This window comes from Pseudorca crassidens, chromosome X (genome assembly GCF_039906515.1).
Source record: "Pseudorca crassidens isolate mPseCra1 chromosome X, mPseCra1.hap1, whole genome shotgun sequence".
In the NCBI taxonomy this organism is placed as follows: domain Eukaryota; kingdom Metazoa; phylum Chordata; class Mammalia; order Artiodactyla; family Delphinidae; genus Pseudorca; species Pseudorca crassidens.
In genome coordinates, this window is record NC_090317.1 from 35277912 (window position 1) to 35350000 (window position 72089).

General features: G+C 39.2%; 1 long non-coding RNA gene across 1 annotated transcript; it reads left to right on the forward strand.

Annotated features, from left to right (window-relative positions):
* The first annotated feature begins 42564 nt into the window (after positions 1–42564).
* On the forward strand, positions 42565–58405 carry LOC137216918 (uncharacterized). Its single transcript, XR_010939887.1, has 3 exons — positions 42565–42671; positions 46140–46316; positions 58023–58405. It is a non-coding gene; the product is annotated as an uncharacterized lncRNA (long non-coding RNA).
* Positions 58406–72089: the final 13684 nt, after the last annotated feature.

Here is a 72089-nt window from a genome sequence, read left to right on the forward strand (position 1 = left end):
GGATAGATCATCAGACAGAAAAGTAATAAGGAAGCACAAGCCTTAAATGACACATTAGACCAGATAGACATAATTGTGATATTTATAGGACATTCCATCTGAAAGCAGCAGAACACGCTTTCTTCTCAAGTGCATGTGGAACATTCTCCAGGATAGATCACATCTTGGGTCAAAAATCAAGCCTCAGTAAATTTAAGAAAATTGAAATCATATCAAGCATCTTTTCTGACCACAACACTATGAGACTACAAATCAATTACAGGAAAAAACTGTAAAAAACACAAACACATGGAGGCTAAACAATGTGCTACTAAATAACCAAGAGATGACTGAAGAAATCAAAGAGGAAATCAAAATATACCTAGAAAAAATGACAATGAAAACATGATGACCCAAAACCTATGGGATGCAGGAAAAGCAGTTCTAAGAGGGAATTTTATAGGAATACAATCCTACCTCAAGAAACAAGAAAAGCCTCAAATAAACAACCTAACCTTACACCTAAAGCAACCAGAGAAAGAAGAACAAACAAAACCCAAAGTTAGTAGAAGGAAAGAAATTATAAAGTTCAGAGCAGAAATAAATGAAATAGAAATGAAAAAACAATAGCAAAGATCAACCTGGAAGAAATGGACAAATTCTTAGAAAGCTATAACCTTCCAAGAGCCAGGAAGAAATAGAAAATATGAACAGACCAATCACAAGTAATGAAATTGAAATTCTGATTAAAAATCTTCCAACAAACAAAAGTCCAGGACCAGATGGCTTCACAGGTGAATTCTATCAAACATTTAGAGAAGAGCTAACACCCAGCCTTCTCAAACTCTTACAAAAATGTGCACAGGGAGGAAGACTCCCAAACTCATTCTACGAGGCCACCATCACCCTGATACCAAAACCAGAGAAAGGTGTCACAAAAAAAAAAATTACAGGCCAATATCACTGATGAACACAGACCCAAAAATCCTCAATGAAACACTAGCAAACAGAATCCAAGAACACATTAAAAGCATCATACACCAAGATCAAGTGGGATTTATCCCAGGGATGCAAGGATTCTTCAATATACGCAAATCAATCAGTGTGATACACCATATTAACAAATTGAAGAATAAAAATCACATGATCATCTCAATAGATGCAGAAAAAGCTTTTGACAAAATTTAACACCCATTTGAGATAAAAAACTCTTCAGAAAGTGGGCATACAGGTAACCTACCTCAACATAATAAAGGCCATATATTACAAACCCACAGCAAACATCATTCTCAATGGTGAAATACTGAAAGCATTTCCTCTAAGATCAGGAAAAAGACAATAGTGTCCACTCTCGCCACTATTATTCAACATAGTTTTGGAAGTCCTAGCCACGGCAATCAGAGAAGAAAAAGAAAAAAAAGAATCCAAATTAGAGAAGAAAAATAAAACTGTCACGGTTTGCAGATGACATGATACTATACATAGAAAATCCTAAAGATGCCAGCAGAAAACTATTAGAGCTAATCAATGAATTTAGTAAAGTCACAGGATACAAAGTTAATACAAAGAAATATCTTGCATTCCTATACACTAACAATTAAAGATCAGAAAGAGAAATTAAGGAAACAATCCCATTAACCACTACAACAAAAAGAATAAAATACCTAGGAATAAACCTACCTAAGGAGGCAAAATACCTGTACTCAGAAAACTATAAGATACTGATGAAAGAAATCAAAGATGACACAAACAGATGGAGAGATATACCATGTTCTTGGATTGGAAGAATCAATATTGTGAAAATGACTATACTACCAAAAGCAATCCACAGATTCAATGCATCCCCATCAAATTACCAATGGTATTTTTCACAGAACTAGAACAAAAAATTTTTACAATTTGTGTGGAAACACAAAAGACCTCGAATAGGAAAAGCAATCTAAAGAAAGAAAAATGGAGCTGGAGGAATCAGGCCCCCTGGCTTCAGACTATATTACAAGGCTACAGTCATCAAAACAGTATGGTACTGGCCCCAAAACAGAAATATAGACTAGTGGAAGAGGATAGAAAGTCCAGAGATAAACCCATGCACCTATGGTCACCTAATCTATGACAAAGGAGGCAAGAATATACAATGGAATAAAGACTGTCTTCAATAAGTGGTGCTGGGAAAACTGGACAGCTACCTGTAAAGAATGAAACTAGAACAATCCCTAACACCATACCCAAAAATAAACTGAAAATGGATTAAAGACCTAAATGTAAGGCCAGACCCTATAAAACTCTTAGAGGAAAACAGACAGAACACTCTTTGACATAAATCGCAGCAAGATCTTTTCTGACCCACCTCCTAGAGTAATTTTAATAAAAACAAAAATAAGCAAATGGGACCTAATGAAACTTAAAAGCTTTTGCACAGCAAAGGAAACTATAAACAAGATGAAAAGACAACCCTCAGAATGGGAGAAAATATTTGCCAATGAATCAACGGACAAAGGATTAATCTCCAATATATATAAACAGCTCAGGCAGCTCAATGTTAAAAAAAAAAAAACCAATCAAAAAATGGGCAGAAGACATAAACGGACACTTCTCCAAAGAAGGCATACAGATGGCCAAGAGCCACATGAAAAGCTGCTCAACATCACTAAGTATTAGAGAAATGCAAAACAAAACTATAAACAGTTATCACCTCACAGCGGTTAGAATGGGCATCATCAGAAAATCTACAAACAACAAATGTTGGAGAGGGTGTGGAGAAAAGGGAACCCTCTTGCATTGTTGGTGGGAATGTAAATTGATACAGCCAATATGGAGAACAGTATGGAAATTCCTTAAAAAACTAAAAATAGAACTACCATATGACCCCATAATCCCACTATTGGGCATATACCCAGAGAAAACCATAATTCAAAAAGACACATGCACCCAATATTCATTGCAGCACTATTTCCAATAGCCAGGACATGGAAATAACGTAAATGTCCATGACAGATAAATGGATAAAGAAGAAGTGGTACACATATACAATGGAATATTACTTAGCCATAAAAGGAATGGAATTGGGTCATTTGTAGACACATGGATGGACCTACAGACTGTCATATGGAGTGAAGTAAGTCAGAAAGAGAAAAACAAATATTGTATACTAACGCATATATATGGATTCTGAAAATATTGGCATAGGCGATCTTATTTACAAAGCAGATACAGAGACACAGACGTAGAGAACAAAAGTATGGATACCAAGGGGGATGTGGGGGATGAATTGGGAGATTGGGATTGACATATATACACTATTGATACTATGTATAAAATAGATACCTAATGAGAATCTACTGTATAGCACAGGGAACTCTACTCAATGCTCTGTGGTGACCTAAATGGGAAGGAAATCCAAAAAAGGAGGGGATATATGTATACGTATAGATGATTCACTCCGCTGTAGAGTAGAAATTAATACAACATTGTAAAGCAACTATACTCCAATAAATTTTTTTTAAAAAATAGTAGAAATGATGAAAACATTTTGTTATATTCATATAATAGAATATTATATAGCAATGGAAATAAACGGATACTGCCTCACTAAATAACATGGATGAATACCTCAAATGTAATGTTGAATAAAAGAAACCAGGCACACTAGAATACATTCTGTATGATTCAACTTAAATAAAAAGTTTTTAAAAAACAGGTAAATCTATTCTGGTAGAAGTCAGGAGCATGGTTACCTATAGGGAGGAAGAATGAGATACTGATTGGAAAGCTCAAGGGGCTTTCTGTAGTGCTGGAAGTGTTTTTAATTCCTGACTGGTTACATGGGTCCCTTCACTTTGTGATAACTCATAAAGATGTACATTTATTGTTTGCACACTTTTCTATATATATTTTATGAATCAACAAAAGCAATTTATTTCTAAAAATAAAAACATATTAGCCATATATGTAACTCTTTCACTTAGAGGCACCTTGTCTATGAAGTTAGACAAAATTGGAGAATGAACAACTAATAAAATTTGTAAGTGTGCATATTATGTTTTTACCCATAGGCTGTGAATTAGGATCTAAATATTTAATGTTAGATTTCAATTTCTAACACAGATGGTTTCAAAGTGCCTTTAAATGGTGTGACGGATGAATACAGAGATGGATATTTGAGAATTATTATACATAGATAGGTCAATACTTTCATTTTATGGTTGAAAACAATTTGACAGAAATAGAACATGTCTGAGAGGGAGAAGTTAACCCTAATGAAATGAACCTGATATTCTAAAGTTCAAGTCATTACATACTAGATTGTACATTTGGGAACATTTTGTCCTACTTCTATATATAAGTAAATGTTATGCTTTTAAGACTTCAGTTTAATGTACTTTGTGGAAATTAACAGCAAGAAGAGGATAGGTTTTGGCTAATAGTAAATGCAGAACTTACAAAAGGCATTTCTTACCAAGGTTCTCTGTTTACTCTCACTAGACCCCCTGTCCAGAATACTGCACTCTTTAACAATAGTCAGAGGATGGAATAGATCGTAGTAATTCAGATGGGTGAGGGGTATGCCTTTCTTTTGTAGAGCAGAAGAATGACTTTGAAAGACGAGGTACAAAAGGAGAACTAGCATGACACTCCAACTATACATCTATTTTAGGAAAAACTACTTATGAAAATTGAGAATCTGGCAACTGATATTCCTAAAATTGTATCTGTGTGTCCCCTAGGAAGTCTTCATGTACCCGCAAGGGTACATACATCCCGGTATGAAAACTGTTACCTTAGACAGTATGTGTGCCCCTGCACCAAGAGCCTGGATGTGTGAATGACCATTGTAACCAGAACCAGAAAACTTAGAAATCAAGACTGACTTACGCTGATTACAATGTGAAATATACCTAAACAGTTTCAAGGGAATTAGGACCAATGCTGGATGCATTCCTGTCTAAGAGGCAGAACAAGGAACATGGTGACCTTAGAGTAATGCCTCAGCCCAGTATTTGCTGACTCTTCTTTTTTCATTCCTCCTTTATAAATCAATGTTTCTATCTCTTGCCTGTATCCCAAGGGGAGTTAAGATGAGTGCCTTCAAAGGAAGAGAAGTGTTCTTTGACATGATGATAAATACTGAGCAACAGCGTTGGGAATGGATGGCCTACCTAAAGTAACACCTATCATATGAACTTTTCAGCCTGCAAACAATAAGCTGAAGATTCGTGGAGCAAGGGAAATGCTTGCTCTTCGTAGAATTCAGAGACATTGGTGCCTTCTTCTCCCTTGCAAAAAGGAAACTGACAGGTGGCAGCTTGCATTTCAAACTGCTTTTCAAAATATTTGCATATGAATTATACAGAGAAAAAAAATCTTCTCACCCTGGTAAGAATGGATTCTTATTCAGCTAGGATTAATAATCATTATATTAGCCTGGAGGAAATGATAAATATTTATAACCAAGTAACCTCTTAGAGGTTTAAACATCACATGGATGACTTAGCTATTGTTTCTGTGAGATGAATGCACAATGGGACATAGAGAGCTAAGATTCTAAAGTTCCAAGCCCCTTTCTGGAGGCTGCTGGGGGCAGGGTGGCTGCTACAATGTTCACTCAACGAAAAGTAAGCAGGCAGAGTTAGCCCCCAGGTCAAATGACAAAGGTCTATTAATATTGGGTCTAGATCTTGATTCTTTTCTCTGTCTATACACCCTTCCTTGATGATCTCATCCAGTCTCATGGCTTTCATATCTTCATCTTACACCTCTCTCCAAATCTGATGATACAACCAACTGCCTTCTTGACATCTTCCTTTAGATGTCTAATACATATCTCAAACTCACTAGTCCAAAACTGAATCTCAACTCATGCACAGTGTTCCTCATCTCAGTTGTTGGATACTCCGTACTTCCTATTGCTCAGGTTCATCCTGGAGTCCTCTCTTCTCTTGCAGCCACATCTAACCTATCAGGAAGCCCTGTTGACTCTACCTTCAAAATATATTCAGAACCCACTCATTTCTTACCACATTCACTGCTGCCATGCTGGATTTGACCAGCATTATTATTTGCCTCTGATTACTGCAATAGACTCCTAGGTGGCCTTCTAGCTAAAAATATTAAAGCATAAGTTAGTGTCGTAGTCCATTTGGGCTGCTATGACAAAAATATCATTGACTATGTGGCTTATAAACAACAGAAATTTATTTCTCACAGTTCTGGACTCTGGGAAGTCCAAGATAAGTGTTCCAGCAAATTCACGGGACTTCCGTGGTGGTCCAGTGGTTAAGGCTCCGTGCTCCCAATGCAGGGGGCACGGGTTTGATCCCTGGTTGGGGAACTAAGATACCGGTGTGGCCAAAAAGAAAAAAAATGTTCTAACATAGTCAGTGTCTGGTGAGGCCCTACTTCCTGGTTCATAGACAGCTGACTTTTCACTATGTCCTCACATAGTGACTGGGGTTGGGGAGCCTTCTGGGCCTCTTTTATAAGGGTACTAATTCCATTTATGAGGGCTCTGTCCTCCTGATCTAAGCACCCTCCAAACGCTCTACCTCCTAATACCATCACACTGGGGAATAGGTTTGTACATATGAATTTTTTTTGAGGAGGGATACAAATATTCAGTCTATAGCATTCAGATTTGACCTCATTAATTCGCTCAAGAAGCATTTATTTATTGATTGAATGCTTACTATGTGCTGTGAAGGCCTTAAGTAAGGACCCCATTGCCGAGGTGACTTTGGAAGACTCTGACTAGGAGCTCCATAGCCTTATACAGATGGTCTGAGTTTTATTCCCTTTCTATGAGGAAGCCCCTAAGAGTGGGACACATGCCTTCAGGAAGGGTGTTTCTTAATATAGAATGGGGAAAAGCACCTGCTATCAAAATTTGAGCTACACCCTAAAGAGAAAAGGTAATAAAATATCTTGGCCTGGGGTAGACACTCTGTGGGGCTCTGCCTGTGGTCCCATACATGGGGCTAAAATCTGTACAAACAGGGCTTCTGATGCCAAGGATAGTTCTAGAAGATATATAGCTCAGGCAGGAGCTGCATAGCCCCATCATTTCTTTCTTGTTCCTTTGCCCTAAAGTGTAATTGAGCACATCACATTTTGGAAAAAATGAATACAGATAGGAGGCACTCTAGGTCTCTGGAAGATTGGAGTAAGTTTGCAGACACCCTCTAAGTGCCACGTGCACATATAATACTCCAAATACCTGTAGCACATGATTTACCCGGATCCTCCTGAAAATTGGCTTAAATTACTGAGACCACATTCACCAATGTCCAGTTATTATCCGTCATATAATTCTAGTAATGCCTCATTTATCCACCTGGTCCACAGAAGAGAGTCTTCCAGCCTTCCAGAAGAAAGTCACTAAAAGCTGATCCCCTAAAGTGTCAAAGTATACACAACCACTCTAGCTTGTAAACTCAAAAGCTTTGACTAGACCTTTGAGTTTATCTGATCCAAATCCTTTTCTATTATCTAGCCCCGGGTTTCACAACTTTGGCACTATTGACATTTGGGGCCAAATAATTCTTCGTTGAGGGAAAAGGGCTCTCCTGTGCACTGTAGGATCTTTAGCAGCATGTCTAGCCTCTACCCACTCAATGCCATTAACACCTCTCCCCCCTTGGATACGACAGCCAACTTGTCTCCAGACATTGCCAAATGTATCCTGGGTGAGGGACAAAAATCTCCCCTATTGAGAACCAACAATCTAGTCTAAATTCCTCAGTTTAAAAATGAGGCAGCTGAATTTGATTTCAAAGCTAGTGGGTAGCTAAGTAGGGACTACTAAAGAAAACGGCACTGCCACCATCTACCTGTTGCCCATGTTAGGCGTGATCCTTGTCTCCTCTCTCTCCCTTACAAAGTCATATCAACACCAGTTCTAAGTCTCTTTCAAATCCATCTTCTCTCCATTGATACAGACACTGTCTTAGTCCAGGCTTCCATTTTCTTTCACCTGAATCACTAAAACAGCCACCCAACTCTACTCCCCATCTCTAGTCTTGCTCCCTCCAATCTATTATCTATACTGTAGCCAGAGTAAACATTTTAAATTTTAAAAATTCATGTTACTCAGGAACTTAAAACTCTTCGGTTGCTTCCCACTGTTTTTATGAAAAACGTTAAACATCCTAACCTCTTGCTTGGCACTTGCTCATCTTTCCCTTCCCACTAAACTACTGTATTTCCACAAATATGCCATATTCTCTTTCATTTTCAGTCTATCATATATGATGTTGCCTCTGAATAGAACTATTCATCTCCACTTATTTTTGTCTGGCTTATTTATTAACTTAAACATCATATCCTCCAGTAAGCCTTCCCTGAATGCTCATGTCCAAGTTGTGTCCAAGTTGTCCCTTGTTGTGTCCAAGTTGTGTCCAAGTTGTGTCCCTTCTGTGTGATCTCTTAGGACCTTGTTAATCCCCTTTTCACTCTGCATGTTAATCACCTGTTTCCTTGTCAGTTTTTCCCCCTAGTACGTGATCTTCAAGGTGGCATGGGCACCATTCTATCCCCAGTGCCTGGTACATAGCAGAGTGCTCAATTCATATTTCATGAATGAAAGAATCAATGGAAGAAATTATATTTTTGAATTTCAGTGTTTTTTATTACAACATTCTATCTTCCTTTAAAATTACACACAAATAGAGGTCTATGATTACTTAAAGAGAAGGATATCTAATGTAATTTGGTTTTTTTCTTCCTGATGACTTAGTGTCATCATTAAGCATAGTATGGTGCTTTCATGTAATGATGCCTTTAGGGACTCTGAAGACAGGTATTACTATTTTCCTTGGCACTCAAAGGTCCCAAACAACTGAAGTTTTTTCCATTCTTGGGTTTTTTCGTTATCAGTTTCCACTTGTATGTCATTCCTTGCAGCTGTCAGCATGACTGACATTAATAACCTAGCCCTAGGAATGGGGGAGTCCTATTCTCTGCTCCCTTTCTATTTTGCTGCTTCTAATCTACTATAGACAGGGAAATAAAATGTTCAATTCTGCTAGAACTGTATAAAGAATAAAACTATATTGGCATAGTGTAAGGATGAAGACGTATTTTTCCTGTGTAAAGAATATGAGTATTAGGGTACGTAGCAGCTGTTTTGACCACTAGTAGCCCTTTGTACAGCTTCCTTGCTTTTCAGCTATGATCCTGGCAGGACAAGTGGCCTGAAAGGCAACTCTCTAATCACCTCCATTACCCCCCTAGCTGGGAGCCCATACCCTGTTTGTTGGAGTCAGAATAGGTCTCTCAGGATTACATTTCAGGGCTGGCCTAAGTTACCTCAGACCAGACTTCCAGCCTTGCCATTTGACACTTCGGGTCCTCAACCAAGGAAGAAAGACTTGTCATTTTGATTCTGTCCCTATCAGGTACACACGGAAAAAAATTATAGGTATTATTTGTGAATGCTGCAAATGCAAACAAATTTGAAATTTGCACAAGTTTATGGAGTGTGGATACAAAGAAAAGGGAGGGTGGCCTTCAAAAGAATAATTTGGCAGGCATAGGCACATGAAGAATGTGTGTCAGACAGCCTCAGAAGGCAGCCTGGCATATTGATGAAAAAAGCCACTGAATAAATAGTTAACTCTGGAGAGCAGAATAGCTGTCCGGATGAAAAAGCTTAATTACGTGAGTGCCTATCCTGCTGCAAACTCCAGGATCACACCTCATCTTTCCCTCAGAGGCGGCTGCTGGGCAGGGAGAGGCCTGGATGTGTTCAGAGCTTGTAAGAAGCCACCTGCCAATGCAGGTACCTGAGTGTGTGATCTGTGTTGCATATGTCGGGTCTGTATATGGTGATGATGATGGTGGTGATTATATAATTATTACCTCACCTTTTCTGAATATTTTATTTCTCAGAGTACTGTCATATCCATTATTTCTTTTTCAAGAGGAAACCAAGACACAGAAAAATAAATAAGTGACTTACTCAAGATCCCACAGCCAGGGCAGAGAAGAGCTGAACTAAGACTCAGGTCTGCTGATGCTCATTTGCTTTCTATTCAATTATATCACCTCAACGGTCATAACTTATTTAAATAAGATTATTTAATGGCCAAATGAAAGAAGGCTTTCTGGCTCCTCCAGAAAGTTGAAAATGCCTGTGGATTACTGCAAACCACAGATCAAAGCAGAATCTCAGTTTCCAGGACAGCATCAGAGGTGAAGGAAAGAAGGAGGGTCTTTAATTCAGTAGGTTCTCTGCACCAGAGGAGACAGAACCTTTCTGAACAACCAGAGGAGCTTAGCCAGGAGTACAGACTGGAATCAGAAGAGGCATCTGGCTTGAATAAACAGGGAAGGAGGATCTTAACTTGGGTTCAAAGACAGTCATAACTGAGAGGACAGAGTAAGTCATTTTCCCGAGTTGGATGAAGCTGGGCCTAATGCCTATGTGGTTGTAGTTTGTGCCTTCCTACTATCTTTACACTTAGGTAGGTAGCCGGGGGTGACAGAAAGAGCATAGAGGTGAAAGGCAGAAGAGCTAAGCCAAAAATCATGGGCACTCAGGCTTCCCTGGTGGCGCAGTTGTTGAGAGTCCGCCTGCCGATGCAGGGGACACGGGTTCGTGCCCCGGTCCGGGAAGATCCCACATGCTGCAGAGCGGCTGGGCCCGTGAGCCATGGCCGCTGAGCCTGCGCGTCCGGAGCCTGTGCTCCGCAACGGGAGAGGCCACAACAGTGAGAGGCCCGCGTACCGCAAAAAAAAAAAAAAAAAAAAATCATGGGCACTTAAGTCAGAAGGGACATTGGAGGTCAAATTGTCCTATTTGTGGGTCAGACAGATCACTGATATCAGTATTAAACTCACTGGGTAATTCTTTCTACCTTGAGTCAGGTGATCTTCCCAGGGAGTCTATAAACTTCTCATATTATCTTGAACAGGTACCAAAAAGTATTTCACATTGGTGGTTTGAAGACTTTAACCCATGATGGCTAAACCTCTACACAACTGAGTGTCTCCTAGCCAGAGGAATGATAACCGGCAGAAGTAAGTTGGAAGGGTCTGACCCCAGTATATTGGCCTGGGAAGGCTGATGTGAAAGAACTTCTATAGTTCTTAAGATAAAGCATAAATAAATTAACATGATCTGACCCCAGCCTATTTCTTTTTTTTTTAATATAGGATATTTGCTTTGAGTCTTTTTTTAAAAAATAAATTTATTTATTTAGTTTTGGCTGCATTGGGTCTTGGTTGATGCGTGCAGGCTTTCTCTAGTTGCAGCGAGCAGGGGCTACTCTTCGCTGCAGTGCGCAGGCCTCTCGTTGTGGTGGCTTCTCTTGTTGCAGAGCATGGGCTCTAGGCACGCGGGCTTCAGTAGTTTTGGCACACAGGCTCAGTAGTTGTGGTTCGCGGGCTCTAGAGCGTAGGCTCAGTAGCTGTGGCGCACGGGCTTACTTGCTCCCATGACATCTTCCCAGAGCAGGGTTCAAACCCATGTCCCCTGCTTTAGCAGGCAGATTCTTATCCACTGCGTCACCAGGGAAGTCCCCCCAGCCTATTTCTCCAACCTAATCTCTCATCTCCCTCCACCTGCACTGTGTATTCCATCCAGACTATTATTCTTTTCAGTTTCTTGAAATATAAACCTTTTGCCTCTGGACTTGTGTGTATGCTATTTCTTTTGCCTGTAACTCTCTTCCCACCTCCACCATATTCCCTTGGTATGCTTCTACTGATCCTTCAGGCATCAATTTAAAAGTTTTTTCCTCTAAGCTTTCCCTGCCTCTACCCAAGACTGGATTAGGCACCTTCCCCATACTCCTTTACACAATGACCTCCCCACTATCTTATATCCCATACACTGATTGCAAGTACAGGTAACCTTTACCAGACTGGAAGCTCCATGTGGGTCTCTGTCACTGCTGTATACCTAGCACAGTGCATGACATAAAGTATATAATAAAATTTTTAATTGAATTAATATCAACACCAATTCAGTCTCAGAAAATGTGTCGTGTCATAAAGCATTCATGGCAGTAGGATACTAGTCCATTCTGGTAAATCATCTAGACTTTGTGTAACCCAGTTCATTCTCTTGTCCCCATCCGCTGGCTCTTTCATCATTTATATTTCTTCTTCATGCTCTTACCTCTCTTTTTATATCACTTTCTCCTCTCTACTGCGTCCCAACCTCTGGTCCCATAGCTGCTCAGAGATGCCTCTGTCATTCCTCCTGCCCTCCCCCACAATCCATGCTCCGAGACTGAACTTTACCCATTGTACTCACACTACCATCCCCCCTAATCAAAAAACAGATCCATCCTCTTCCCCAGATCTCAGATAGATTTATATTCAGCTATATACTGGAAATCAGTTCAAAGTTATAAAGTCATGCCAAGATGCTGAAGCCCAACGCAACAACTGCTCTAAGTTTTAGGATCTCCAAAGTGATTATATATAAACGGTCCCTTTCTGAAGCCCCAGTGCCATAAACCAGAGAGAGAAATCTGTGATATTGGGATTTCGGTTAGCCCTCATGTTTGTGAACGGATGCTGGTGGGGATTGGTGGGTATGTTGAAGAGGGAGTGCCATCCCAGCCACACGGTGACCTAAGCAATGACCAACATGGTCCCACTGTGATTACAGTCTTGGGCTGGGGACACCATGAAAGAGAAAATTCAAGTCAACCACATTTACTTCTTCGGGAGGAGCTTAAAAACTCTGCTAAAAGTAACTTTGCAACTATTGGGTAAAGTGGATTTCTGTTACCCATGTTCTTCCTGTTCCATTCAATTCAATCAGTTCTACTGAGTGTCTGCCTGTAATGTCCATGGTACTGAGTGAGTTGATCAAGTATTTCCAAAACAACAAATATTCATGTTTCTCTAATGGTTAACTATAGCAAAGCCCCTCACTAATCGGAAATGATTTTGCGCCCCTCCCTCCTCACTTACCTCCCCCCAAAATATCCCCCATCAGTGCCTCTGGCTTCCCGTCTAGCTGTGTATCTCACTGTGGTCACCTCCTGAATGCCCTGCTTATGGGTCAGTCCTCAAACTGCTGAACAGATTGTGTTTAATATGGAGAGTGCATCATATTTATGTCAATGGTGCTGAAGGTTAATGGTGCTTCAGATAATGAGCTTTATTTTTTAAAAAAATGCAGCAGCAAAAACAGGAGCATTTGAAATTAAAGGGCATTTCACAAAGTGCAATTGAACAGGGAGCAGGTGTCTATTTTTACGGTGAAATTGTGATTCAACTTCTATCTTTTGCTTGTTTATCTTCTGAATGATTACACTTAGGATGCAAATATCAGAGGCTTGCTACTTATTGGTCCTACTCTGGCATAAGTGTGAGTATAGGGCTTCCTGCATCCACGGTCAATTGGCAAACTGCTGTGTACTCCTGGAGATGACACCATAATAAGCAGGGAGTTTATCTCACAGGTGACCCCACCACTTCCCAATTCATTCCCCTCTTGCCCTTGATTTAAAAGCAGCTGTCCTCTTGGGGCTAATTTCAATACAGCTAGCACCTTCCCCTGGAGACCCTCCAAGCATTTAATAGGAAGAAATAATGATGTATCTCTTGGTTTCCTTGCAGATAGGAAGGGTCACAGAATTTTGCAAAGCTGGTTCATTTCCAAGTCACGCTGTCTGGCATCGACTGGGTCTTTGCTGCCAATCTGCAAGTCTTTCATTGTTTTCCTTGACTTCCAAGTGCTTCCATCACAAAGTCTGTTTCAGAGCTTATCTCTCCTTAAGTCTCAAACTCATTTCTCTCCCACCTCCACCCTTCCCGGAACAGATAACTTTGCCTCTTCCTTCGGGGGAGAAAAAAGAATGGGAACTGAAGTTTGAGATAAAAGAACGTAGGAAGGATGGGTTGCAGAGTACACTTTGTGAGACTGTCATGTAACCTTGGTAGAGACACAGTTCAGGCCTTGGGAAGGTATTTCTGCATGTTTGAGACAAGAGACCTGAGATGTGATAGGATGATTAACCATCCTGATTTGCCTGAGATGAAGGTGTTTCCTTGGACATGAACTTTCAGTGCTATAACCAGGACAGTCCCAGGAAAACCAGGATGCTTAGTTATCCTTAGATGTGGGTAAGAGGCTGAGAGAGCCTACTGGAGAAGGCACCGTAAAAGCAACCCTGGCCTGCCTGGACCCTTAAGCTATGTGTATTATAATAAAGCTTATCCAAAGCTTTCCTTAGCAGAAGCTTCCCTTGTCTATCTCTGTGATCTCATTTCTTACCACTCTCCCCTTTGCTCATTCTGTTCCAGCCATACTGACCTTCTTTCTGTTTCTCGAACACCTCAAACTTCGCCCATGCTGGGGATGTCCTCTCTGCCTGAAAACAGTCTTTCTCCAGATCTTCACATGGCTTGTTCCTTCTCATCTTTCAGGTCTTGCCTCAATTTTTACATCATCAAAGAGACCTTCCTGGGCTTCCCTGGTGGCGCAGTGGTTGAGAGTCCACCTGCCGATGCAGGGGACACGGGTTCGTGCCCCAGTTCAGGAGGATTCCCACATGCCACGGAGCGGCTGGGCCCGTGAGCCATGGCCGCGGGGCCTGCGGTCCAGAGCCTGTGCTCCCCAGCGGGAGAGGCCACAACAGTGAGAGGCCCACGTACCGCAAAAAAAAAAAAAAGACCTTCCTTAACCATTCGCTGAAAAGTAGCTCTCTACTTCTGTCCAGTCTCTTGTATGTTATCCTCTTTTCTCTTCATCATAATGTTTAGCACTACTGCAAATGATCTTATTAATCTGTTCACTAGTCTATTGTGTGTGTCCACCACCAAATGAAGGCTCCATGATGGCAGGAACCATGCCCTTTCTTGTTCACTTTTCTATCACCACCACCCAGAAGAGTAGCAACAGCTTGCTTTCTATCTCCTGAGTGAATGAACAAATCCAAGTGCTTGTGTACTGTAAGATCCACATCTCTGCTGGGGACATTGCAGAATTACTAGCTAAGCTATCATATCTCTAGTTTCAGGGTCATATATGAGTAACTTCCTAGAGGGACATTTACACAAAGGGGATCTGAATATATATGTCTGGCAAGTATTCTCTGCATCTTTGAGAGTAGGTATGGAGGATAAAAAAGGAATCTATCTATCTATCTATCTATCTAGATTCCTTTTATATATATAAAAGGAATCTATAGTTAAATCTGGGAAATAGAGAAAGTGAATTTAGCTTCCTTGGAGTGAATGGTTCAGCAAAAAGACTGGCCCTTCGATTGGAATTGGTAGTTGCCATGAAGGAATGTAAATTCATCAGGATTAAGGATAGAACCTCCTGATATTAACCAAAATGAGAATATAATTAGAGAGAGATCAAGAGAGAGAAATCAGGAACTTAACAAGAGTGTTAAGCACATTCAAGAGGCCAGAACTCTTATCATGGAAGATATTCCATGAGACTGCCTAGATTTAGCAGAGGAACCTCTCCTCTGGATGGAGAAGGTAGGGTGTAAAGGTTGGATTACAAGGCAGGGTCAGGAGAAAGCCAAAGGCACTGCGGGGTTGCTTATAGAAGACTCTTGGAGCTGCCTCTGAAGAGGGATCTATTCGATTGGAATAATAACGCAGTCCAGAGCACTCAGTAAAAAGGATAAAAAGCAAATTATAAAGTTGGGTTTTGAACTTTTTGGAGATTGAAACCAACAAGTAAACTGTAAAAGTTATCTATCTCCATGAGTAAGATGGGGGCGGGGGACAGTGAGAGAGAAAGAAGCAGGGAATGGCTAAAAACAGAGACCCTAGAGACAAGAAGAGGAGCGGGGAGACTATTAGGTGATCTTCTAAACCTATAAACTAAAACGGTTGTTAATTGTGTGTGTGTGTGTGTGTGTGTGTATGTGTGTTAGTGTATACCACGTGTGTTATTTTTCTCCAATTGAAATAGCAGCTTATCTGGGGAAAAATTTTGTCCTTAGAGAAAGAGACAGCTATGCAATTGGGAAAATAAGCTCTCAGGCAACTTTTGGAGTCAGTTTTTGTGTGAGATTATATGTGTGTATGTGTTTAAGTGTGGTGAATATTTTCTCCCTTTGTTATGTGCCGGCTAATTCAAAGTTAATTTGATTTAGAACAACTAAAGGTTTTCTTTCTTTCCTTTTTTGTTTCTCCTCTGGAACACAGAAAGTACTCTGCCTCCCTAGGCCATAAATAACTCCAGGGACATTGGAATAAGACATACTATTATGAATTGGGTTTCGTAACTATCTTAAATGACTCATTGTGCCTATCAGATTTAAAGAAATGCTTCTTCTCCATTTTTTTAATAAGCATAGAGTAGGAAAAATGCCACAAAGTTACCAGGAGAGGAATGGAATGAGGGAACTCACTTATCATAATATTCTTGTGAACAAAAGTCCAAAGACAAGTGCTGAAATGAATTTAGGAAAGGAAATCAAAGAAGTCAGATATATATAGTACTATAGTATGAGGATGGAGGAAGGAGGACAAAAAGTTCAAAGACCTGTCAAATGAATATAAAAAAAGAGTCAAAGTAAAAACTTAAACTGGAGATTTTATGCTCTGCAAGATTTCCTGTTAGCACTATTCTGATCTAGGTCCTTTGGTTAAAAAAATCAAAAACAATGGTTGATTGGAGCAACAATGGTTGCTGTAGGGTTTCTAAAGTTTCTTCTCTATGTTTTGTTATCTTACACTTTAAACCCAAAAGAACATACCCTTTGTGTGAATCCTTATGGATTTGGGTCTTGATACTGGGTCCGTAAATGCAATTTAACACTAGAGACCTGAGGCAGGGAAGGAGGACCGGGTCTGAAACTTAAGAACATCCTTGTGTTAACAATCCACAACTTGATTAAAATGGACCTGGAAGTGGAAAGGGTGGAGTCAGTATTGAAAGAAAACAAAAGATGAAGAGAATCAGTAATAGAACTGTATCTGCAAAAGGCTGAGCAGTGAGTAAGGGATGGGAAATATGAAAGAAGAGAGAATGAGATTCAGACAGTGAGGCTTAGACAGAAGAAGCTTATGTATACAACTCATGTGAAAAAGGGCTAAAACAGGATGCTTACATAAATATTTCTTTCTCGCAATCGCTATTGTGATTATTCTGCATTAACTGTGCATAAGACCCTCTGGACTTTTCCATGTTCCCGTAAGAACTTCACTCTGATTTAGTAAATTACTGCTCCCATTTGAAAAATTGTAGCTTTCAAAATGTGCATTAGTTCTGGTCAGGGAGAGCACGTATTGCCTGCATTAGGAAACTATGCAATGTTATGGCATCTAGGAAAGTAGCTTCAGAGAACCCAAAAACATGCTTCGTTATAGAGCCTGAATTTCAAAGCCTGTCACAATGGCCAGTCAGTGTTAGTCAAGAGAGAACCCTCTTTCTAACTGCATATCCTTGGGCTAGGGAGAGGGAGAACACAGGAAACTGAAGTTTCACTTTACATTGGTTAGATTTTTATTAACTAAAAAAAGTCTAAATGTTCAAAATGAAGTTGTCTGTATAACTGAAAGTACCTGAAAATCTATATACTCTTCCCAAGGATCATTGTGGGGCAAGAAAGGGAAAATCTCAATAGCATAATTTAAGAAAATAAGGAGTGAAAAGATAAAGCTATTTCCTGTTCAGACCTCTTCAAGTCCTGGTAATTGTTTACTAATGAGCTGGTTAGAGAATCTAATTATCTTCATAGAAAAATAAGCTATTTCTAATATTTGACTAAAAGATATACTTCTGTAGGTTTGATATTATTGTGGACCTACTATTTTCATTACCTAAAAATAGACATTTGTTTTTTCATCTCCGGCAGCCATACTCCATTCTTTCAGCAGTGATACATTGATTGCCCTTCAAGGAATTCACTCTTACTTGATTTTCAGTTCATATAGCTTAGGTGGGGTGGATTCCACTCCTAAAACCAGAGATGGGTACGGATTGGCCCAAACAAATCAGCAAATATCCCCTTGGCCAAAGTGATTCATTTAAAGATGAGTACTTGACTTAATACATGCGAAGTATGGAGAATGAATAGGACTAGTGTAGAAACCACTGGAAGAAATTCTGACTTCCCTCTATGTAGTACAAGAATAGTGAGAGGTCTGGAATTGCAGTAGCCGTTTTGCTACCATGAGGTAGGAGAGATTAGAGCTGCCAAGCATCTACCAAGTGGAATATGAGGATGAATCCACTCATGCAGAAATTAGAGTAGAAAGATGTAAGGACACTGTGTTGTGAGTGACATTGCTTGAGCTACTGGATTGAGCTTTGTTTATCTCTAGAGTTTTAAGTTATATGAGTCCCCTCCACATATCCCTTTACTATATGAATTACTTTGTGCTGGGTTTCAGTCACCTAAAACATTAAGGGTTCTAATGGACAAATTTGTTTTGGTTTCTTTCTACAAAATGGGCCAGTTGTCTTTGACCATGTTATATCTGCCATGTAAGTGTGATCAGCTCTTTCAGAGATGTATCCTAGAATTGGATGAAAATGAGTTTGGATGACTCAGTGGAAACCCATTTCTATAACTACAAAGAAAAATTTAAAGCACAAGGCCCATGTTCAAGACATATGAATAGTATTGATAGTATAACACAAGATCTAATTACTTTCTATTATTTTGGGTCCCTGGACATGAGGATCTGTTCCTGTTTAAATGCTTACCTAAGAGTCTTCCTGGCCGTTGCTGTCTGAGCACCTGAAGTTAAGTTTTATGTCAGCGTTTGAAAGGTTCTTAGCAAGCTTGTCTAGTATAAGCACTTTAATTTGCACATGGATAAACTGAAGTCCAGAGAGAAGATGATTATCACACAGAATTAATAGCTAAACACCACACTCTGATTATGTAGTATGGTTTATATATCAACGTACAACCTCAATGTTGTTTGTATAGCCACATATAAGCGCCTTGTGTATATAGACAGTTTACTAGGAAATTTGCCATCAGTGCAGCATGCTTGATGTTTTAACCTACATGCTGCCCTTGAAGCTAGGTGGCTATTGAATTGAGCAGAATGCAGATGAGGTTAAGGGCATCTTTTTTAATCCCGTATGTGCCCGTGAGGTAGGCATGCTATTTTCACTTGTCTAACATCTTTATTTTTTTTTTCTAGTTAAAGAGCGCACCTCTTCATTTTGGCTTAATCACCCCTCCCAGGTCTAGAAATGGTCCAATAACCTGGGATTAGCCAATAAAAGGACAACATCCTCCTGGCCACAGTGATTAGCTTAGGAGTGAGTGGATATCCAAATCAGTTGAATCAGAGAAAATCTTGGGACACTTGCGGAAATTATTAGAGATGAGGAGCTTACTGTTCTGTTTGATTTTGCTGAAGTTTTTACGCTAGTAGAATGTAAGTTTAGAGTTGCTGAAGCTCTTCTTTATCACTTTGTTGGGAATAGTTTCCAGCACAAGGGAAGTAGATCTGAGAGACGATAGAGATTTCTAAAGATATTGTTTGAATTTCCTGCTGCGGTCAGCCTTACTCCTGAAACTTTCAGATACATAACCTGATGTGTTCCCCTTTCTTGATTAAACTAGTTTGAACTGTGTGTTCTGTTACCAAAAGAACCGTGACTAATGCAGAGTTTTATCTTTCACACATCCACAGATAGCACATACAGCAGATGTGAGTCGTCACCTAGCCAAAGCCTCCTTCTTTGAAACTGTCCACATAGTCTTAGTCCCTGATAAAAGGTCATGTTTTAGATTGGGGTGAACACCTGACCCAGGAGTTATCAATCCATAAGCTATGCTGAGACAATCATTTGGACACAGTGACTGAATGAATTAGCTAAGGTCATCTTGAGTTGGGTCAGAGTTGGTGCCAGGGCAAGACAAAGTCACTTACAAGCCATAGTTATGGGAAAACACAGAAAATATGAATCAATAGAGAAAGCTAATCTGCAAAGATAAAATGGAAGAATAGAGCAAATATACACAAACAAGAAACCATATGGCACAAAGAAAAAAAAAAAGGAAGATAGAGCTGCCTGATGATTTTCTACAAACAACATGGTGTTTTCTTCATGTCACTCCTCCTAGAACCATGCCCCACATTTATCCTTCTAATATAATGGACCTTTGTGATTTAAACTAGCCTGAGTGGGCTTCTATCCTATACAGCCAACTGGACCTTTCAATCACAGATCCCAGCACTATGCCAAAGGATGAGGAAAGTTTATTACAAAGTTTGTTACCTGGACTAGAGGAATTATGGCTAAAAGCAGAAGACTATGGTTTGCTCTGGAGCATGAATTTTGAACATGAAGAAGACTGTCTGCTAGGTCTCAATTCCCTGACTCAATTTAAAGCCTGAAATCTGTGGACTGGCTTCCCTGTGCATGGAGCTAGGGAAGATCTCCCCCACAAGTGTTTATAACAATGTTTAAATTATCATCTCAATTACTCTCTGTGTACACATCAGTGAGCACTCTGCATATCAATAAATGAACTCTGTGTGTATTCAGAAGGCTACTGTGGTAACAGCAACATGTAGATCCAGTTCTCATTTGATGGGCACCTTCCCAGCTAGTTTTAAATGGTTTAGGGGATTATACTGGAGATTTAAGGGAGAACAGATGATTCTCATTGTCCTGCATGATGTAAATTTAAACTTGAAAATGAATGCCCTAAAACATGGTATTATTCTGTTCCTAGTCTGTTCTCCAGCTGTATAGAATATAAGCAGGCCAAAATGCTCCTGGGGATAAAAAAAAAGACCTAGAGATACCTGGCAGGATGGGATCACGAAGTTTTGGCAAAGCAGGCAGTCACCTTCTATGGAATTCTGGTTCCCCAACTAGTTCAAGGTCATCCTCCAGGCTACTACACAAGTACCCACCATACTGGGGTAGAATAATTCCACCCCAGTGCAGAAAAAAACTAAACATAATGGGGTCCTGGCTGCACCTTGCTCACTGTTCCTCTTAAATTCTTTTCTGAAGTGGCCCATGGGGCCAGTGAGAGACTGTTTGGAAATAATGAGAGGGTTTAGTGTTGTCAAAAAAAATTCAACTGAGTAAATTTTAAAGATCTTATTGCTTTATTCAGTGATTCATGAATTGGGCAGCATCCTGTCTAGCAGATAGAAGGGACCTTCAAAGAGCTGTACAAAATGAAAGACTTTTATAGGCAGAAGGGGGCAGGACAAGGAAGTTACATTAGCAAAGAGCTGATTATTTGTGGCAGGGTCACCTTCCTTTAGGAGATGGCAGGGGTTTATCAGGAAGATTACCTCACTAGTACTGACCAGGTCATTCCAGATTGACTGGTTTAAGATTCATTCCATTCCTAGGGGAGGCTGAAACTGTAATTAAGTTAGGTATTAAGTCTTGGTCGGTGATGTGGGGCTTAGCATAAGTGACTATTTTGAGCCTGTTGTCTCTTTTTTAACAGTGTATATAAGATTCCCCAGAAGCTCAGTTCTTGGAGAAGTAGCAAGAACCTTAAAAGGGTGACTTTGGTTGGCCTGAAAGAAAGCTTCTAGTCTTTCTCTTTGACTTGAAAAGAAGTTAGTTTCTCTCTCTCTCTCTCTCTCTCTCTCTCTCTCCCTCCCTCCCTACGTACCTCCCTGCCTCTCTCTCTTCATGACTCAAAATGAGGAGAGAGAGAAAGAGAGACAGAAAGTACAGATGTCCTATATATTGGTGATATTATTTTCTAGCCTGTGATTCTAATCGTTTGGGTGCAGGGTTGTCTTCTCTTCCTCACCACTCCTTCCTCCCTCCTTTCCTTTTGTTCTCTCCCTTCTTTGAGCATCACTTCCTTTTCTTTGAGGACGATGCTTTTCCTTTGTCATTAAAATAAGTTTGTTGTCCTTAAAAATGCCTGCTCTAACAAGGTTACATAAGGAATTAATAATTCAAAGCGCTGTTAAAAACAACTTAGAGGCAGAGAAGGAGGAAGTGAATATTTTTCCCCTCATTGTCAGAAAAATAAAACCCAACTTGATTTCCTCTTGTGAAGTCTTAGTTGTTTCCTTCTAGATGAAGAAAAGGAATAAACCAGTTCTCAGAGACACAACAGCAGAAGCAGTAGCACCAAGAAGCATTTACATGAAATACTGCATGTGATACATTAGCATGGTTCCTGGCACACTGTGAGGACTGTTGATGAAAAATTAATCAGTTGATCTAAAAAAGAAATGGAAAATTTTATTCAAGCCAAATTTGAGGATTATAACCTGGAAGAGCATCTCAGAAAGCTCTGAGAACTCTTCCTCCTGTTAGAAGTCAAGGCACAGTTATAGAAGTTTTTGGAGACAGAAGGCTGTACATTAAATGATGTATTATTGACAGTTTATATGATCCAAATCTAAGCATCGTCCTGGTGGGACATGTGACCCCTTACAAGATCAAGAAGAAATGCTATATTTTAAGGAGTTGTTTTGTTGATGCTAGGAGAATGTTGTTCTTTATGGTTAAGCAGGTATTTCTGCTAATGGGCGAGGTTTGGTCAATACATAATGCAGATACATAATGCGCAGTAGGGGGGAGAGAGGAGGCCAAATGGCAGAGAAAAAGGTTTATGTTTAAATTTTTCTTGTCTTGCCATAAAATATGAATTTTATTTCACAACACTCAGTAAGTGTTCATTATTCGTGTTATTATTAGTATTATCCTTAGTCTTAAGTGCTCAAATTTTATTTCTGGACAAGATCCCCTTGAAAACTGGTCATCCCAAAGAGTCAATCTCAAAGAGGCTTTAGCACAGAATCTCAGGCCCTCTTAACTTTTTAAAGTGCTTTCACATTTATTATCTCGCTTTTGTTCTGACACAAGTTTGGATTTATAAATGGAAGTTGAAAACAAAAGACAGTTTTCTAGCTAGAACAGTTACCAGAGTAAAATGCTATTGTATCCAAGTCATCCATTACCATTGCAGGAAGAAAATGCTGAGAAAAAGGTTTCCCTCCTTAAAAGCACTAAACAGCATCATTTGCAATGTCAGAGAGACACAAAGATTTTCACTTTTATCAGTGAAGAAAGACAACTCTTTAAGTACCAAACAAAAATTGAGTAATAAGCAAGTGTAGAAACCAACTTTATGGGGCCCTATTTCTATTTTAATAAACACATGGCACTAATTGTGTGACAGGCATATAAAAATTGTACAACTATTAATCCATTTATCTTCAAAACAAAGCAGTGCAGTAGGTTAGGTACTATTATGTGGCCATCACCATTTTACTGTTGAGAAACTCAAGGCAAATTTGGGCTATGCAAATAGCCCACCACGATGAAGCCACTGTGTAGTAGAGTCTGGTTTCAAACCTAAGCAACCTGACTCCAGTCTAAGCTTCACAGCATAATGCTTGCTGCCTCCCCAATGCAACTGCATCTCTTGAGAGGCCATGAGCCAAAACTTTCTCAAGTTAACTCCCCTCTCAGTACCACCTTCTCAGCATCTGTAGACTTCTGGAAAGAAAGCTTCAGGTAGCAAGCTATGTATACCTTAGTCTACTGCCCTATCTAAGAGATAAAACTGCTGGCCTAAGAGAGGTGTGGAACAATTCCACAGTTGCCCATGGTGCTGCAAAGGTAGTAGCCAGACCAATGGGAATGAGTTTAGCTTGAACTCTAAGCCACTATCTTCTATCCGTTTAACTGATGAATTTTTAAAAAATCACCTGTCTTCCCTTTCCTGGACATCTATTCCACAACACAACAAAGTTCTCCTTGATTAGCCAGTCACTTTCTTTGCTTGAATTAAAAAAAATAGAAGGGGGGGAGCTCTTTCTTTCTAAAGGCTGTACGCTCCATTTTTAACAGGTTAAGCCACTTGATTATGAATCCTGAAGCAGAAAGAGGGCATCCTTATGAAGTTAGAGAGCGGCTAGAGTAATGTCAGGCACACAGAACAGATGAAGTCACACTCCTTCTCTAGAGAAGGAAAACTACAAGTTGATATCAAAACCCATTATACATCCTTTATAGTTCATTGTATCTAAACGTTTAAACTGAAGGTAATTTCTTTTTGTAAAAAAATAGTGTAGTATTTAAGCACATGGACTCTGGAGCCAGACTTCCTGTGTTCAGATCTAATCCCTTTAATTCATCTCAGTGTTGCTACCTGTGCTTTGTTCAGCTGTTACTTTGAGCCAGTCATTCAACCATCTTATGCCTCCGTCTCCTCATTTCTAAAATGGGGACAACAATAGTACTTACTGATAGGATTGCTGTGAGGATTAAACAAGTAAATGTATTTAAAGATATTATAAAAGTGTCTGGCAGTAACAAGCATTATATATTAGCTATTGTTATCAATAATAATAGCATTTAAAAACAACACAGGGAGTTTTTAACTGTCCTTATATTCCCAAACTCTCCACCATACTATTTATTCAGGACACTAACTTCACTTCTTTTTTTTTAACATCTTTATTGGGGTATAATTGCTTTACAATGGTGTGTTAGTTTCTGCTTTATAACAAAGTGAATCAGTCATACATAAACATATGTTCCCATATGTCTTCCCTGTTGTGTCTCCTCCCTCCCACCCTCCCCATTCCACCCCTCCAGGCTGTCACAAAGCACCGAGCCAATATCCCTGTGCCATGCGGCTGCTTCCCACTAGCTATCTACCTTACTGCGTTTGTTAGTGTGTATATGCCCATGACTCTCTCTCGCCCTGTCACAGCTCACCCTTCCCCCTCCCCATAACCTCAAGTCCGTTCTCTAAGAGGTCTGCGTCTTTATTCCTGCTTTACCCCTAGGTTCTTCATGACATTTTTTTCTTAAATTCCATATATATGTGTTAGCATACGGTATTTGTCTTTTTCTTTCTGACTTACTTCACTCTGTATGACAGACTCTAGGTCTATCCACCTCATTACAAATAGCTCAATTTCGTTTCTTTTTATGGCTGAGTAATATTCCATTGTATATATGTGCCACATCTTCTTTATCCATTCATCCGATGACGGGCACTTAGGTTGTTTCCATCTCCGGGCTATTGTGAATAGAGCTGCAATGAACATTTTGGTACATGACTCTTTTTGAATTTTGGTTTTCTCAGGGTATATGCCCAGTAGTGGGATTGCTGGGTCATATGGTAGTTCTATTTGTAGTTTTTTAAGGAACCTCCATACTGTTCTCCATAGTGGCTGAACCAATTCACATTCCCACCAGCAGTGCAAGAGTGTTCCCTTTTCTCCACACCCTCTCCAGCATTTATTGTTTCTAGATCTTTTGATGATGGCCATTCTGACTGGTGTGAGATGATATCTCATTGTAGTTTTGATTTGCATTTCTCTAATGATTAATGATGTTGAGCATTCTTTCATGTGTTTGTTGGCAGTCTGTATATCTTCTTTGAAGAAATGTCTATTTAGGTCTTCTGCCCATTTTTGGATTGGGTTGTTTGTTTTCTTGTTATTGAGCTGCATGAGCTGCTTGTAAATTTTGGAGATTAATCCTTTGTCGGTTGCTTCATTTGCAAATATTTTCTCCCATTCTGAGGGTTGTCTTTTGGTCTTGTTTATGGTTTCCTTTGCTGTGCAAAAGCTTTGAAGTTTCATTAGGTCCCATTTGTTTATTTTTGTTTTTATTTCCATTACTCTAGGAGGTGGGTCAGAAAGGATCTTGCTTTGATTTATGTCATAGAGTGTTCTGCCTATGTTTTCCTCTAAGAGTTTGATAGTTTCTGGCCTTACATTTAGTTCTTTAATCCATTTTGAGCTTATTTTTGTGTATGGTGTTAGGGAGTGATCTAATCTCATACTTTTACAAGTACCTGTCCAGTTTTCCCAGCACCACTTATTGAAGAGGCTGTCCTTTCTCCATTGTACATTACTGCCACCTTTATCAAAGATAAGGTGTCCATATGTGCATGGGTTTATCTCTGGGCTTTCTATCCTGTTCCATTGATCTATCTTTCTGTTTTTGTGCCAGTACCATACCGTCTTGATGACTGTAGCTTTGTAGTATAGTCTGAAGTCAGGGAGCCTGATTCCTCCAGTTCCTTCTTTCGTTCTCAAGATTGCTTTGGCTATTCGGGGTCTTTTGTGTTTCCATACAAATTGTGAAATTTTTTGTTCTAGTTCTGTGAAAAATGCCAGTGGTAGTTTGATAGGGATTGCATTGAATCTATAGATTGCTTTGGGTAGTAGAGTCATTTTCACAATGTTGATTCTTCCAATCCAAGAACATGGTATATCTCTCCATCTATTTGTATCATCTTTAATTTCTTTCATCAGTGTCTTATAATTTTCTGCATACAGGTCTTTTGTCTCCTTAGGTAGGTTTATTCCTAGATATTTTATTCTTTTTGTTGCAATGGTAAATGGGAGTGTTTTCTTGATTTCACTTTCAGATTTTTCATCATTAGTATATAGGAATGCCAGAGATTTCTGTGCATTAATTTTGTATCCTGCCACTTTACCAAATTCATTGATTAGCTCTAGTAGTTTTCTGGTAGCATCTTTAGGATTATCTATGTATAGGATCATGTCATCTGCAAACAGTGACAGCTTTACTTCTTCTTTTCCGATTTGGATTCCTTTTATTTCCTTTTCTTCTCTGATTGCTGTGGCTAAAACTTCCAAAACAATGTTGAATAAGAGTGGTGAGAGTGGGCAACCTTGTCTTGTTCCTGATCTTAGTGGAAATGCTTTCAGTTTTTCACCATTGAGGATGATGTTTGCTGTGGGCTTGTCATATATGGCCTTTATTATGTTGAGGAAAGTTCCCTCTATGCCTACTTTCTGCAGGGTTTTTATCATAAATGGGTAACTTCACTTCTAATTGCCTTTACCCAATTGTTCCTTGGTTTCTGTCTGTGACCAAACAGGAAAAAGGCAACAGCTCATACAGTCAGATTTTGGCACATGTGGAGACAGGATTTTGCCATATGGGACATTAAGACACAATCTCTAGGAACACAGTACATTCAAATTCAGGGTGTGTCTGAAGAGGGGAAAAGTACCACTTTCTGATGGCAACACTCCAGTCATGATAGGTTTACTTTACTATGAGGAGAGATAAAACTATGTGGTCTGTTCTTTCTCTGAGTCTTTTTGGATTGTCTGCTTGTTTGCTTGTTGATTTTTGCTTTTTGTCTTGTGGGAAAAACAGGGAAAAGGAGACTAAAGGAATAGCAGGGACCACCTAACTGATCTGGAACACTAAAAACACAAACTAAAGTCATCCCTTTAATTAATTTTAACAATCAAAGCATGATAGTTATATTACTCATCAAGGAGAGAGGAAGAGAAGTCCTAACTGCTAAAGGAATCAATCACGAGTCAACCAACAAAATCCTAGCTCCTGAACTAATTGTGGAACCATGTCCAGTCAGACATGGAGCATTTTAATAAAAACATAAGACTAGGACTTAACAACAACAACAAAAAACAGCTTAATATCAACTAGTGAGAGACATACCAAAGTGTCCCTACATGTTGATTGTTTGTTTATGCCTGCTCTGTAAGATTATATTTAGAATGCAGGTAAGTTATATATTGATCAAAAAGTAAACGTCTCAAAACATTTCCTGGTTCCTATCTGTATATCATATAAAACATATGCTTTAGAATTTAGTTCATGAGACCATATGAATCAAGGAGTATGCTACAAAATTACCCTAATTACAGGAGAATAATTAGGGGAGAAAAGAGCCTTAGATGCCAAACCTGTAAACTCAAAAGTACAAAATCATGACAGATATTACAGCCATAGTTTGCACTTGAGGAAATAGTTTGAAGATTGGCTAAGAAGCTGTCCATAAGTCCCACAGCTGGTTAGCAGCAAAGCTAAGAGTTAGACGAACCCTGTGACCCCACCACACCATTAGGGTGAAAACATCTCAAAGGAGGTCAGATTCTACGGCTTTTTATTTAGTGAGTAATGAACCACTCAGTTATATAGCACAGAATTTTACTTTCAGGTCTGCCTAAATAGTCCAATTGGTCCTAGAGACAATTTCCAGTCAAAGGAATAGAAGGTCTCAGAGTTCCTGTTCCCCATCTCACCTCAACTACAGATTTGCCCAGGATTTTGTCTTGACTGTATCTAGATCTATCAGGACTATGTGGTCTGCTTTTCTCCAGGCCTAGACCTTGGAACAGTTAGGGAGCAGGTGAAGTTTGACTTCTACTCTCTTCTTGTGCATCTTCTCTTAGCCCTACCTGGTCAAATCTTTCTTATCTTTTCAAGGCTCAGTTCAAGTTGCATCTTCCTGGTGAAGAGTTCCTTGACCATTCTGGAAAGACGTGATCTCTCACCTCTTCCAATACCTATAGCATATAGTATCTTTGCCACCTTTTAACATTTACCATACACCTTAACAGTGGTGATGGTGGTGGTTGGTCGTGGTAGCTAAAAGTTTTTGATTGCTTCCTTGTACTAGCAGCTTTTCATGAATGATTGCACTCCTCTCTGGCACTCTATGAAGTAGGTTCTTGTCATCTGTATTTGAAGATGAAGAAACAGGCTCAGAGTTTTTAGGTAACTTGCCCATGGTCACACAGCTAGTAAATGGCAGAGCCACAATTCAAACAGGTTTTTTTCTGTCTCCAGCTTCCAGGTTCTTAACCACTATACCATGCTTTCTCAGGGTGCAGTCCATAGACAACAGGCATAAAAATCACACAAACATAGGTTTCTGGGCTCTACCTTAAACCTTCTGAAGGACAATCTCTGAGAAGGAAGTCTGGGAACCTGAATGTTTTCTAGCCCATTGGAGGTTCAGATCCCCACTGAAGTTTGTGAGAACCACTGCACTAAAAAGTCTACTGGTAGCAACTTCCTTGAGTTTATATAGGTTTTCATGCTCACAAAGCTCCTTGATATTAATTATTACTTACTGGCTATTTCTATATATGACCCCTAATGTGTGTTTACATCTTGTGTCTCCTGACTATAGTTTAAGAGACACAGTTTCACTCTGTATCACCTGCTCACTGCATACCTCAGAATTTTGTACACATTACTAGTTTTCAGTAAGCCTACTCTTCCACTGTGATTGCCAAATGGTCTCTGCTGCTTCACAGAAGACATCAATCTATGTTTCATACTAAAAGGGGTATTTTCACCCCTAAACCCCTCCACAGCAGCCACAAAGAGTGGCTCGAATTTCAAGCACTTTTACGTCATGCCCATCCCATTAAAACAGAGGACATCACAACGGTATGACCTTTCTCTCTGCACAGGAAGAGAAGCATTTGAGTCCATTGCTAAGATTTCTCTTCCCTTCCTGGATGTCCTTCCCTCATCACTGGCTCCTTGCCACCATCTCCCTGGGAGAAGCGTGCTTATAGAAGAAGTTGAAGATAGTGGTAGCCTGATACATGCTGGGCCACACAAGGAATACCATGTAAGATTACAGGTGGGAGGAGCATGCCTTTGGCCACAGTGATCAAACATTAAGATGATAACTATAGTTTTAACACTTTTGTTAGAAAATTTTGTTTAAAAATAATGTATTTTTAAGTACAAAATGCTCATTATAGATTACTTGGAAAATAGAGAAAAAGGCAAAAAAACATGTATTGGTTACCCTATCATTCAAACAAAACCACTGTCGACATTTTTATATATAGTCTTTCAGTCTCTTTTCTATGTAAGCATTCATGGGTGTGTGTGTGTATGTGACACAGGCATTAAAAAAATATGGAATGATACTATATACAAGGTTTTAGATCATGACTTTTATAATGTCAAGAATATATCATGAACATTTTTCCTATTTCATTAAATATCCTTATGTAAAATATAATGTTGGAAAACTTTATAAAGTGGTTAAATTATTGTCTTGCTTTTCAAAAAAGTCTAATGACTGCCATGCCTGGGTCAAGGATTATTGAAAAATAAGGCAATCAAAGAAGAACCAGAACTAGGGATCAAGTTGGACTGGTGAGTCTGTGGCTAATAGTCTGAGTAGAGGCCCAATGGGGACTTGGTTCACACATCAAAGTAAATCATAAGGATGAAGCTGGGAATAGTATCCAGGGGATCAGAAGAAACAGAAAGAGCATAAGCAAAGTTCTAAATTACAGGATGTGGGTTGACAGTAATAATCAGAGAGATCCAGATGAGTTGGAGGCCCAGCATAGGTAAGAGTCTGGGTCAGGGATCACGCCCAGAAAACTAACTGCAAGCAGGAGGGCAGCATAGAGTCTGAGTGTACAAAGACAGGTCTGGATTGGGGATTCAAGACAGAGATGAACAAACAGTTGCGGAACAGCAGGGAACTGAACACAGGAACTCAGGATCTGGATCAGAAGCAGATCAACACAATAATGTGACAACCAGTCCTTGGAGAGGGGCTGTCCGGATATTAGTAGTCTTGGTGAGGGAAAATAAGAGCACAGTAAGAACCCTACACAGTCCAGAGTGCCCTTAGAGTTGTAGCACTGACTTCCATAGAAGCTCTACTTGTTGATTGATGGTGAGAGGATTCAGATAATCACTGGGACCATCAGCAATCACTAGCCGGCAATGGACAGAAGAGAAGGGTAGGAGGCAGGGCTGAGAATGCAGGATACTTTTCCATGGTTACTTAAAAAAAAATGAAAATAGAAATTTCCATCTTTGTGGCCAAAAATCATCAAACGGTGCTTTTGTACAGTTCAAATCATATAAATCCTTGGTATAAGAGGTTGGTTTCAGGGTGAGGGGAGGTGGGGTTGGTAGAGTGGTGGAATGTGGATTAATTGAGGAGTTTGGTTGTGTGGATGACAATGAAATACAGTTCTAAGGTACAAAAAAACACTAACTTTCAAGCCTGGCATATTGTAGATGTTCAGTAAACATTAGTTTAAATAATTTAAGAACTGTTAAGGCCAGCATTGGGCTAATCACAGCGGAACACACGAAAGAAGAATGTGCCGTTGTTCTCTAAAAGAGCTTATCGTTTTTTTTAAGAAAAATAAAACAAGGGAGACCTTCAAGATGGCAGAGGAGTAAGACGTGGAGATCAACTTCCTCCCCACAAATACATCAGAAATACATCTACATGTAGAACAACTCCTACAGAACACCTACTGAATGCTGGCAGAAGACCCCAGACTTCCCAAAAGGCAAGAAACTCCCCATGTACCTGGGTAGGGCAAAAGAAAAAAGAAAAAACAGAGAAAAAAGAATAGGGATGGGACCTGCATCTCTGGGAGAGAGCTGTGAAGGAGTAAAAGTTTCCACACATTAGAAAGCCCCTTCGCTGGCGGAGATGGGGGGTTGCAGGGGGAGAGCTTTGGAGCTATGGAGGAGAGCGAGAGGCTTGTCTGCTCACCCGCCGGGGTGGGCGGGGGCTGGGAGCTGAGGCTCCGGCTTCGGAGGTCAGATCTCAGGGAGAGGAATGGGGTTGGCGGCGAGAACACAGCCTGAAGGGGGCCAGTGCACCACAGCTGGCAGGGAGGGAGTCTAGGAAAAAGTCTGGAGCTGCCGAAGAGGCAAGAGACCATTGTTTTGGGGTGCACGAGGAGAGGGGATTCAGAGCACCACCTAAATGAGCTCCAGAGAAGGGCGTGACCGCAGCTACCAGCACGGACACCAGAGATGGGCATGAAACACTAAGGCTGCTGCTGCAGCCACCAAGAAGCCTGTGTGCAAGCACAGGTCACTTCCCACACCTCCCCTCCTGGGAGCCTGTGCAGCCCACCACTGCCAGGGTCCCATGATCCAGGGACAACTTCCCCGGGAGAACACACGGCACGCCTCAGGCTGGTACAACATCATGCTGGCCTCTGCTGCTGCAGGCTCACCCACACCCCGTACCCCTCCCTCCCCCCGGCCTGAGTGAGCCAGAGCCCCAAAATCAGCCGCTCCTTTAACCCTGTCCTGTCTGAGCGAAGAACAGATGCCAGAGGGCAACCTACATGCAGAGGTGGGCCAAATCCAAAAATGAACCCCAGGACCTGTGTGAACAAAGAAGAGAAAGGGAAATCTCTCCCAGCAGCCTCAGAAGCAGCGGACTAAATCTCCACAATCAATTTGATGTACCTGCATCTCTGAAATACCTGAATAGACAACGAATCATCACAACATTGAGGCGGTGGACTTTGGGAGCAACTGTAGACTTGGGGTTTGCTTTCTGCATTTGTTTCTGGTTTTATGTTTATCGTAGTTTAGTATTTACAGTTTATTATCCTTGGCAGATTTTTTCACTGATTTGGATGCTTTCTTCCCTTTTATATATATATTTCCCTTTTTCTCTTTTTGTGACTGTTTACGTGTATGCTTCTTTGTGTGATTTTGTCTGTATAGTTTTGCTTTTAGCATCTTCCCTAGGGTTCTGTCTGTCCATTTTTTTGGGGGGGGTATAGTATTTAGTGCATGTTATCCTTGGTGCATTTCTTTACTGCTTTGGTTGCTATCTTTCATTTTTTATGACTTTTCAGTTTTTTATTTAAAATAATTTTTTATTTTAATAACTTTATTTTATTTTATTATTTTTTTCTTTCTTTCTTTTTTTCTCTCCCTTTTCTTCTGAGCCTTGTGGCTGACAGGGCCTTAGTGCTCCGGCCAGGTGTCAGGCCTGTGCCTCTGAGGTGGGAGAACTGAGTACAGGACATTGGTCCACCAGAGACCTCCCTGCTCCACATAATATCAAACGGCAAAAGCTCACTCAGAGATCTCCATCTCAATGCTAAGACCCAGCTCCACTCAATGACCGGCAAGCTACAGTGCTGGACACCCTATACCAAACATCTAGCAAGACAGGAACACAACCCCACCCATTAGCAGAGAGGCTGCCTAAAATCATAATAAGTTCACAGACACCCTAAAACACACCACTGGATGCGGTCTGGCCCACCAGAAAGACAAGATCCAGCCTCATCCACCAGAACACCAGTCCCCTCCACAACACACTGAACCAACCTTAGCCACTGGGGGCAGACACCAAAAACAATGGGAACTACGAACTGGCAGCCTGCAAACAGGAGACCCCAAACACAGTTAAGTTAAGCAAAATGACAGGACAGAGAAACACACAGCAGATGAAGGAGCAAGGTAAAAACTCACCAGGCGAAACAAATGAAGAGGAAATAGGCTGTCTACCTGAAAAAGAAATCAGAGTAATGATAGTAAAGATGATCCAAAATCTTGGAAATAGAATGGAGAAAAAACAAGAAACATTTAACAAGCACCGAGAAGAACGAAACAGCAAACAAACAACGATGAGCAACACAATAAATGAAATTTAAAATTCTCTAGAAGGAATCAATAGCAGAATAACTGAGGCAGAAGAACGAATAAGTGACCTGGAAGATAAAACAGTGGAAATAACTACCACAGAGCAGAAAAAAGAAAAAAGAATGAAAAGAATTGAGGACAGTCTCAGAGACCCCTGGGACAACATTAAATGCACCAACATTCTAATTATACGGGTCCCAGAAGAAGAAGAGAAAAAGGAAGGGACTGAGAAAATATTTGAAGAGATTATAGTTGAAAACATCCCTAATAAGGGAAAGGAAATAGTCAATCAAGTCCAGGAAGCACAGAGAGTCCCATACAGGATAAACCCAAGGAGAAACATGTCAAGACAAATATTAATCAAACTACCAAAAATTAAATACAAGGAAAAAATATTAAAAGCAGCAAGGGAAAAACAACAAATAACATACAAGGGAAGCCCCATAAGGTTAACAGCTGACCTTTCAACAGAAACTCTGCAAGCCAGAAGACAGTGGCAGGACATATTTACAGTGATGAAAGGGAAAATCTTACAACCAAGATTACTCTACCCAGCAAGGATCTCATTCAGATTTGACAGAGAAATTAAAACCTTTATAGACAAGCAAAAGCTAAGAGAATTCAGCACCACCAAAATACCTTTACAACAAATGCTAAAGGAACTTCTCTAGGCAGGAAAAACAAGAAAAGGAAAAGACCTAGAAAAACAAGCACAAAACAATTAAGAAAATGGTAATAGGAACATACATATCAATAATTACCTTAAATGTAAATAGATTAAATGCTACAACCAAAAGTCATAGACTGGCTGAATGGATACAAAAACAAGACCTGTATGTATGCTGTCTACAAGAGACCCACTTCATACCTAGGGACACATACAGACTGAAAGTGAGGGGATGGAAAAAGATATTCCATGCAAATGGTTATCAAAAGAAAGCTGGAGTAGTAATTCTCATATCAGACAAAATAGACTTTAAAATAAAGACTTCCAGGGGCTTCCCTGGTGGTGCAGTGGTTGAGGGTCCGCCTGCTGATGCAGGGGACATGGGTTCGTGCCCTGGTCCGGGAAGATCCCGCGTGCCGCGGAGCAGCCTGCCGAAGCAGGGGACGTGGGCTCGGGCCCCGGTCTGGGAAGATACCGCACGCTGCACAGCGGCTGGGCCTGTGAGCCATGGCCACTGAGTCTGCGCATCCAGAGCCTGTGCTCCGCAACGGGAGAGGCCACAACAGTAAGAGGCCCGCGTATCGCAAACAAAACAAAACAAAAAAGAAACAAGAAACAACTCAAGTAAACAACCTAACCTTACACCTAAAGCACTTAGAGAAAGAAGAATCAAAAAGCCCCAAAGTTAGTAGAAGGAAAGAAATCATAAAGATCAGATCAGAAATAAATGAAAAAGAAATGAAGGAAACAATAGCAAAGATCAATAAAACTAAAATCTGGTGCTTTGAGAATATAAACATAATTGATAAACCATTAGCCAGACTCATCAATAAAAAAAGGTAGAAGACTCAAATCAACAGACTGAGAAATGAAAAAGGAGAAGTAACAACTGACACTGCAGAAATACAAAGGACCATGAGAGATTACTACAAGCAACTCTATGCCAATAAAATGGAAAACCTGGAAGAAATGGACAAATTCTTAGAAAACACAACCTTCCGAGACTGAACCAGGAAGAAATAGATAATATAAACAGACCAATCACTAGCACTGAAATTGAAACCATGATTTAAAATCTTCCAACAAACAAAAGCCCAGGACCTGATGGCTTCACAGGCGAATTCCATCAAATATTTAGAGAAGAGTCAACACCTGTCCTTCTCAAACTCTTCCAAAATATAGCAGAGGGAGGAACACTCCCAAACTCATTCTACGAGGCCACCATCACCCTGATACCAAAACCAGACAAAGATGTCACAAAAAAAGAAAACTACAGGCCAATATCACTGATGAACATAGATGCAAAAATCCTCAACAAAATACTAGCAAACAGAATCCAACAGCACATTAAAAGGATCATACACCATGATCAAGTGGGGTTTATGCCAGGAATGCAAGGATTCTTTAATATATGCAAATCAATCAATGTGATACACCATATTAACAAATTGAAGGATAAAAACCATATGATAATCTCAATAGATGAAGAAAAAGCTTTCAACAAAATCAACACCCAGTTATGATAAAAACCCTCCAGAAAATAGGCAAAGAGGGAACCTACTCAACATAATAAATAATATATGACAAACCCACAGCCAACATCGTTCTCAATGGTGAAAAACTGAAACCATTTCCTCTAATATCAGGAACAGGACAAGGTTGTCCACTCTCACCACTATTATTCAACATAGTTTTAGAAGTTTTAGCCACAGCAATCAAAGAAGAAAAAGAAAAAAAAGGAATCCAAATTGCAAAAGAAGTAGTAAATCTGTCACTGTTTGCAGATGACATGATACTATACATAGAGAATCCTAAAGAGGCTACCAGAAAACTACTAGAGGCAATCAATTAATTTGGTAAAGTAGCAGGATACAAAATTAATGCACAGAAATCTCTGGCATTCCTATACACTAATGATGAAAAATCTGAAAGAGAAATTAAGGAAACACTCCCATTTACCACTACAAAAATAAGAATAAAATACCTAGGAATAAACCTACCTAAGGAGACAAAAACTTGTATGCAGAAAACTATAAGACACTGATGAAAGAAATTAAAGACAATACAAATAGATGGAGACATATACCATGTTCTTGGATTGGAAGAATCAACATTGTGAAAATGACTCTACTACCCAAAGCAATCTACAGATTCAATGCAATCCTTATCAAACTACCAATGGCATTTTTCACAGAATTAGAACAAAAAATTTCACAATTTGTATGGAAACACAAAAGACCCTGAATAGCCAAAGCAATCTTGAGAAAAAAAAACGGAGCTGGAGGAATCAGACTCCCTGACTTCCGACTATACTACAAAGCTACAGTAATCAAACAGTATGGTACTGGCAGAAAACCAGAAATATAGATCAATGGAACAGGATAGAAAGCTCAGAGATAAACCCATGCACATATGGTCACCTTATTTTTGATAAAAGAGGCCAGAATATACAATGGAGAAAAGACAGCCTCTTCAATAAGTGGTGCTGGGAAAACTGGACAGCTACATGTAAAAGAATGAAATTAGAACACTCCCTAATACCATACACAAAAATAAACTCAAAATTAATTAAAGACCTAAAGTAAGGCCAGAAGCTAGAAAACTCTTAGAGGAAAACATAGGCAGAACACTCTATGACATAAATCAGAGCAAGATCCTTTTGGACCCACCTCCTAGAGAGATGGAAATAAAACCAAAAATAAACAAATGGGACCTAATGAAACTTAAAAGCTTTTGCACAGCAAAGGAAACCATAAACAAGACAAAAAGACAACCCTCAGAATGGAAGAAAATATTTGCAAATGAAGCAACTGACAAAGGATTAATCTCCAAAATTTACGAGCAGCTCATGAAGCTCAATATCAAAAAACAAACAACCCAATCAAAAAATGGGCAGAAGACCTAAATAGACATTTCTTCAAAGAAGATATACAGATTGCTAACAAACATATGAAAGGATGCTCAAAATCACTAATCATTAGAGAAATGCAAATCAAAACTACAATGAGGTATCACCTCATACCAGTCAGAATGGCCATTATCAAAAAATCTACAAACAATAAATGCTGAGAGAGTGTGGAGAAAAGGGAACCCTCTTGCACTGCTGGTGGGAATGTAAATTGATACAGCCACTATGGAGAACAGTATGGAGGTTCCTTAAAAAACTATAAGTAGAACTACCATACGACCCAGCAATCCCACTACTGGGCATATATCCTGAAAAAACTATAATTCAAAAAGAGTCATGTACCACAGTGTTCATTGCAGCACTATTTACAATAGCCGGGACATGGAAGCAACCTAAGTGTCCATCGACAGATGAATGGATAAAGAAGATGCAGCACATATATACAATGGAATATTACTTGGCCATAAAAAGAAATGAAACTGAGTTATTTGTAGTGAGGTGTATGGACCTAGAGACTGTCATACAGATTGAAGTCAGTCAGAAAGAGAAAAACAAATACCGTATGCTAACATGTATATATGGAATCTAAACAAAAGAAAAAAAAATGGTTCTGAAGAACCTAGGGGCAGGACAAGAATAAAGACATAGATATAGAGAATGGACTTGAGGACATGGGGATAGGGAAGGGTAAGCTGGGACAAAGTGAGAGAGTGGCATGGACATATATACACTACCAAATGGAAAATAGATAGCTAGTGGGAAGCAGTCACATAGCACAGGGAGATCAGCTCGGTGCTTTGTGACCACCTAGAGGGGTGGGATAGGGAGGGTGGAAGGGAGACGCAAGAGGGAGGAGATATGGGGATATATGTATATGTATAGCTGATTCACTTTGTTATGAAGCAGAAACTAACACACAATTGTAAAGCAATTATACTCCAATAAAGGTGTTAAAAAAGAAGAAAAATGAAACAACTTGAGAGGAAAGGATACTCATTTTCTTAATACTGAGGACTAGATTACCATAATAGGTAAACGTGTAGGAGTTCAAGGAAGAAAAGTTAGAAATCAGTATTGGCTAGAGGGGCTGAAGAAGGTTTCCAGTTAGAGGGAAAACTTGAAAATAGGGAAGGTTTGGATACAAAACATAAGCAAAGGAACAAGGTACCTCTCATCACCAATTTTCCTACCACTTCTGACCATGCTTTCCAAAAACTAGTATTCCTCGGCCTAGATTTCAATGATGACCAATTCATCTGTCCTAAAGATTGTTCTGCAATACACTAGTCCTGAGATTCTTCACTTTAAAAGATTCTCATGGTCAAATTTGGGAAGTGCTACAATTTCCTCTCAGAGATTCATAATGCATACGAGCATAATAAATTCTCTGAAAAGTGCTGCAATAGGAAATCAGTTTTAACTTTGTTGAATCCAGCATTTCTTAATATAATTTGACTATGGAAACATTTGTTTCAATAAATGCTTGTAAACATTCCATGGTGCTAGTGTGCTACAGAATACACTGTAAAAGACACCACTATAGAAAAGTAAACAATTTAAATTCTCTATCAAAATCTCCAAAAATGAGGGATAATAAGAAAGGAAAACAGGCTACGGGTATCAAAAGTTAAGCACCAACTGTTGCCATTAAAGAAGGAAAGGGAGAAGAAATGGGCACAAAGCATTTTAAAAAATGGTTTGTCAGGCTTCCCTGGTGGCGCAGTGGTTGAGAGTCCGCCTGCCGATGCAGGGGGACGCGGGTTCGTGCCCCAGTCCGGGAAGATCCCACATGCCGCGGAGCGGCTGGGCCCGTGAGCCATGGCCGCTGAGCCTGCGCGCCCGGAAGCCTGTGCTCCGCAACGGGAGAGGCCACAACAGTGAGAGGCCCACGTACCGCAAAAATATAAATAAATAAAAAATAAATAAAAAATGGTTTGTCTACAGATGGTTTGGAAGACACTGTTCTAAGCCACTACCCATTTTTAATCCTTTTAATAACCATTTCCCCTGCAGGGTGAGAATAGGCAGATATGAAAGTACTTTTTTCATTGGACCTCCTGATGTTAAAGCACTCTCTCTGTCTTTTCTGGTAACTGTGCTTTTGTTATGGGATTAGTTTTGAATTTGTTTGAGTCCTGGTTACAAAGGATTGGGGTATGTCATTGGCCTTGGAAAACAGAGACATTTCCATAGTTTCTCTTGCCTCCCAGAAGAGTATCTTGGCTGTAGCTGATGGGGAAATCATGTTCAGAGATGGGTAACGTCTTGGAGGAATTCTTTCCCTGGAGATGTGCAAGCAGAAGTTAGTAGTCATTTGACAAGATTGTCAAGAGGTAGAGATTGGTCTTTATGACTTATAAGGGCTCTTCCAACTCTAACAGTATAGGATTGGGTGGAAGGTTTTTTAAATACTTTGCACATAAAAATTTCCTGGGAAGTTTTTTGAAAATGCCAGTGGCTAGGCTTCACTCCAGAGCAATAAAATCACAATCTGTGGACATGGGTTCCGGACATTTTATTGTTTAAAGACCCCCAAATGATTCTAGTATGCACCCAGAGTTGAGAATAGCTGGATTAGATATTTTTAACCCATACTGCTGACTCTAATACGGTAGATCCTATGATTCCGTTATTCCATTCCATTATTGTATTCAGTAAGAGTAGGTGTCTGCCAACATGGGATAATTTGAGGGGCACTGGGTATATTTACCCCCCATGAGTCCCCAAATTCCCTTCAGGCTAACCACTATGCTAGACATTTTTCCTATTAGAGATGTGTCCTTTTATATCGGGCCTCCAGGGTCCCCTCTTAAAATGCAAATACTCTCTGGAGAAGGAGTACATTAAAGCTATTATTAGTCACTGGCACCGTGTCATTTAATGGATCAGCTCGTCATCTGCCAAGGCCAGGAGGGAATAGGTAGGGTATAGGAAGAGAAACATTACTTAGAGAGTGTGCCAAGAACTGTATCAAAACTTTACTGTCTTCTTTTTTTTTTTTTTTTTTTTTTTTTTTTTTTGCGGTACGTGGTCCTCTCACTGTTGTGGCCTCTCCCTTTGCGGAGCACAGGCTCCGGACGCGCAGGCTCAGTGGCCATGGCCCACAGGCCCAGCCGCTCCGCGGCATGTGGGATCCTCCCGGACCGGGGCACGAACCCGTGTCCCCTGCATCGGCAGGCGGACTCCCAACCACTGTGCCACCAGGGAAGCCCGAATAACATTCTTTTTTTTTTTTTTTTTTGCGGTACGCGGGCCTCTCACTGTTGTGGCCTCTCCCGTTGCGGAGCACAGGCTCCGGACGCGCAGGCTCAGCGGCCACGGCTCACGGGCCCAGCCGCTCCGCGGCATGTGGGATCCTCCCGGACCGGGGCACGAACTCGTGTCCCCTGCATCAGCAGGCGGACTCTCAACCACTGCGCCACCAGGGAAGCCCCCTACTGTCTTCTTTCCCTGTCTTCCTCCAATGCCCTCCCCTTTCAGTTTTAAGATTACTCATCTGACCCTCTATATTTGCATCTTGTGAACTGTGAGTCATTTTTATCCATTTTGTCCCTGTTGGTGATAGCATATTTGGTATCCTATAAGGAACTGGTATAAGGGAGCTCCTTTTTTATGTTTGTTAACAATTTCTTCCAGTCTTTTCCTCCTCTAAACAACGCCGTCAGAATAGCAAGTAATGCAGGTTGTGTCTATATAGGCCACCAAATTACCCAATTACCAAACTGATTGCATGGTCAGCCAATTTAATGAAATCAACCTGGTGAATTTTAGCAAAAACAACAAAAAATTGCAGTTTCATCCCTCAGCCCCACTCACAAAAAGACAAGCAATTTGAGGGACCTGACCAAACTGACCAGAAATTCTAGTACCACGATGGTATAATTTCATTGACATTTCCTTAACCTTTTGCCTGACCACTGACTAAACCACTGGATAGGGATTTGACATTCTAACTTCTTAGCAGACAGTTTTAGATTTCCAGGGGATACAGGTTAGATAGAGATGATCAGTAAACTTCTTTTATTGCCAGAGTCTACTGTGTCACCCCTTCCTCCTACCCCTAACTCTATCAGCTACACGTGGCTGTCATTGGACAATTGCATTTTTTGCACACAATCACATCTCAATAATAGCGTCTCTTTCTGCTCTCTGAATGCCCACATCAAGTATTTAAGAAATCAGTGTGTACTTTATTTCAATTCATATAACACAATGCTCAATTAAGGCCATTTAAAATGTTCTTATTTGCTTCTTTACTAATATCCTAAAAGTTTTCTGTCCCCCTCAAGAAGACTGAATTACTATTCCCCTGAGTCTTTGTTTCAAAGGTGCTCTAGCGTCTCAGTTCTTTCTTCCATCTTCTCTGGCTAATTTTTGGTACTTGATAATCCCTCAACATATGGTTCATTCGGTTTGTAGCTATCTCTTCATAATCTTCAGTGGATTCATAATGCAGTTTAGTGAAAATTTTAGTCAAACTTGGGATATGGCATCTGTTTAAGTGAGTTCATTGGTTGCTTTTATTCATTCAATCCCTTTGGTATGTGAATAGGCACATACTTTCTGAAGGTTAGGACTATGTTCATGGACAGAAAGCAAAGGGGAGAAGTGATCTGGATAATACAGGTAAAAACACTTTATCCTGAATTATTTGGCTCTTTCAGACTGCTAAAGATGGATTTTTACCTAAATTATCCAGATAACTATAACTATTTAATATTTTTTGATTTTGTATATGTATATATTTTTAATTTTGATTCCCTCTATTACAACCCTAGCCCAGGCTAAGGGCCTGAGATATTGCAACTGTCATTTAACCAGTCTCTCTACCTACCGTTCACAGGTTGGCAAACTACAGCCCACAGACAAGATCCATCCTGCTCTCCATTTCTGTAAATGAAATTTTATTCACATACAGCCACACTTATTTGTTTACGTATGAACTAATGCTGATTTCAGACTACAATGACAGAGTTGAATAGTTGCAACAGAGATCATATGGTCTAAAAGATATACTACCTGGCCATTCACAAAACACATTTGCTGGTCCCTGCTCTCTTCCTCATTGATCCTGCACACCACTGTCACATTCATTTTTCTGAGACACCAACTTCATCATGTCACTCTCCTGCCTCCACATCTTAAATGCACAACTGCTATTCAGCTGGTATGCACTGCTATGTCCTTACTCTTCTCATCGTTAGGGCCCATGCCATGCTGATTGTTAAATATTTTGAAAATTGCCTTTGCTTAAATGGTTCTTATTTTCATGGAATAAAATCAAGCTCCTAAGCCTAGCATTCAAGGCCCTTTTCAATCTTCTTTCTTACTTGTGCCTTATACGAACTTTTTTTTTTTTTTAATCTAGAACACACCCAGTTCATCCTTATCTTTCCCTTTTCCTTTAAACTATCCCCTTCATTTAGAATGCCCTGAACTCCCCTTTCTCCTTTTATGAATATGGAGAACGTTTGTCCACATTTACCTCAGACAATCTCAGTTTATACATATTATCCTGATATAATAATTAAAGGTGACTTCTTTCACTCTCTAAGTGTCCTGGTTTGGACAACATATTATATAGTTATCCTAGCTATGAATCATATTCTTCCTTCGAAGATGACTTCAAACTCTATTGCTCCCATGAAGCCTTTGATGTCTTCAACCCACAGAGGTCTTTCTCTCTTTCAAGATTTCTTAGTATCTAGAATACTCATATGTTACTTAGTATGAAGTCTTACACTAGATATATTTTTTTCTTTCATAATATTGACCCTCAATTCGAATATAAGCTCTCTTAAGAGCCATGCCATATATATATATTTTTTTTTTCATTACACATATGTTCATTGAATACTTTCTATGTGTCCCCAGGTGGGACCTGCTTCCAGGGAAAATCAGGAATTAAATCCCATTTATGCATTCGACAGACATTTGTTGAGCACCCCTTATATTCCTGTCACTGGAGCTGTACAGATAAGACCAGCCCTGCCCCAAAGAGCCAGGAAGATAAGGTGAGTACACACGCCCATAGCTGATGGGGGGAGGCAGTGATAAGCCATATGGGACACCAGAAGATCTCACTGCTTACTTCCAGCAGAGGCAAATCAAAGAGAGCTTCATGGAAGAAGGGTCAGCTGGGCACAGATCCAGCTTCTAGGCTCCACCAATATTTTATCCCTTTGCCTCACTGTAGTTGTTTGGCTGCCTGGTGGTTATGTTGTATATTTTGTACCTTTTCAGCTCCTAGACCGTCTCTCATATACATAAATTGGTTTATATTTATATATTGATTTATTGATTGATTTATAGATATTATCTACAATCATGACATAGGAAACATATCTCGGAGGAAGGAGCTATATTCTTTAAAATCTAAAATGATAATAGAATAGACAGTCCTATTAACGCTTCCCTGCCATTACCAGGATCACTCTATTGAAAAATCTTTAATTTTCAAATGATTTTGAGGCTGACTCATTTAGCTAAAGCAGCTTGAAAGTTTTCATTCTCAGAGGGATATAAAATAAAGGACATTACAATAGGAACCGTGGGATTGAGGTTTATATTCTTGGCTCCATCACAATCACTTAAACTCTTCAGGTCTCAGTTTCCTCATCTGCCAAAGAAATAAGACTGGACTAGATGACTTCTAATAGCTAACATTCTATTATATTCAAAAAATTAATTAATGAAATCAACAGATGAGTTGTACAATATGGATTAGGATGTTAAGTAATATATTTCATAGGACATCTGAATTCATCTTCAATTAAGTTATCAACATAAATTGACTTTCTGTTAGCCATGTTTAATTTAATTACTTCGAACTGTGTTCCTGAGACAGAGAAAAATTTCATTTAGAGTGTAGTGACTGTGTTACAGTAAAACACATATGTTCTGATAACAAACTGATCTGCTTAATTAATTTTTAGAAGAGGGGGATTCTGGAAACAGGGTGAACTGAATATATAGCACCTTTCTCCTCAATTCCTAACTACAAGTTATATGCTTCTTCTGAGCAAAATAGGTACTATATGGGTACTTAGCAAAATGGGTACCATGGGCAGCTGGGTATTAGCAAGGCCTTGTTAGGTCCTAGTGAGAAAGTTGATACAGGACTTTCTCCCTCCCCTGAATACTATATAAGTGTATGAAGACCAGCATCATGGATCCCCTAAGGTGAAGGCTGTAAATTGCTAGATCTTGATTTTGCAAAGCTATGAATCCTTGTGGAGAGGGTCGATATTGGCCTTACATGAGATTGGCAGGTCACCCTGCCTCCTAAAATTCCAAGAAGAAACTGAAGAAGTGATCCAAGTCCTTCCTTTCCTCCTGAGTCTAGGAGAGTATGAAGAAAACAAGAGAGGAAAGAGAATTCTTCCAAGTGCCTCAGTAAGCACTTCCATATTCCCTACCTACTTCTCTATTCCTGGCTTACAGGGTTAAAGAGCACTTTGCATTCACCACAGGACTGCTGACCTATAGGACATGCTGCCTACCAGAATCCCAAAGAGATGACAGTAAAAAGTAACAACCTCATCGCAGGTACCCAGCAGCTAGAGAGAGGAAGATCAAGCGGAACAAACTGAATATATGTTCAGTGAAATAGAGTTGCTGGAAGGGACAGATAAAAACTTAAATAAAAAATAACAGCACGGAAGGATGTTCAAGTGCAGTACAGAAAACATTTTCTGGAATAAAAAAGAATGATTTTCCATCTATCCAATTCTGTAAATAAGTTGAAACAGAAGATGGTCATTATTAAGAGATGAATTGGTATACATACATTAGGATAGATAGCCTGGGAATGTTTAAGATGTTTAATAAGGACTCAACCTAAAAGGGACATACTTTAAGGGAAACTCTATAAGAGTCTAGAGCAGGGGCTGGCAAACTACCGCCCACATGTCAAATCTGACCTGCCACCTATTTTTGTATAGCCTGTGAGCTAAGAATGATTTTACATTCTTAGATTGTTGAAAAATATCAAAAGAAGAATATTTCATGACGTAAAAATTATAGGAAATTAAGTTTTAGTATCCATAAAAAAAGTTTTATTGGAACACAGCCATACACATTCATTTATGTATTATCTCTGATTTACATGAAAAGCAGAGCTGGACAGCTGCAATAAAGACAACAAGGCCTGCCAAGCCTAACATGTTTACTACCTTGCCCTTTACAGAAAGTTTGCTAGTCCCTGGTCTAGAGCAGTGCTATCTAATAGAACTTCCTGTGATGAGAGAAATGCTCCATATATGTGCTGTTCAATACAGTAGCCATTAGCCATGTGTGGCTATTGAGCAGTTGGTATGTGACTAGAACAACTGAGTTACTGAATTTTTATTTTGATTTACTTTTATTATGTTGAATTTAAATAGTCACATGCGGCTTGTGGCTAGTGGCTACTATATTGTGCAACACAAGTTTAGAACAAAAAGTACTAAATAATTTAAGCAAAATCTAGGAGTTATAACGGTAGTGGTGGTAGTGATAAAATGAAAAAGCAGAACTGGCAATCATGACACCAAAGTGAATGTAAGGTTTAAAGCACAAAAGAGAATAAGAAGGATATTAAAGTAATGCTAAAAATCACATGCTTGCCGGGACTTCCCTGGCTGTCTAGCGGTTAAAACTTCATGCTTCCATTGCAGGGGGCATGGCTTTGATCCCTGGTCATGGAACTAAGATCCCGCATGCAGCACGGTGCAGCCAAAAATAAATAAATAAATAAACAAACACAAGCTCTATGTAAGATTTTTTTAAAATCACATGCTTGTATATACAAAACTACACAAAACAATAACTATTAGAAATAAAAGGAAAACTTTATAAAATTAAATTGTAGTTGGAGAGCATATACACCTTTCTCAGATCAGACTGCTCCAGTAAACAAAAAATAATATAGAGGAATAGAAGAAAACAATCAACCAAACTTGATTAACTATATATAGGAGCCTACATTCCTCAAACAGAGGACATACACTCTTTGTTATGTCCATAGAACATTAACAAAATTAATCAGGTACTTGGCCACAAGCAAAACCATAAAACAATGAAAAAATAAGGATTTTATTGGTTGAAGTCTCTGATCATAATCCAAAAATATTAGAGATAAAATTTTGGGCATAAAAATCTTAATGACTTGGAAACTAAATTAAGAAACATTCCTAGATAACCCTTGGATCAAAGATGATATAAAAGGAAATTTAAAAATACCTAAAAGGCATGGAAAGGAGAACACTTTATACTAAAATTTATAAGACACTGAAAACTATAGTCACAGGAAAATATGTAGTATTAAATGTCTTCATCATAGAAGAAGAAAAAAATAAATTTAATCATCTTCAAGATGTAGAAAAATAAAGTTTAAGAAAACAGGAAGAAATGAATGAATCTTTTTAAATTGAAAGGGCAAATAAATCCAAAGGTGTTTTTTGGGGAGTGGGGGAAATGAATTTTTGATGTTTCTGTTTCAGGAAAAGAGAGAGAGAGAGAGAACCAAAATAGACATGTGTAGGAATAAGAAATAAACATAATCATGAGAAGAGAAATGATGAAACTCTATGACACAACATTGAAAACCTTTCCAAAATTGACCCAAAAAGAAGTGAGAAACTTGACTAGACCAACTATCAGAGAAGAATATCAGAAAGGTAAATGTGTTACCATTGAAAATAACTTCATCCAGGAAACAGGGGTTACAACCAAGTTTTATATGACCTTTAAAGATTAAATAGTCCTATGTTATGTAAATGATTCCAGGCCACAGAAAACAATGGGAGGCTCTCCAATTCATTTTATAATATCAGCAAAACTTTAATTTAAAAATCTGATAAAAATGGTATTCAAAAAGATTTTGCATACAATTGAAGCTAAGTTGGCATTAATCCAAACAAAATTCTTGTGAATTAAGAAAACTGGGGAATCTCTAAGATAATAACTAAAAAAATATGCTAAAGTAAATGACAAGGGAATTAAAATAATATATTAGAAAATATCAATTTAACGTAAAAATGTGTATTCATAGAAGAAATAGGAACAAAAAAGATATGTCATATAGAAAACGAATCACAAAATGGCAAATGTGAATCCTGCTTTATTAATAATTACATCAAATGTTAATGGATTAAACACTCAAATTAGAGGCAGAAATTGGGATAATGGATAAAAATATCCAATTATATGCTATCATAAGAGATACTTTAGATTTTAGGACACAAACAGTTTGTGAGTGAAAGGATGGAAAAAGGATATGCCATTAAAACAGTAATTAAAGAGAGGGAAAGTGGCTATAAAATATCAAACAGGCTTTAAGGCAAAAATGGTTACTATAGACAAAGAAATACATTTTATAATAATGACAGGATTAATCCATCAAAAAACATAACAATTGTAAACATATACACACTTAACAAAGTGCCAAAACTCATGAAGCAAAAACTGACAGAACTGAAGGAAGAAACAAACAACTGAGCAATAATTAGTAGGAGACTTCAATAACCTACTTTCAATAATGTATAGCAACTAGACAGATCAACAAGGAAAGAGTATTTGAACAACACAGTAAATCAACTACAGTAGAACTAACAGACATCTATAGAACACTCTACCTAACAACAGCAGAATTCACAGTCTTCTCAAGTGCACATGGAACATCCTCCAAGCTAGACCAAATGTTAGGCTATGAAACTAATCTCAATAAATTTTAAAGGAGTGAAATCATACAAAGTACATTTTCTGACCACAACAGGAAAAAACACAAAGAAGATCAGAAGCTAATTTGAGATGAATGAAAATGAAAGCACAACATGCCAAAACTTTTGGTATAGAACTAAAGGAGTGTTCAGAGGGAAAATTATAGCTATCAATGCCTATATTAAAAAAGAAAATGTAAGCTCACAAATCAATAACCTAACCTTCTACCTTAGAAAACTAGGAAAACAAGAACTAATTAAACCCAACACAAGCAGAGAGAAGTTAACTATAAACAAAACATAAAAAAAGGAATAGAGAATAGAAAAACAAGAGCAATAATCAACAAAACCAAAAGTTGGTTCTTTGAAAAGATGAAATATTGAAAAACCTTTAGCTAGATTGACCAAGACAAAAAGAGAGAAGACTCAGGTTACTAAAATCAGGAATTAAATAGAAGACATTATTACCAACTGTAAAGAAATAAGAGAAGTATAAGGGAAATCTACAAATAACTGTACAACAAAAAATTAGATAACCTAGATGAAATGAACAAATTACTAGAAAGACACAACTACTGAAACTGTCTATAAAGAAGAAATGGAATATCTGGATATACCAATAACAAGTAAAGAGATAGAAATAGTAATCAATAAATTTCCCACAAAGTAAAACCTAGAACTGAATGGTTTCACTTTTGAATTCTATCAAAGATTTAACGAATTAAAACAAGCTCTTCCCCGCCCCCTCCAAAAAAAGAACGTAAAAAAACCACATCGTAACTTATTCTGGTAGGCCAGTATTACTCTGATACATCATGACCAAGCTGCATTTATCTCAAATATGGAAGGTTGGTCCAACATATGAAAATCAATCAATGTAATATACTTTGTTAATACAATAAAGGTAAAACCTCACATGATCATTTCAAAAGGCACACACACAAAAAAATTTGAAAAAAATCCAACATCTTTTCATGATAACAACACTCAACAAACTAGAAATAGAAGAGAACTTCTTCAACCTAAAAGAATGCCAGCTACAAAAACCCCACAGCTTACATCCTACTTAATGGTGAAAGACTGAAAACTTTCCTCCTAAGTACAGGACTAAGACAAGGATGTCCACTATCACTTCTATTCTACATTGTACTGGAAGTTCTAGTCGGAATAATAAGACAAGTAAAAAAAAATAAAAGGTATCCAGATTGGAAAGGAAGAAGTGAAACTATTTCTATTTGCAGATGACATCATCTTGTATGTAGAAAATCCTAAAGAATCCACAAATATTAAAGCTAATAATGAATTCAGCAAAATTGCAAGATACAAGATCAACACACAAAAATCAATTGTTTTTTATACACTAGAAACAGGCAACACAAAAATGGAATTAAGAAAACAATTCCATTTACAATGGCATCAAAAATAATAAAATATTTAGTAATAAATTTAACCAAAGAAGTACAAGATTTGTACACTGAAAATTACAAAACACTGTTCAAGGAAATTAAAGAAGATATAAATAAATGGGAAGATAGTCTATGTTCATGGATTGGAACACTATATTAATAAGATGGCAATATTACCAAATTTACATACAGATTTAACTCAGTCCCTCTCAAAGCCTTTTTGTTTGTTTTTGTAGAAATGGACAAGCTGATCTTAAAATTCATATGAGACCCAGAATAGCCAAAACAATCTTGAAAAAGGACAAAGTTGGAGAACTCACTATAAAGCTACTTCTGTATATGAAAGCTTACTACAAATCTATAGTGATTAAGACTTTGTGTTTTGACATAGGATAGATATACAAATAAAAGGAATATATCTGAAAAGTCTAGAAGTAAACCCTAACATTTATCATCAATTGATTTTGGCATGGATACCAAGACTACTCAGTGGAAGAAAGATTAGTCTTTTCAACAAATGGTGCTGAGACAACTGGATATCCACATGTAGCAGAATGAACTTAGATTAACTACTCTGTACCATATACTGAGATTAACTGAAAATGATTCAAAGGCCTAAATGCAAGCACTAAAATGATAAAACTCTTAGAAGGAAATATAGGTGTAAATTTTTGTGCCTTGGATTTGGCAATGGTTTCTTAGCTATGATACCAAAAGTATGCAAAAACAACAAAAAAACTAGATAAATTGGACTTCATCAAAATTAAAGCTTACTATCAAGAAAGTGAAAAAACCACCTATAGAATGGGAAAAATATTTACAAATCATGTATCTACTAAGATTCTAGTATACAGAATATACAGAGAGCTCTTAAAACACAATAATAATAAAAAAAGACATACAAATGGCTATTAGGTACATGAAAAGGTGCTCAGTATCACTAATCATCAGTGAAATGCAAATCAAAACAGCAACGAGATATCATCTCCTACCTGTTAGAAAGGCTATCATCAAAAAGACAAGAGATAAATGCTGGTGAGGATGTGGAGAAAAGAGGACCCTTGTACATTGTTAGTGGGACTGCAGACTGGTGCAGCCACTATGAAAAACAATGTGGAGGTTTCTCAAGAAATTAAAAATAGAACTACCATGTGATCCAGTAATCCCACTTCTGCATATATTTCCAAAGGAAATGAATACAGTACAAACTATCAAAGAGATATCTGCACCCCCATGTTCACTGCAGCATTATTTACAATAGCCAAGATATAGGAACAACCTGTGTCCATCAACAGATGAATGGATAAATAAAATGTGATGTATGTATACACACACACACACACACACACACACACACACACACACACATACATACAATGGTATATTATTCATCCATAAGAAAGAAGGAACTCCTGCCATTTGTGACAACCTGGATGGACCTTGAGGGCATTATGCTAATTGAAATGAGCCAGATAGAGAAAGAAAAATACTGCATGGTATCACTTATATGTAGAATCTAAAAAAAAAATAAGTTAAACTCATAGAAATGGAGTAGAAAAGTAGTTACCAGGGGCTGGGGGATGGGGTAAAAAAACTCAATAATAAAAAGACAAATAACAGAATTAAAAATCGTCAAAGGATTTGAACAGACATTTATCCAAAGAAGATATAGAAATGGCCAACAAATACATGAAAAGATGCTTAACATCATTTGTCTTAAGGGAAATGCAAATCAAAATCGTAATGAGATTCCACTTCACATCCACTAGGTGTGCCTATCAAAAAGACAGACAATAACAAATGTTGACAAAGATGTGAAGAAACTGGAACCCTTCCTTATACACTGCTGGTGGGTGGTGACACATACCCTGCTTCTCTGGAAAAGTTTTGCAATTCCTCAAAACATTAAACATAGAGTTACCATATGACCCAGCAATTCTACTTCTAGGTATATACCCACAAAAATTGAAAACATGTTCACAGAAAAACTTGTATACATATATTAACAAAATCCATGCAATGGAATATTAATTAATTCAGCCATGAAAAGAAATGAACTACAATAGAGATGAACTTTGAAATCATTATATATGTGCAGTTTAAAAGAATTTTATGGAATGTGAATTATATCTCAATAAAATATTAATAACAACAATAATACTGCAAATGGTAATCTGGATGATCAGCATGTATCCCTTGGGCCTGGATTTCCACTATGGTAGTGAGTGTAGGAAAATACTGTGTTTTTTATGGATGAAAATTCAATGTATGCTGTGAATTTGTTGGTTTGAAACACTGAAAATTTTTCATTAGACAATGTTTACATACCTCAGCTGAAGAACCTTTGAGAGTATATATATGAAATTTAAAATATATTAAGTTGCTTTAAAACAATATGTATAGCTATAAAAGTTGGAGTTATTTTAACTTGGAATATGTACCAAGTCTCTTAAATATTGACATCTTGTGGACTTTTTATGCTTCTGTGTTTTACTTTCCTATTAGACCATGTAGGAAACTGTGTTCTTGTTATTGGTAAAGGGGCCCTCACTGAAACCCAAGCTTGGAAGGATTTCCTTTGTTGTTTCAGATTTTCTGGATTGGTTTTGAGGGATGGGGTGTGGAGCTAAATGATGTGTGGGAGGGATTTCTCTAACACTGACGTCTATTCCATGAGCTTTTCCTGGGCGCTTATTTTATCGCAGCGTATTAAACTTCTTTGATATTAAACAAATAATAATACAATTAAAATCTTGTGAGAAATCTAGGGTACTGTATGTTATAATCTATAGAGTATATGAGAAATCTAAAAATTTTAGATCAAAAGATAGACATATTTGATCATTTAAAATTAAAACTTCTATATAGTAAAATATAAACAAAAATACCATAAACTAAAGCTCCTGATGAAAGACAGAAGATTACTATCCATAAACAAAGAGCTCTTTTAAACTGGAAGAAAAATGCCAAATAGAAAAATGGGCAAAGGTAATGAATAATCAATTCATAGAAGAATAAAGACAAAAAAGTTCACTAGCATTCAGGGACATGCAAATTAAAGTAAAAATGAGGTAGTACTTTAAATCCATCATACTGGCAAAGTTTAAAGACCAATAATACTCATATATTGCTGGTGGAAATGTGAAGTGTTACAACTATTTTGGAAAGCAATCTGGAGACATCTATTAAAAGAAAACGTTACTGAACTCAGCAGTCAGTCCCATTCCTTATAGCTTATTCCGTTGTAATAAATGCGTACGCACAAGCATGTTTATTGCAGCATTGTTCAAACCGACAAAAATAAAAACAAATTAGAGAATTCCTCCTACTATAGGGAAGGCTGAATAAATTATCACATATCCACTCCATAGAATAATATATAGCAATTAAAACTAATGTGGTAATGTTATCCCAGATGACTGGGAGAGAATTCCAAAAAGTATTCTTGATTTACAAAAGCAAGATGCAAAGAAGTGTGTACAATATGATCCCATTAAATAGTGACAAAGTCCTGTGTGTGTGTGTGTGTGTGTGTGTGTGTATGAGCATAAGAAAACACAGAACAATATATTCTAAGGGTAACATGGGTTATGTGATGGAAAGGAAACAACAGAAGGCAGAACTAAGCAAAAAGAAACAGGGAAAAATAAACCTGCAAATTATGATCACATTAATATAAAATTATATATTGCATCTATATGTATAACATATAAAACTATATAAAGACATTAACAAATCAAATTAAAAATTAATTTTGAAAATCAAACCAGGCAATAAGAAAATCTTACTAAAATGTTTAATTATACCTTTCTGTCTTAGTAAGCATTCAGTGTGTTAGGGGTATAGCTGCAGATGCTGGTTAAGAGTTTGGGTGCTATAATCAGTCACCCTGGGTTGAAATCCAACCACTGCTGCTCATTTGCTCTGTGATCATAATTAAGTTACCTATCCTCTCTGCGCCTTAGTTGTTACCTCTAAAACAAGGAAGATGAAAGTACCTCATATTTGAGGATTAAATGAGACACCACACATAAATTGCTAAGAAAAAAGTGCCAAGTATATAGTGAGCCCTCAACATATATCCATTAACATTACCTGTAGAGTCTTCATTTTCTGATACGTGGTAGGAGAACTATACCAAGAGACTGAGAATCAGGGGACCTGACTGTTACCTTGGATAAATCAACTTTTCACCACAGCTAGCTTAAGGGTCAAATGAGAAGGCTTATTTGAATGTGCTTTGCTTTGTGAACTGAAAAGATCATAAGAATAAAAATAAATTATATAAGACTATAAGACTCTAGTAATACGAAATAGGAATACATATATAATCATTCTTAGAAACTTCCTACAACAAAAAACTGAAAACAGCTTAACTTCAGGCAAGTCATTAGTGAAAATGTTATGTCCTTATTTTACTTTGATGTATGATATTGAAATCGGTTGGGGAAGAATGACTTTGATGAGGTGGGATTATAGAGACAATAAGAAGCTTCATATAGAATTCACCTAGCAAATTTAGACTTATTTAGTCACTACAAATGCCACAAAGCTATTAGGTGGAAAAAGCTATACGTTCAAGATCTTCTGATTTCAAACTACTGGCCATCCCTCAGAATCCTGCATATGCCCATAAAATTAAGGGTTGGAAGAAGTATTATAGTCTAACCTGGAAGATAAAACATGGTTGGATTAAATAGTCATTGATAATTTGATACACTTTCTGATTGTGGCTGGGAGCTTTTATTCATTTAAATAATATTTCAAATGTTCACTCTTATTGAAACATATGGTTAGCAAGGGAGTGTATAAGAAAACCAATATGTGGGATTTAGACTCAAAATACCTGGATTCACTCCCAATTCTGATGTTACCTACATGTTTGACTTTGAGCAAGTGACTAATCTCTCTGTCCATGAGTTTCCTCATTCCAAAATGGGCCTAATAGTAACTCCTAGAGTTACTGGCGAATTAAATAAGATACCATATATAAAAGTAGTTAGCCCAATGCCTTTCTCTTTGTAGGCATTCAGTAAATGTTAGTTTCCTTTAATATTTTAATAAAATGCTATATGGAGGCAAGAGGTTCAGAAGAAATAGGTGAGTGGCAAATCATACAGATCATTTTTATTTTTTTCATTATATCTAGGGAAGCTTCCCTATTCAATTTGTGAGTCCATAACCCCAGAAAATACCATCCAGCAAATGGTCATCATGGTACATAGAGAGAAGCAATAGCTCCTTGAAAATAGGTCTTACAAAACTTGGACAATGAGGTGAATGTTGTTTTGATAGAAACCTCAGTCTTCCTCTATTGTTTAATGTATCTAATAACCATTACCTTTCCTGGGCTGCACTAATGCCACTACTTCCCATTCTCTTTTAGGAACAATGGTAAATTCCTTCCTATGCAATTAAATACTTGGAGATGTTTAAAGACAAGTACATGTGAGAAGGTTTGATTTTCATTGATACTAGTTCAGGGGGTGGGTAAGAAAACTGAAATTTAAGACAATTGTGTTAATGTAAGCTTGATGCCATAAGCTGAAGCTTATAGTTAATAAACATACTAGCTATAGTTAGAGTCAAGAAGATATCTTCCTTAAACTCCAATTCCAGATACATTCCAGCTAACAGCTTTTGGTCACTTCTATGCCCCTAATCACCTCACTATTTCTTTTTCTCTACCTCCACCATTAATCACATCTGCTGTTTATCTCTCTAAGATACCATTTTGTTCCCCAGAAAGCAAATTACTTAATGCTTTTCCTAAAGTTTTGCTGCCTAACCTTTCTATCACCATGGAGAATATTCTACACATGAAGGAAAGGGCACAGTGTACGGCTACTTCAGTATGTCCATTGACCTTGTCTATGCTGTTGAAATTTTGAATTGTCTTTCAACTGAAGACAAGGAAGAAAAGTTGAAGTAAAAGCAAGGGAGAGAACAAGGAAGGGAATCCATTATCTGACTAAACAGCAGGTACTTGGTCACGTATGAAGAGGCCAGAGAACTAGAATTTACAAAGTCTAGGACTTTCAATATTCTCACTACTGGGGCAAGAAGAGACATTCAAAGATTAGGTATCCTTATAATAAACTGTTAGTCTGTGAAGGTTGAATCTGGCTGCAAAATCTGACCTTTAGATCCTTGCCCTCACAACAAAGGCCCTACACATAGGTCCCGGGCATGCCTAGCTCAGACCAAGCCTGCAGTAGATCTTTCCTGAGCTCCCACGTAGGAAATCTCACTGTTGGTCTACGGTGCTGACCTTTGGAAGAACCAAGAAGACTTTAGAATCTTCTCTCCCTCTCCCTCCCCTCTCATTTTTTGTTCTTGGGCTGATTATAACTGTATTGAGTTCATTCAGGTCCCTATTTATAGGTTGTTATGAAATCTGGCTGTCAGTAATCAATAACTCAGGGCTTGAAAGTTTCTGAAAGAGAAATATCTTTTGTAGATATTAAAAGGTGAGCTTTTATAAAGAGTAATTAAGGGAACATTGCCTGAGTTGGGGGGAGATGTTGAGATCCCATCAGCTATAATGTGTATACCATGTAATTCAAGTGTCTTACTTTGAGAAGCTGGTAAATGAGAAGCCATATAAAGAATAAGTAGAAACTGGAGGATAGGTACTTCAGTAAGGAAAAAATAGCTCTTAACAAAAGCAATCTGACATTATTATTACTAATTTTATGTAATAACCCAATCATACATATTTTGTTTCACTCATCAAAATGATGATGGCATAATGAACATAGGTACATGTAATCTCCTTTAACTGTGGAAATTATTTCCTCATTCATTCAACAAATATTGAACACCTGCTATGTGCCAGGGATTGTTCCAGATAGCTGGGAATACATGTTGAACAAAATAGACATTAAGCAAATCTGATGGTGATAAGTGCAATGAAGAAAAACAAAGGATAGGACACAGGGAGTGACAGGGACTTCTATATTGGATCAGGTGGTTAAGGAAGGGCTCTATGATGAGGTGACATTTGGCCTGAGGGGAAGAATATTCCAGAGAGAGTAAGAGCATGTTCCAAGTCTCTGATATACAGGATTGAGAAAGATTGTGATAGGTTCTGGCATACATGGCAGAAGGCAACCTGGGGGGTAGGCGTAAAGTGAAACCCAAGTCAAAAAGCTATTTGTAAATGAGGGTTGCTTGTAGAAGTGTTGGTGGTGGTGCTTTGTTTGACATACACAGATGCTCAATAAATACTTGTAAGATAAGAGCTGAATGTAATTACAATGGGCACCGATGGTCAGCTGATTCAGGTACAAGAGCTCTCGCCTTTTAGCAACTTCCTATGTCGTTGTTGAAGCACTGTTCGCAAATAAAGTTGTTAGAAATTATTCAAGACCATGATAAAAAGCAAAATGAAACATCGAAGAGAGTATAAGCTTTGGAATCAGACAAACCTGAGTATGCGCCTCAATGCTCCCTCTTACTAGCTGTGTGACCTTTAGCAAGTTATTTAACCTCTGTGCCTGAACCTCCTCATTTATACAATGGATATAAAAGTGATTTTCTCGGGCATTTGTTAAGATTAGAATAGATGGTGTATGTGAAATGCTGAGTACCATGTCTGACACATACTTAACAAATAGTAGTTCCTCCCAAATCCTCGACATGCCTGGTGCTTTAAAACTAGATAAACAAATGAACTTATTTACAAAACAGAAACAGACTCACAGACATAGAAAACAAACTTACAGTTGCCAAAGGGAAAGAGGAGGGGGAGGGATAAATTAGGAGTTTGGGATTAAAAGATACACACTTCTATATATAAAACAGGTAAACAACAAAGTCCTACTGCATAACACAGGAAACTATACTCAATATTTTGTAATAACTTATAATGGAAAAGAATCTAAAAAAGAATACACATATATATGTATAGCTGAATCACTTTGCCGTACACTTGAAACTAGCACAACATTGTAAATTAACTATACTTCAATTTTAAAAAACTAGATAAACAAATTTACCTGAGACAACAAGCCCTGGGGGCAGGACTACAGTGAGTGACATGGACAGCAAATACTCAAAATATTCTAGGAAAGGGAGAGCCCATGGTCTAGCTGGAGAAGAAGGATGACTTTTCTTCTCCACTACAGTCTTTCAACATCAAGAAAGCAACAGTTTGCTCTGTTTATGCCCTGTCTATGAGTCAAAGAATATATGTTGGTCTTACTTAGAAAAGGATGAGGGTAGTATTAATGAAGTCATTGATAATGACCCCTCCAGAATTTTTAAGAGGCATTTTGACTATTCCACACCTACTAGGTTGAACCATATGAATTTGCTGATATTTAACTGGCTTTTACCTACAAAATGTGCAGTGTCATATGCTTCAACCCAATATTTCATTACTGAATTTTTGAGAGACTTTGTTTAGTTTTTTAAAATTTATTTTCTTTCCCCGAATCAGGGAAGGTTTAGAAATGACTTGTTCCTCCTCACCCCCTTGCAAAATAGGGGCATAAATAGCATTTATTTCATGCCAAGAATGATGAGTACCATGTGATTGTCAGACTATAATGTCATATTATTAGCCCCCTTTGCACTTCATATTTACAGCGGCATGTGGCTGAGCTCAAGTCTATCTTTTAATCTTCCCCTTGTTCTGACTGGGGGCAGCCAAGTTTGATAGGTCTGCAATTTGGGCAAACGCTGTGCAGGAGACTAAAGAATAGCAGGAACAAATTGGCACGATTCTGTTCGCATGCTAGTGAGAAAATGTAAAGAGGCAGTTTACTTCCCTTGTTGGGAGAAGTGGGAGAGAAAGAAATGGACAGTTAGTGGAGAGAAAATTGCTACTGCATAGAAAAATGAACTGAATGGATGTTTTTGGTTGAGGGAGCATTTAATACAGAAGGGGTAATGCAGTGTTTGATGGTTCAAGATGACATCACTTGAATCACAAAATGTTAGACCTTGAAGGGCTCTGTGCGATTATCTAGTCCAATCTTCCTTTATAGAGGAGGAAATGGAGATCCAGAGAAAGAAGGCAACTTTCTCAAGATGACATAGCTAGTAACTGTACTCCCTCAAATGATATATGCCTAACCCAGGGAGCAGATCCTGGGTATGTGAGGGGAACTGGAAACAAGATCAACTTGACCCTTCTTGATTCTCGGTGTATCAGCTTTACTATGGATTGGTCATTTAATATAAACATGAAGCGTTCATAGTCAGAAATATGCAAATTAAAATATTCACTGGACTATCACTTTACACCTTTCAGGCTGACAAAAATCAGAAATTTGGATACTGCTAAAAGGTTGGAAGGGATGAAGGAAAAGAGGAACAACCTCTCCTCCAGTGCTGGTGAGAGTCAAAGCTGGTGCAGCCGTTCTGGAGCACAATCCGGCAGAACTTAGTCTAATGAAGAAAACACATACACTCTATGGGCCAGCAATTCTCTTCTTGGTATATACCCCAAATAAATTTTCATATGGGTCCATATGGGGACATGTACAAAGATGTTCCCTGCATCTCTGCCCGGGGAGGTAGGGAGTTGACAGCTATCTGAGTGTTCATCTCTGGGTAAGTAGACAGGTAAAATGTGGTGGATATACACACTGGAGTGTAATGCCTCAGTGAGTAGCATCAGGTTAGATGTATACAAAGAGCATGGGAAGCTCTCACATACACAGTGCTGAGAAATAAAAATGTAAGAAGTGAAAAGAGATATATAATAAATACCATTTACGTGAATTAAAATGCATGCACGTAAAACAATACATTTTGGAATAATTCAAATAAAAAGATACACTAAAACACATGAGCATGGTTCCTATGTTGGGGGAAGCAAATGGGAAGGGGGGTAGGAGGCTAAAGGGTAATAAAATTAAAGTGAAATAAACAAGAGATAGAGTACCAGATTCACATAAATTTTTAAAAGAAAACAGCAGACTTCAAATAAATTTTCTACGTGAGACTGGCTTTGTACTTTGTCCCCAGTCTTGTAGACTGTAGTAGTGGGGGAGGGGGGAGGGGGAAGGAAGGTTACTGGTTCTGCCCTTTAGGGTACCATGGTGGAAGAATTTGAGAGGCCCTGAACCACTCAGGGAAACCATGGACTTCATTTATGGATCAAACTGCTCCACATTGGCCCCTTCACTAATAACCTTCTCTTCAGCACTCCCTGAAGAGATATCTAGGCCAAAGGAGCCTGCTGGACCTACTGTGCACCATTTTCACTTTCGACTCCTAGTCAGTTGGTTCCTGAAGTGAGAGCTCCCTGACTTGATCACCTCTGCCCCCACTCCTGCCCTGTCTCCTGGAGCTTTCTCACCCCAGCAGAAGGAAGTCTTCTGTTTTCCTGCTGGCTTCTCCCCAGGAGGCTTTGCTGTAAGGGCTGCCACTCCACATTTACTTTCCATGTAACAGGAAAACATTTATCACAGCCGATGATAGTCCACGATTATTTTACAACTTCCAAGTTTCACGATAAAAAGAAATGTTCTTAAAGCTGCAGAGCCCAGAATCTTGGGGACATGGAATTAAGAGTCTGAAGGTGTACAAGGAAGACAGAAGAAACAAGGATTCCTCTCCTTCAAGATCACCCTAAGGATCTTGGTCAGAAGTGGAGTGTGCATGGAACAGGAGAAAAACTTGGGAAGGCCTGAAAATTTGTAGGAGAGTGTGAGAAAAACTGGGCTGGTGGGACAGGTTCCTCAGTAAAAATGTCCTATATTTATAAAGAGCACATTGATGAGGAAAACAAAAGAACAATTTGTGAGGCTCCAATGAAAGAGCACACATGGAAAGAGTAATAAGTTTTAAACCAACTGTATCATTTTAAATATTTTCACATTGACAATCTGTCCAGTTGCCAAAGCTCATAAAATTTCCAACATACACAACCTACCAATTTCTCAGTAACACAAGAATCTCAGAAGTCCCTTATATACTCTCCACCCGGATCACCTTCCTCATCACTACTGAATCATCTACTTCTTTGTCCCTTTTGCCCACTTTATAGGTGTCAGCATCTCTGTTGTTCCACAGTATTTATCCTAACCACCAACGAAACAGTGAAAGGAGATGAGCTCCTGCCAACCAGGGCCTAAAAGTCCCCACACTAGGATTACATATGGTGTTAGGGAGTTCTATATAACTTCAGGAAAGCTAGTGCTGGGAATTGCCTGATTAGTTTTCTCTTATTTTCTCAACTTCTAAAATTCCCAGTGTGGTGTTGGAAAGTGGGTTTTAGCACTACTTAGACTTGGGTTCAAGGCTCTACCAGGGATTAACAAGGTACCTAATCTCTCCAAATCTCAGTTTCTTTACCCTAGCCAGTGATTGGCATTTGTATATCTGGAGGGTTGAATGCAAATCTGTAAAATGATGATAAATTTCTTTCTCACAGGACTGTCGTGAGATAAGCAATATGTAGATAAGCTATTAGTATAATGTAAGCTTTACTTAAGTATATTATAGTGCTTGGTGTATGGAAGGCATTCAAAATTTGCTCACTTTCCTTTTGGTATCTCTCTCCTTTCTAAATTCAATGCTGAGAATATTCACCTACTACTGGGCCTCGCTGCCCTTTCTCTTTGGTACTTTCAAATTTCCCGTTGGCGTCCATCTTTTTCTTGGGGGGAGGGGAATGATAGAAAAAGACAAATTCAGTATAGTTTTTATTCCTAAAATGGCAGTAGGGTTACACAGGGATTTCAAATGTATTGTTAATGTTTAACTTCTTGCACTAGGTGGTGGACACAGAAATGATTGTTATTGTGGCATCCATCTTTATGACTTTGTCATTTGGATGACCTTTGCTAGTTCCTACATACCTTAATCAACCTCCTCTTCCTCCAGTTCTTGCCAGACTTATGTCATCTGCAAGCTCTATAACTGGGTTTGGCCTTCATATTACCATACCTATTTTCAGCCTACTCCTCTCAGATTGGATATACATTTTCTTTTTTTTTTTAACATCTTTTTTTGGGGCGGGGAATTGAGATAGAGAGAAAAGTGTGGGTGTGAGGGTGAAGGAACTATATGGGCAACGTTGCTTTATTCCTCTTGCCACTTTGGAGTCATACAGCTCTGGGACCAAGCCCCAACTTCATTGCTTGAAAACTGAGTGACATTAGGCAACATACTTCATTTCTTTCCGTAAGTCTCAGTTTCTTCACCTGCAGAATGGAAATAATGGCATCCACCTCACAGGGTGTTGTGAGGACTACATGACATCATGTGTATGGTGCGGAGCACCAAATCAGAGGTTTCCAAACTTGTCACCACTCAAAGCCCATCTTATCATCTTCCCCAACCACCACGACTGGGCTTTGAGATTATTTTTTACTAAAATATATACATTCTTTTCTAAAAAACATAAATAGCTACCAACGAGAATAGTCCCAAAGGTTGGTATTATATCTGTTAATTGCTAAATTCCTATCCAAAAGAGAAAAAAGGTACTTTTTAGTCTAGGGAGCCATATCTTAAGTAGTACGTGTAAAATTTCAATTGACTTAAATTGCTACAAATCTAGAAGCCATTAAATGCTAAGGTTTGCAATCTACCTCCTAATCTACACTCCCCTCCATCCCCTACCCACATACAAACTCACATTCCCTGGCAGTGGTCAGGCCACTGAGTGCATCTTCTAAGCTCTCCTTGTTGATGTAGAATCTAGGTAAGTGGAACTACAAAATAAAGAGCTGATCTAGGGAAGAGGGGTGGGGGTCGGGAGAAAGACATGTGTCTCCTTGGGCTACATTTGTAAGAAAGGTTTAGGGAGACACAGCTGGGGAGAAATGGGACCTGGACGCAGCTGTGGTGTGTGGAAAAAACTGAGAGTACAGGAAATGGCAAAGGGGATTTTTGAAGAACTCTTTCTGTTCCTTATGAATGTACTCTGTCTTTGGCACTTTAGAAAGAGCCTGCTGTGAAGATTTTAACTGTACTTTGATTAGTTTGGACGTGGGACTTGTTTTCCTTTGATCATAACACTGTGATAGATGGGGCCATGACACAGCTGGGCTTTATTCAAATTATAGAGCAAGACCTCTTAAACCAGGTCAAATTGTTTTCTAAATATAGTGCCTCGTTCCTTAAGGGAAAGAACACAGTCTTTAACTGTGAAATCTTTCCAAAGTTCTCCCAGGAATTCTGAGGTATTTTCTCCAAAATACATTAACTTCTTTAACAGCTGGAAGTCAAGCTCTACTCCTTATTTGGCAGGATCTGTATTATTTCCAATCTGAATCTTAGATTTTTAATGACAAGCTGTCATTTATTGAACTTACTCTGTTAGTACTTTATGGATACCATCTCACTGAGTTCTTATAATAACTCTGTTGCATGGGAATTATTGTCCCTGTTTTACAGAAAAAGAAATAGATCAAGAGAGATAAAGTGACTTTTCCAAAGTCACCCAGCAGAGCCATAATTCAAACCCAAATCTGTCCAATGCCATGACCTGTGCTTTCAATGATGACATTTTGCTGCCTGGAAAGAGGCTAATGGGTTACCTATCCCAGGAATATAAATATTTTAGTTACATACCCAAGGAATGGCACTGTACCAAGTTAGCAGCAGAGGTAGTTTTGAATAGGGGACTATTTCTAGCAGAAACCTTGGGCAAATTTCTTCTGAGCCTCAGTTTCCTCAACTCTAAAATGAGAACACTAATACCTGCCACATAAGGTTGTTTGCAAGATTAAATGTGAAAAGAAACATAACACAGGTGCTCACTGAATGGTGGCTAATGTTGCTATTGTTAATATTATTGCCAAGAGACAATGAATGAATTTTTATAAAGGAAGCAGTTCTTTCAAGTGAACTAAAGTAGCCTTGGTTGTGGACAGGATACCATAGGTCTTGTGTCAATTACTTTTAGTGAATGAAATTAATAAGAAACAGTGGTTTAACTTGGAAAAGTCAGAGCAAACACTTTGAGGGGAAGCAAGAGGCCTTTCTAAGTGCACGGCGGTACCAAAGGGGAAGGTGTCTCTGAAAGTAGAGGATGGGGTAAAGGGACTGAAAGGAAGTAAACGTGAAAACTATACAAATCAAGGAAGTTGCATGAGTTAGGCAGGCCAGAGCACCTACGAGGAAGATTTTAAAGCAAAACTCAGGAAATCCTAAATACACTAATAAGTGGAGGATACCATTTGATAAGTTGCATTTAATTCTGACTTGCATGGAGTAAAGGAAGAAATATGTGCTTATTGGATACTGCTTACTGAATATGGGTGGGGGTGGGAGTCTCAGTGATCTTGGCCACATGTGCTTTGTAGAAAGTTTAAAGAGTATTGCATTGGGATTCTTGTCCAATACCCCTCATTCCCAGCCCCAGAAACAAAACCTGTTGGGATCTAGTGATTAACCTATTTCCCTAGGACTCATCAGAGGGCCATCTTAGAAGTGCAGCTGACATCCTATGAAATTATCAGGGAATTAGATGGGAAAGAGGTCCCAGGAAGGCCAGCCCTCCCCCAAACAAATTAAAACAGGGGAAGATAATGATCAAGGGCCACAGCTTCTCAGTTCTTCCCCTTCTTTTCCCTCAGTGTTCTCCTGTTCTCAGCCTTATCACATCTGCTTCTACTCATGGTCACCAAAATTTCCTCTCAGATATTTCATTCATATCCAGGTATGAACTACTCCTAACAGCTTCATAGGGCTTAAGGCTCCTGCTGAGCACAACTCCAAGTGGCACCATTCATACTGGAGCAGCTTATGCAACCCTGACAGTTCTTAAACTTCACCTCAAGCACTCCTGGGCAGAGGAGAAGGAAAAAATATCCCCCAGGACATCAGAGGTATAGCCCAAAGTGATTTGTTGCAAGATTGGCATTATTTTGATGTCTCCTGTTTTATTGTAAAACAAAAGAAAAATATATGAGTTTAACAGTCTGTCCTACTAGATATTGCTATGGACTGAATTGTGCCCACCCTCCAAATTCATAAGTTGAAGGCCTAACCGCCCAATGTGGTGATATTTGGACATGAGGTTGGATGAGTTCATGAGGGTGGGGCCCTTACAGTGGGATTAGTACCCTTATAAGAAGAGAGCTTGCTTTCTTCCTCTGCCACGTGAGGACATATGTGGCCATCTGTGAGCCTTGAAGAGGTTCCTCACTGGGGAACCAAACTGGCCAGCACATTGATCTTGCACTTCTCAGCCTCTGTAGCTGTGAGAAATAAATTTCTGTTGTTGAAGCCACCCAGTCTATAGTATTTTGTTATGGCAGTCCTAGCTGACTAATACAGATACTAATGCTTGCTTCAATATATAAATGATGGTTTAAATAATCTAAAGTTACCTAACTTCCCTTCCCTCAAATCTTGGAGTAAAAATTGACACTCCAGGAAGATGTGCCTTATTTAACCTATTGCTTTGAGTCTCCCTGCTTCTGAAGTCAATCTGAGAAGCACAGGCAGGGAAGGCTCTCTTGCCCACACTTTGCATCTCATTCAGGAGCAGTTGCATTTCAACAGGAAACCAAGTCCTTATTTGAAAGGTACTCAGTAATAGGAGGAAGTTTTATTTTTTGTTTATTAGAATCACCCTAAGCCTCCTGCCTTTCCATACCATGTGAAGTGGTTTACTATGTCTAGGGTTTGGGCACTATGGGCTCTATGGTGTCCCTGATAAGGACAGCATAGGCTAGCACATTGAATGATTATCCAGAACAAGCCATCAACATACAACAGCTGCTCAAATCCACTCATCCACCTAGACAGCCAGTGTTTACCAAACATCTACTACCTGCCAAGCAATAGGACAAGTATGTATAGAGAGAATTCCAATAAAATCTTAAATGGAGGGCTTCCCTGGTGGTGCAGTGGTTGAGAGTCCGCCTGCCGATGCAGGGGACACGGGTTTGTGCCCCGGTCCGGGAAGGTCCCACATGCCGCGGAGCGGCTGGGCCCATGAGCCATGGCCGCTGAGCCATGGCCGCTGAGCCTGCGCGTCCGGAGCCTGTGCTCCGCGACGGGAGAGGCCCCAATAGTGAGAGGCCCGTGTACCGCAAAAAAAAAAAAAAAATCTTAAATGGAGAAATCTGACCAGGAAGGTCAGATGAAAATGAAAGACGCTCTTTTTTCTCCTAGGCCCGACCTGTTCTCAGATTTCCTACTTACTAGCCCTTTATCTACTCGGAGAACTAAAATTGCTACTTCTAGAATATTGTGAAGCTAAGTACTGAGAAAAAGGTAGGGTCTTACCCAAAGCAGCTCTTTCTTCATAGCACCAACGTCTATGTTTGTTAGCCTTGTGTTTTCCTTTGACATTTGCATTCATTAGGGTATCAGGATGATCCAGCCCAGGAATAAGAAGATCATTGTTTTAAAAAACTACCAAGTCTCATCCTGGCTTTGTCTCAGAGTGGCAGGCGATTTACTTTGCTATATTTGAATGATGCCTAAAGTATCAAACTCACCTTCACTCAGTTGAATAGCAGATTTGCGGCCCGTTAGAGGCCTCTAACCCAGCTTGTCCCATTCTAGTCCTGGTGCTTTAGCGAAAACACCCAGAAAATGGTGTGATTTTAAGTCAGATTTATATTTTAGAAGCCCCCATATATCTCAGGCACTCTCAACCCCTACTTTTGCTTATACCTCATAGTACTAGGGAAGACCTTCCAACTGGAGCAAGTCACTTAAGCCACTTGAGCCTCAGTTTTCTCATCTATCGAATGGGGCCAATATCAATAGTACTGCCTGCCTCACAAGAATAATAGCATGACAGCAAATGAATTCCACCTGTGAGTGAGTGGCGACGAGGAAAAGCCAGTAAGAGAATTATGAGGGCAGATGCCAGGCAGTTCTTGAGAGAAAAAAAAATATGAAAGAGCAACAGAAAGAATATCAGGGCAAGATTAAGAAAACTTAGCAGTACTCAAAGTTTGAATTAACCAAGCTAGGGCACAGAAAGTATCACACGTGAGTGTAAACTCTGGAGGCAAATAGAAAAACGTGTTAAGTTTGGATCAAATGAGTTGAAGGAAGGAATGGAGAAAAAAATGAGGGTTTTTTTTTTCAATCTTGAGGAATTGTATCATGTATATCCTGTATAGGAAAGTAACATCCAACCAGGCAGACGGTATTCTGGTTATTGACAGTACTTTTGAGGTAATATAGACTAACAGACATGGACACGACATGGGTTTTGGTGTTAGAAAGACCTGGGTGTGAGTCTTTCTCCACCACTTACTGATTGGTTGACCTTGGACAAGTAACCTCTCTGAACTTGAGTGACTTCCACTGTCAAATGGACACAATAAGACTGCCTGCCCATAGGATTATAAGAATTAAATTAGATACTGCATGGAAATGCCTAAAGCAGAGCCCCACACATAGAAAATGATTAATAAATGTTAGCCACTGCTATTATCACCTTAGTCAATGACAGATGTAGGATCGGGAGATTTTTAACTGGAGGAATTAGGATGGAAAGATCTGGAGCACAGGGAACTATTGAGGATGGCACGTTGATGGGTTGAGTGCCAGCATGAAGGGACCTGGGATCCCAGAGGGGGCATACGCACACAAGGTTCCCGACAGATGCTGAGCAGAGAGGGACAAGGGCCCTGAAAGGAAGATAGGAAGTGCCAAGGACAAGCTCGTTATCTTTCAGGGTTTAGCTCTTGGCCAGTCACGTGTACAGACAGCACTGGGAAAGCTTCCTGATGTGGCCACTGCAGAGCCCTTCCACTTTGCTCCCACCAGCCTCCCAGAGAACAGAGTTTCCAGTAGAGGTGGCAGACCACTGCATCCAATGCTTCTACATAAAACCAGTTTGTGACAGAGAACGTTTGCCAGCCCGGGGCTCCCTCAGCCTGGGCTGTGTTTCCCCCCTTCTATCCCTCCCCTCTCCATAACTGATTACTTCCCAGGGCACCTGTTTTATCCAGTTAAAAGAAAAGCATACTAGTTAAGAGCTCTGGAGTCAGCCTGGCTAGGTTTGAAAGCTGGCTCCTCCAGTTACCTGTGTGACTTTGGGCAGGTCATGGAATCTTTCCAAGCCTTCGTTTTCTTACTTGTAAAATGGGGATAATTCGAATTGACATTCATTACAGGATTGTTGTGAGGCTTAAAGTGAGATAATACATGTTAGGTTCTCCTGGAGCTCTGCCTATGTCTAAATTCTAGATAAGTGATTGCTATGGTTATTCGACTGTTACACATCGTTCTCTTTGTGATCATGGTATCTCCCGTGCCAGGTAAATATCACACGTTGTTCTCTTGACTAGCACACCATAGCTTACTCTCAGAATGTAAATGGCATATGAACAAATGTGCTTTAAAATCAATATTGATTGCACAAAGCAGTGCTGGAGTTTGGGGGAGGGGAACGAGATATGGAGATGGACACACAAACACCCACCAGCAATTGGCTCCCACTTACAAATCTGTCAGTCTCCCCCCTCACAAGAGACATTTGGGAAGGAACTTTTCAAAACCAGAAAGAGGTTTTGGGAGGAAGTATCTCCTCTTCATCTCCCACCTCACCCCAAGCCACCACCAAGGGACAGCAATTCCGTCAGACCAATCACAGAATATCAGACCAGGAAGGGAAGGGCCACTCCCAGCTCATCTAATGAAACCTCCTCTGAGGCCCAGAGAGGCCAAGTGGCTTGCTCCAGGTCCCACAGCAAGTCCGCGGCTGAGCTGGCATTAGAAACCAAACCTCCTAATTCTTGTGTAGCTTCGCAAGGGAGGCAGCATGTGGCAGAATCTGAAAATTGCACAATGTCCCTCTGAGAATACAGCACTGGCTGTACGATGGCATATATTATACAGCGAAAAACAACTGTTTCTTCTCTCCCTGCTGAGCTGTGTTTGGCAAGTTGTTGGTACTGATACAGGTGTAGCTGTAATTCACTATGATTACTCCCATCCCCTCCATGAACATGCCATGTGTTCAGCCATTTGCTCACGTGTAGATTACTTACGTCATAAGAAGCTGCATATTCACCCAGCCCAGATCTGTGAGCTACTGACAGCTCCTGAGTGGAAGGGGCAGAGAGTATTTTGTTTTTCACCTTCTGACAGCCCTCAGCATTGTATCAATGCAAAGGGGACTACTGAAATGCTTTTGGTGATGATCAGATCTCTTAATAACGTGTCAATAAACATGGAAGGGAAGAGAAGAAAGATAGGCATGGAGAGAAGAATGGGGTGGGAGGAGAGAAACATAAGGAAAGATGGGGCAGGAGGGAGTGGGAAGATAATGGGTGGGTCAGGAAGTGCATTAGCATTTGTTATACCGCATTCTACAACAATATACAAGAGGGTTTCTCAAAACACGTGTTGTGGAATAGTGTTCAGCGGGCTGCCACACAGAAAAGATTTCTGTGAGCCAAGAAAAAGCGTGTGGGAAAATCCTGGTATGCAAAGAGTAATCAGTTTCTTTACTGTAGGACTACTTGGAGCCTTTTATATGTTGACCACATCCCCAGGAGATACTGCAGACAGTGTTCCCCTAAACTCTTTCAACTAAGGAACATGCTCTTGGTCCTTTCACCAGGAACAGGTCCTTTAAAAACATTTTGAATCAGTAATAAAACTAGAATTCTGTTCTATATCTACCCATTCAGGTACTTATCAATACCTGCCAAAACAACCATGTGCCTTTGCAGTACCCTAGGGGACAACATGCTTAGACAAACACACGTGCATACACACACAGCAGGCAGTGGCTGGTGCCCTGGAGAAGGTCATCCTAGCCACCTTTCCATGTGAAGTCTCCTTCCTCATTGCCAACAGCCTTGGCTCTGGGGATCACTGTCTTCCTGGCTTGGCTTCAGAGCCACAAAAAGATGTGACTGAAGTTGTACACTTTACCCTTAGGCAGTCTTCCTTGGACATCAGCCACAACAAGGTCAACAAGGTTCCGGCCTTTTACTTTGAGGACGAGGCCCCACCCCCAACCACATGACCATACTCAAATAAAGAAGAGGGAAAGGGCAACATTAGCTTCTGTAAAGACTGGAAATGTAATGCTGAGGTCAGTAGCTGGTGGAAGTCAGTAGATAGAGATTCTTAGTTCGCAAGCACTAGGTAGTGAGTGGAAGTAATATTGTAGTAGTGGTTCTAGTACAGGTGCCTCTGCATATTGAAATATAAAACATTACTGAGAATATGTTATATAGTGAATTAACATAAAATGGAACCCTATGTTCCATTATTTTGAACGGGAAAATAACAAAACATCCACAAACCCCAACCAATTTTCCTAAATATTACTAAAACACTCTTAAACAACTATATACATCCATCCATGAAGTATGTGTTAGTAACATAAAGCATTTAAAATGTTGATATCTAATTATTTAACACTTAAGAAACTCATAAATCGGTATTTTTATGTTTGGGATGCAATAATTTACAACCTCAGAAACAAAGTATATTTTCTTCCTAAACTCCAATGAACACAAACTGTAATATAAATAAACAATGAAATAATAAGTTAGAGATTCTCAAGATGTGGTCCACGTGGACCTTGGTTGATAGTGCCCCCAGGTACTTGAAATAAGCAAATACTGGGACTCATGAAAGGCTAAACTCTTAGGAAAATGGTGGGGGAGATGATAGTGATGATATACAATGCTTTTAATCAGTTGGAACTCAAGATGCTATCCTATCCAGAGAGGGGTACATTCTATGTCCTCTGGATGGGACTCCCATGCAACTCAAACGTTTTCACCTGAGGGCTTTCAATTTGAATAGTGAATTTGGGATAAACATTTTTTTAAGTTATTGTAATGAATATCTAGATAGTGAGACTTTAGATAGTGAGGAATATCTGTACAGCAGTAATGGCAGCCATAATGGTAGTTCTCATTTACTGAAAACTTTACCTAAAAGCAAGGTCCCCATTTGTCTCATTCACCAATATATTCCCAGTGCCTAAGCACAAAGCTCAGCACATTGTAAGTGCTCTACAAACATCTGTTCAATGAATGAACCGAGCACAAACTGAGTACCAAGCACTAAGCCATTCACCCATGTTATCTCATTGAATCCTAATATTAACAACCCTAGGGGTAGACAGTGTCATTACTCCCATTTTTCAGATGAGGAAACTGAGGCCTAGAATTAAAGCAGAACTTGGCCAACATTACACAGTGCATATGTCAGAGCCAGAAACATGAACCTCTGTCTTCCTGAGTCCAAAGCCAATATTTTTAACCACCATCCTATGTACGATTCTCTTCTCTCACTTAGAAATTCAGACACCTGCTTGGGTTCTATATGCTATAGAATTTTCTGCCACCTCACCTCAGAGACCTTCAGAAAATCCATCTACTTCTAAGAATTATGAATCTCTTTCACATGAGTTCATTATTATTAAGTCAAATCTTTAAATACTATGACATATTTTGTTTTCTTTATTTGGATTAATAATTACAGCTACCATATGTTAAGCCTTTCCTATGTGCCAGTCAGGCACTGTGCTATGTCATATTATATCCATTATTTCACTTAACCTTCACAGTAACCTGATGAGGTAGGTACTGTTATAATTCCCATTTTAGAGACAAGGAAACCGGGCTTTGGAAAAGTTAACTTCCCTAGGCAAATATCCAGTAAATGACAGAGCTGAAATTTAAACTCATGTGTCAGATTGCAAAGCAAATGATCTCAGTCACTCACCACACCTCTTTGGTGACCAGTTGACCAATCAGCTGATGTGACAAAACAGCAGACCTTACTGCTCCTGCCTTATCAAATACTGCCAGGGCCTGAAGGAATCGCACCCTCCTCCTCTTAACCTTTGCAAATCCCACTGTTCTTCCAGTTTCCACTTCCTCTGTGAAGCCTGCCCTGACTACTGTTGTTTCACTCCTTAGGGATTGCTCCCTCTGCTTGGTCCCCCTCAGCACTCCACGTGTGAGCCTCAAAGAGTGGTCAGTTCCTACTTCCCCACACTAGTCTCAGGCTTCTCTGGTGTAGCTGCCTTCCCTGCTCTCACTGGTTGGACTGGGAGCTCACACAGTGCAAGGCCCAGGTTCGTCGTGAAGGGGAGCAGAATATGTCACCTGAAAATGTGCGTCTTTGGCATAAGGATTATCTTAAGCTGACTATTTTTAGGAAAGAGCAGACACAGGAAAAGCTTTGAAAATGAATAGAAGTTACCCTTTTGTGAGGGACATTTACATTTATAAAGGAAATCTCCATTTGTAAGGGTATCTCCCTCTTTGCACCAGGAAGAGGATGACCCAACCTCTAGAAACTCTTATCCGTGAGGAAGGCAATGACAGCTGGAGATACTATTTAAGGAGATGGCTTAGGCCATTTTGGAGAGTTACTCAGTTTTCCTGGGTCTCTCTCATATATACAGGAGGTATACATGTTATTAAACTTCTGTTTGTTTTTCTCCCATCAATGTCTCCTATTAGAGGAGCGATCTCAGCCAAGAACCTAGAAAGTTCTTGGAGACACTGCCTGGCTGGATCCTCAGTGTGAGGCGTGTGCTGCTGATAACTGTGTGTGAAGCTGGGCACCTGTGTCCCACCTCCATCCCCAACATGTCTTCCCAGAAGGGTAGAGGGAAAATTATTCTTCCTCCCCTACAGCTATTCCCCCACCATAAGTAGAATGCCATAAGCACGGTAGGGACAGGAGAGTGTGGCTGCCGTGGCACAGGGTGCACGTGAACTTGTCTTAAAGAAAGTAACCATTATTGTATTATTTCTCCTATTATTGAAGCAATATACATTTATTTTTGAGAATTTAGAAAATATGCATAAGCAAAATGGAGAAAACGACTGAAAACCCTATTATGCAACCACCTAGAGAGAAGCTTTGTTAACAGTTTAGTGCACACCCTTTCACACCTAGTTTATGCATGCCTGCTCCTATTTTTTTTAAGCATCAGAAGTCAACTATTCAAACTAATTTGTAACTCGTTTTTCCTGTAAAAAGACATAGGGAACGCTTGTTATAGCATTGAATGTACTTTTACATCATTTTTAAAAGACTACACTATAATATATCATACACTAGAGTTGATTTAATGAATTCCTTGAACATTTAGATTGTTTCAAATTCTTTGCTCTTCAGACACACTGGAAGCAACCTAAATATTATCATTAGAGGAGTAATTAAATAAAGTATGGTACAACCAGTCAATGGAATACTATGCAGCTGTTTTAAAGCTTGATATAGGATGCTAAGTGATGATACGGAGTAATTACCAAGATGTCCTATTAAGTAAAACGAGAAAAGTGTAAAATTACACGTGTAAAATGGCCTGTTTATATTACAGATAGATGGTTTTGTGTGCAAAGATTTTTCTGGAAGGATACACAGACACAAAAAATACAAAATTTGCTCACCATCA